The 72089-nt window shown below is 34.8% G+C and overlaps 3 protein-coding genes and 2 pseudogenes across 3 annotated transcripts; all 5 read right to left on the bottom strand.

Annotated features, from left to right (window-relative positions):
* Window positions 1-22387: 22387 nt before the first annotated feature.
* LOC143569898 (receptor-like protein kinase HERK 1) lies at window positions 22388-23234 on the bottom strand. The gene is made up of 2 exons (XM_077055695.1): window positions 23039-23234; window positions 22388-22989 (listed from the first exon to the last, which is right to left on the bottom strand). Exons 1-2 carry the CDS (start codon window positions 23232-23234, stop codon window positions 22388-22390), a joined length of 798 nt encoding a protein of 265 aa, XP_076911810.1.
* An 11653-nt stretch (window positions 23235-34887) lies between these two features.
* On the bottom strand, window positions 34888-35475 carry LOC143569897 (uncharacterized). The gene is made up of 2 exons (XM_077055694.1): window positions 35233-35475; window positions 34888-35175 (listed from the first exon to the last, which is right to left on the bottom strand). Exons 1-2 carry the CDS (start codon window positions 35473-35475, stop codon window positions 34888-34890), a joined length of 531 nt encoding a protein of 176 aa, XP_076911809.1.
* Window positions 35476-41957: 6482 nt separating this feature from the next.
* Window positions 41958-42497, bottom strand: LOC143569896 (putative serine/threonine-protein kinase PBL22). Its single transcript, XM_077055693.1, has one exon. The coding sequence runs from the start codon at window positions 42495-42497 to the stop codon at window positions 41958-41960; it is 540 nt and encodes a 179-aa protein (XP_076911808.1).
* A 2551-nt stretch (window positions 42498-45048) lies between these two features.
* On the bottom strand, window positions 45049-46206 carry LOC143569886 (putative receptor-like protein kinase At5g59700 pseudogene; annotated as a pseudogene).
* An 8779-nt stretch (window positions 46207-54985) lies between these two features.
* LOC143569895 (putative receptor-like protein kinase At5g59700 pseudogene) lies at window positions 54986-55825 on the bottom strand (annotated as a pseudogene).
* Window positions 55826-72089: the final 16264 nt, after the last annotated feature.

Raw genomic sequence — 72089 nt, 5'->3', positions numbered from 1 at the left:
ATTTTTTTTTTGTATTTGATGCAGATAATGACGATAAGGCTATGTGTAATGGTGATTGATGTGAAAGCTAAAAAAATTTCACCGTCATGTAGGAATAAATGGGTTCATTTTTCACGCACGCTAATATCTTTAATTGCTTCATATGGAAATTAAAGAAACAAATATGCACCCATCCAAGTCGCTGCCATACTCACCCCCCCCCCCCCCGGGGTGGTGTTCCATGCATTGGGTGCTGACGTGGCAACTCACAATAAGACTTCAAGCTATGGGGCGCAGAAGGGGGCTCTCATGGGGCGCCGAAGCCCCTACACATTGCCGAGGGGCGCTCCGCAGGGGGGGGGGGGGTGCTTCGCAGCGATTGACATCTTTGAGTCTTTTGTGGGCCCTCCTTTTCACTCTCTCTCTCTCATATACATGTATATATGTAATGGGGTGGGAAAGAATTTTAAACCATATCGGGGTGTTATGGAGAAGGGTCTCAAAGCCTTAATTTTTACCTGGCGATAACGTGGAGGTTAGCATAAAAATTATGCTCTCTAACTAAGCTACGCGTTTAACATATTTTTATAAAAATAGCCCTTAGTTATCCTATTTTCCAACCAAAGTCCGTACCCGTAAAGTGTTTGTGATAGAATATCTTATATATTTATTTTGTTTATGATGAGTGAATTTATATTGTTTATTTTTATTATTTTTGTCCCTCTCATTAGTTGATCAATAAATTCTTAAATGTTAAAAAGGTTATTACTCAATAATTAAAAACATAATACAAAGAATTACTTTTATAATAACCACAAGAGTTCCAGACAATCGCCTACTTTGTACGGGCCTCCTTTATATCGAATATGGCTATTAAAAAAAGAAAAAATAGCCATCGACATATTCATGAGTGTTTGACAATTTGTTTCTTATATATTCAGATATTCTTTCCCATCACATAAAGTATTTTAAAATTTAAACCTACAAAAATAATAATAATCTACTGAAGCAAAACAGTGATGAAAATATATTGTTTAAATGTGTGATTTTATAATTTAGATATGTGTTCAATAAAAAGTAGTTTTGTTGATTTAGTTAACGGAAAAAAAATATAATAACTAAATTAATAACTAGAATTATGGTTTTTGTTTATGTGGTTTGTCAACCAGAGTTATTTCAATACAATAGTTTTTGCATTCAACTCCAGTAAGAACATGATAGACACATTGTATTTGTGATAATTTTGAGGTTGTGATTGTTTATTTATTTGAATTTCAAGTTTTAGATGTGTCTTGCCAAAACACACACACATATAGTAATATTTAAAAACTTCATCAACTTATTCGTATAAGTACAAACGAAACTGCAAATTCTTTAAAAATCGGTTAAAACAAACGAAGCGATATATGGTTTAACCTAGGTTATACAAAACTTTAGATTTAGTATTTAGCGGTTTAGCTGCTAAATATGAACAAGTCACCAAGCGAGCTCTCATTTAAACCAGGCTTATCGATTAGTCATTCTGATTTAAATCACGTTGGTTGAGAATAGTAACGTCCATATATCTAACGGGGTATTATAAATTTTAAAAATGGAAGGAAAGTGTATAATTTACATTAAATAAGCATTTTAAATTTTAACATTTTTTAGATGCCTAGTTTTTCTTATACCTTTGTATCATTGTATGTTTCAGTCACTTTATTGTTTATCATTCTTGAATAATTTGTAACAACTGATATAGTTTATATAAGTATTGCAAAAGTTTTTTTATTTTTTTTATTTTTGAAATAACATAAAATATTCAATTATAAAGTAATGTGGTAATAATGAGACGAAAACAAAAAGATAAGACCGCTACTACCCATTTCTCTTTTGCTTTCGTTGCTGATTTTGTCACCATCTTTAAGACAAAGACATCCAACCCCTCAAGTCGACCATCCACCCTTTTCTTGTTATTATTAATATTTTAATTATTTTTCTATTTTAAAAAAAATAATCAATATACTTGTCAAAATCAATGTAAATAGAAATAAAAAAAGTTTACGATATACACCAACAAAAACATTAATAGTTGTACATCGTTTTATACTCAGACTAGTTGTTATGAATGAACTTTAAATCACAAGTTAAAGCGTCACGTCACGTTAAAGTCGCGCCCTCTAGCATTTGGGCCACCCATGTGTTGAAACCGCTACTTTACTGCTTGTTAATTTGTTGAATCCTCTCACTTACCGCCCGGCATGATGTACATGGCGTTAAAACCAAGCCACATAAGCTTTTAAAGCCCACAACAATAATCCTCGTTATTATCCCAAATTATTTTCTTGTGTGAATAATATTGTAGACAGTCCGACATTATTTGGTTGAAATCTATGTTTTCATTGTATTCTTGGTCTTCACTCTTCCCTACTTATTTGAGCTGGCATAAGAAAATTGTTTTAACAGGTAATATAATAAAATGTAAAAAGGAAAATAATATATATTTTAATAATGTACGTGTATAATATATAAACACCAAAGAGAGTGTCGTCTAGTAGTAGCATTTAGCATTTATGTTCCATCCTAAGTGAAAGTAATATTACGAAAAAAAAATAGAATGCAAAAGGCTCGAGCGACGTTTTCAGAAAAACCTTGTTATGTTTTTTTTAAGGTCCTTTCACTTTTTGAAACATTTTTTTATGTTTAGTGCATATTTACACTATTTAAGGATTACATGGGTCGGGTTTTGGTATTCTCAAACTCAAATCTGATTATAAATGTTCGTCCGAAACCTGACCTCAAGTCCATCAAATTCAGGTTTCCTTGTCATCTCTAACACCATTTGTGTATGCATGATGACTTTTGGTGGTGTTCATCATATATTTTTGAAATGTACATAATTTTAACTAGTAAAAATATGTAACCCATAAGTTACTATATGTGTACTGTTTTTCTTTTATATAATTAAATTCCATTAAATTGATTTAGATTGACTTAAACTTTCATTCACATGTAACTTTGGTTGTGGTAAAATACGATATTTAGGCAGGCCACCACATATAGACATAACTTTTTATGCAAATACAATTTCAAAAACAAAAATAGAAATCAAAACTTTTATAATTTAAAATTGAAATGCGTGAAATAAACTGATATTCCAGAGAAAAAAAACTTTTATTAACTTACAAATTAAATAAATAAAATAAAATAAATAGTTTAATTAAAAAATATTTGTCAAATCTGGCTAAACTATGTTGTCTAATCGGGCCCACGGTTGGTTTCAGAGTTTAACTTGGGTGTTCTCCCGGTAAACCGTACCGCGAATTGCCACGTGACGGTCGTTGTGTCACCACCACAAGTGCATAACTCTCTTGCGTGACACACCGATTGGACAAAAACCCGGGTGGGCTCTGGGTTCGAATTACTAACTTTTGCACAAGGCGTAACTCAAATCCTGCAATGCCAATATCCTCCCAAAAGTGACAAGTGAGATTTAAACTTGTGTCTCCACTGGATAACCTAAGACTCCTACCACTATGTCACAAGTGGGGGATTCAAACTTTGGTTTATAATTATTCTTATTCATACATTTTTGAAGATAAGAATATTTAAGTACATGTAACTTTAGTTATTAAGTTTAGAAAATTAAATGTCAAAAACAAAGTTATAAAATTTAAACTAATAGGGACGAGTACATTAGGGGAAAACTTAGTAGAGCATATATATTAAGGGGTAAACTAATAGGGACATGTATGTTAGGGGGGAATTAGTAGGGACATGTATATTAGGCGGAAAAACCAATTACATGTTAGAGGGAAACTAGTACGAAAAAGTATGATAGACTTTTTTTTTGGTCACGTGTCTTCGGTTAAGTGCTTCTGGAAACTACTTGTCTGATTATGTTTCCTACTCGTTCCGACTAGGTTTAAATGTGTATTTCTGGAATATTTTGTAAAGCGTGTGTAAAACTTAAAAATATATTCTGAAAATGTGTATTTTGGAAAATTTCCTTTGATACTTTGGTTATTAGAATTACTATAGTAAAGACACCTTGTAAAGTTTTGTAAACTTGGATAGAAACTTCTTCGCATGTACTTTGTCTTAATTGGTTGGAACTTACATTTACTTACATAGTTTCTTTTTCCTTTTTTTTTCACACAATTGCACAAAGATATTTATATATATATATAAATAACACAAGAAAACTTGGTGCTAATCTATCGCAATTCAACTACTATTTTGACTAAAGTATTGTAAGATGCAAACACAAATTATTGTAAATTACCATTAATGCAACCGTGTCAAATGTGTGACATGATATCATATCTTGTTACAAGTACTTTTGTGTTAAGGCTTGAAAATACCTTCATTCAAATCTAATCTCTTTCACTTTGATGGATTATCGATATATCAATCGGAATATTTGAACTTTTGGACTGACTATCGTATTAATTATGCGTATCCTTGATCGCATGTTTCATCTTCATATAGTGCTATAAATCTATCTATCTTGGTTTGAAATTTAAGAGAAGTCTTAAGGTTCACCAAAAATAAACTCACTATAATTAACAATTTTACACTAGTTACAAATTTTAAAATTAAACTAACTTCTAACTATATCTAAAAAACAACTATATCTACTCTCTTTCCTTTCTTCCCTCACTCTTTCTCTCTTTTTGCAATTGATATCCGGATCCAATGGCATGTGGATGATAATTAAGGCTTGGGATTTTTGAGGCCTCAAGTTTAAAGCCTAACTCAAGAGAGTTTTCTCACAATGACGAGTTTATTCTTTCATGGTGTTCATGACTGGGTAATGTCTGAATTATCAAAATCAGTATAAACGGTTGAATTCTATTTTGAGAAACATAACTCGGATATTAGAGGTAGTACCAAACGTCAAATTTTTTCGTAAGTAGGTTTATGTGCGGTTTCATATTCACGCGAATATATGCACTTATTGATTGAAACACGCATAATTTAATATATGTATCCATATGTGTAATTAAAATAATCTTACGTAGTTAATGTATAGCTTAAAATATGCAGATTTCGATAATGCATGTATTCATATGTAAATAAAATAATCTTACGGTACGTTTAGATTTTTTTAAAAAGCATAAAAAAATGCATCTAACATAAAAAAACCAATTATACCATTTATTGCCATGCATATTTATTGAATATGTTAAAGTTAGCTGGAGACACAAAATAAAAACAATTTCCTAATTGGACGTCCTACACGAATATTTACATAAAATAAATATTTCGATAGATATATAGTGTCTTTACATTTTTGTTATAAAACTTTTTACATGAAGAAAGAGAATAATTAACACATAACCTAGTTTTAATATAAGAATTAGAAGTTACTGTTTAGTAATAATCTGATACTAATAGTTTAACAAATAAGTTTCATAATTTTCAATATTTTCATTATCATAGAGTAAACCCGGCCTATCGATGAAGAACAATCCCACTAACACTTGATAATCAATTTACTTTTTTTTTTTTTGAAAATATAACTTTTATAAAACAACCGGCAAGCACCGGACAAACACCCTCCACAAGCCGGAGGACAACCACGAACCCACTAAAAGCACAACTACATAAAAGAAAATTTACACCAATTTAACAAATCAATTACTTGTATCACAATCAGTTTTTTTAAGTGTTTTAAACGACATAAATAATAATATAAGAAAACAAAGTTATTTTCTTTGTTAGTATTATCCTTGAATTTTATTTTTTTTTAAGTGTTATTATAGTTTAGTTTATTATTATACATGTTTTTTTCTGAATGACGAACTTTTATAAACAACGTCAACAAAAACACAATATCCAAGAGCTACCTCCGCAAGCCGGAGAGCAACCACAAAATGAAATTATACCAATTCGATCACGTTAACGATCTATCATGCATCTATAGTTTATAGTACATAGTTGTGTTTTCTCTAAAAATTATTAGATCATATTATTTTGAAACTAAATTACTCATTGCTTGTCTCAACCATGGTGGTCTACAAAACTATTTAATTATTAAATGTTTATTTTTTTTATTTTATTTTCCCGAAATTAAAATTGACCATTATACATCCTCTATATAAATGCTTTCAACAACACTAATTCTCTCTCCTCAACCCACCATCTCTCCTCTCTTATCTCTCACAATATTTACACTTCACCCCCTGCCACCTTTCATGGCCGAAACACAACCCAAACGCCACCGTGAATACGGTGGCGAACCCGACATTGAAACAAAAAAACGCCAAAAAAACATTAATATTAAAGAACAACATGACACCACCCAAGAGTTACTAGATTTCTTCACTAGTCTCTCTTCTGACACATTCCTTGTTTTCAACCCACAACCCGTACCCGACCCGAATAACAATAATAATAATAATATGTTATCTAACATGAAGGATGATGATGATGATGATGATGAGAAAGAAAAGGTTATTAGACACCTTCTTGAAGCTTCTGATGATGAGTTGGGATTACCTAGTAGGGTTGAAGGTGGTGGTGACGTGGCAGGAGGTGATGATGACGTGGCAGGAGGTGGTCATGGTGAATGTTATTCTATATGTGATGGGTTGTGGGAGTTTGAAGATGAGGCAGCAAATTATTATACTTTGTTGCAGTCTGAGCTGTTTATGCAATAGTTTGATTGTGTAGGGGTTAGAAGTGACAAAATAGATAATGTGTGGGGTTTAAAGGAAAATGATTCATTTTGGACAATCTTATTATCTTACCCTATAAGTTTCTAGGTGGCCCCTCAAGTTTGTGTTTAGACTATTGAAATTTTAGAAAGAAAAGAATGTGCATGCATGGTCACTTGTTAATTTTATTTGTTAATATTGGAAATATCTAATTTTATATTACGGGAACATATTTCCTTTTTTTTAGTTTTATATAAAATAATATTACTTCAAGCATACAATAAGCAGAAAATTTTACATAATGTAATTTTGTTTGGTTTATAGGTGTTAATAAACCATATTGAAACCATTGAAACCGACTAAATCATTTAAAAGAAGAGTATTGAATTCGAAAGATTTAGATATTATGGTTCAATCTGGATGTAGTCTCTATCTTCAAAGAGAGAGGGTATGATTTGTTTGCATCTCATCATCACGCTTACCTACATAATATACTCGATGCATTTTGCGTTAAAACGATGGAGGCACCCCCTCCCCGGCGGTCGTTTGTGTTAATTTTTTTGAAATGGTGTTTCCTACATAGCGTTCACATGGCACGAGTTTTGATATAACCGTTGTCATTAGAAAAAATATAAAACCTTTTATTTATATAATAAAACAAACCCCATTTCAATATTTTTAAACATCTTCATTTATATTTAATATAACCCAACAATACCCCATCATTTTATATGGAGCAACCAAATTCTCAACCGAATTAGGGTAGGGTCACGAAGATAGACCCATGAAGAAGAGGTAACGCTAGCAATGGCATGGGACTATGTTTTCGAATACTTGGAACCAATGGAACAAAGAACGTCGGGTTTTGGTCACGAGTTTGTAACTATTTTGTTTCAGAGGGAGGATCAAACGATCGTACAGAGCACCAACGGTCTTCGAAATGGCAAAATATGGTCAGACAAATTAACGCTCTCGATAACAACCCATTTGAAATCATAACGAAAGTCAAACGTTGATGGAATTAGAAATAATATTTTATGTGTTTCATTGAATAAAGATTTGTTTCGTATTTATGTATTTTAAATTTATAATCTATTGAGTGGAATATTAATCTATTTTTATTTGTTTAGTTTTAGTTAAAATATTTAAAAAATAATTAAATAATGATTACTGAAGTTATGGGTAGAGTTATATGATTACACAATTTTTTGGTAAAATTTTAAAATGTTGATTGAACGTCATATACTTTGAAATAATGTATAGAGATAAGGCATCACGAGTACGGAAGGTATCGGAAGGTCCAATACCTTTGATGTGAATTGAACTTTACAAGGTTTGGTTGTTGTTTACAACATTTTTTTATTTTACGTATTTTTTGAATATTCCGTTATTTATATTTATTTTAATCATGCACTACTCTCTTTATTATTTTAAGATATTTTTTAACACGAAAAAAATAATTGAAAAGAAACAAATTAAATTGACAAAGTTAGATTGTTATAACTTCTAAAACTAGTCGATTTAGCCGACCAACCTAACACCGGCGGTTTTTTAAAACTGTAATTAGAGGTTCGGACCAAAATTTTTACAAAACCAGGGTACTAAAAACCGGACCGTTTTGATTGTGAACCACAAATATGTGTGTGATTGAGCTGTTTTAAGTTGAATCAACCGGCTACTACTGGTAGGTTGGACTTCAAATTTCCTTAATTCTTTTAACTTACAAAATGTTATATAATGATACTTTTTACTTGCAAAACGATAACTTCACTTGGTTGTATATTTATATGTTTAGGTTTAAATTAGTTAAAATATTTATGTGTTTTATTTAATTCTTTTTAAATATTAGTCCATACAACATATTTTTCACTTAATAATCTTCACTACATATATCAAATTAAAAACTATCAAGTATTACTATTAATTTATTTTTTTAGTATTAATATTGTAAATATTATAATATTTTTTTAAAATTTTAATAGTATATATATATTTATAATATCTTTATTTTACCTCTTTATCTTTTACAAAATAAACCCGAAACTCAAAAACCCGAAACCCTAAACCCGAACCCTAAACCCGAAACCGGAAACCCGAAAAACTAAACCTAAACCCAAACCCTAAACCATAAACCCGAAAACCTAAACCCTAAACCCGAAACCCGAAACCCAAAACTCGAAATCATAAAAAAAACGCAACTTGTAAAAAAATATGAAATCCTTGTTTTTGTGCTAATTTGGTAATTATATAACTTCAAGGGGTAATATTAAAGTTGGTTTCTCTATGAAGGGGTATGACAAGCAACCAGGGGAACATTTAGCCTGACCCTATTATTCGCAAGGTGAATTAGTAAAAAACTAGACATCAACAAAGACAAGAGGATACTTACAGGTTTAACGCATTAACATGACACCATTTACAAACCTAGTTGACATTGATTTTTATTTTATTTTTTTCTTTAATCTTGAGACCACCCAATAAATGCTTAGGATTTTTATCTCTTTCATTATTTTATTTGGATCCAAATTGATCTTGTTAAAAATTATGTCATTCCTCGCTCTTCATATGCGCTAAATTATGACCGGAGAAATTGCTTATAGTAGCTTTTGTTGTGATTCATTCCTGCCCACGTATCTATGATGCTCCATAACTTCGTTGATAGAAAAACATAGAAATGAGGAAGTTTACACCACCGAGCAACATGCTGCCAAATTATCAAGTTACTAATTAATACGATGTTATTTTTATCAATATTTACTAATTTCATAAAATAATCTATAGTCCCATAAAATTTATAAATTTGTATATATATTTTATTGCAAAACTTTTAGGCTAGTCTGGTTGGTTATGACAATGACGATAAAAACTACGCTTCATTCGAGAGTTTGCTAGTGCGAATGCGAGCCACACGGGGGTTTTATCCACCTGCATTATGCCGGAGAATTTCGACTCTTTTGACGACGCAACTGGTGTCAAATGGCATCATGGGAGAAAGTTCCTCTAAGAACACGGGAGGACCTAAAAACCATGAGTCATACCCTTCAAGAGAAACTCTCTAGGATTCCAATCCAGAATCCGTCACAAACCGACCTGAGACTGCCCAACCTTACTAATAATTGTTCATTTGGTTGCAATACAACTTAACTCGATACCTTTGATTTTTTCATTTACTTTTTATTTTTGTCTTTGTTTAGTTACGAAAGTTTTCTATATTTTAGTTTGTGCAAGTATTAATAATGTTTTATAGGTTTTTTCGTTGGATTTAGAGTTGTTTAACGTACTACTTATGCTTTTCTTAATTAATTTATTATCCACTATAAAACCATGGTCAGGAATGTCCTTTGTGATGTGTTAAAACGGGTGGGAATTTCGGCAAAAAAAGAGGCTCCTGTGAATTTCTTGTCGGATCCGTGTGAAGGAAGGTCCACTCTCCGACCAACGGACATTCTTGTGTTTGGATGGGCGGGCGGGAAGCATGCTTGTGTGGACCTTTGTGGGGTGTCCCCTCTTGTCGGGCTTAGGGACACCAGGTTTGTTGCTAGGTAGGCGGTGCTAAAGATAGAAGCAGAAAAAATTACTAAGCACGAGAAGGCTTGTGTTAAGAATCAACATGCTTTCATCCCTTTTGCTTTTGATACATTTGGGTCTCACGCTTTCGATGCTGCTACATTTTTAAAAAGAGTTCAGCGGGTCGTGCACAGTAACTTAACGATGCTGAAGAATGATAACTATGTTTTCAGTAGGATCGGTTTTGCCATTCAAAAAAGGGTGACGGCGCAGCTTGTTGCCCGCTTACTTGTCTCTCTGTTGTAACTGAATCCTTTTTTTTAGTTTATGAATATCTAGAATTTCTTACTGAAAAAAATGAAGATTTCTATATCAAAAAAAAAAAAACAAAAAAAACAACATGTGTAATAAAACTAAGTTCTTCACGTTCTTTTCTACATTTAAAGCATCGAACATGTTCTTACTTCTTAGCACACTAAATTTGAAAACACAATACTTGCGGCGTTGTTGGTTAAATCCATAATTCACGAAAATGATTTAAAATGGGGCTTTCATTGTTATTTTGTATTAAAAACAAAATTTATGTGAAAATATCATGAACCTTTTTTTAACAACAAATACACATTTATCCTTTAAAGGTACCTTTGATAAATTTTCTTGTACAGGAGTCGAGCCCGTGACACCCCGAAACGGAACCCTTTAGAAAAACTTTCATGACCGTTCCACCGTAACATTTTCTTTTAAGTTTTTCAAATCTTAATGTCATAAACTAAAATGCCTAACTAAAAGAATCATATTCATATCAAATTGTCACATATGAATCTTTAAATCCAAAAGTAAAAGATTGACCCCCCACAATGTAGTATCAATATATTAAAAGGCACACCCTTATCTTTGAAAATTCAGTTTTGTTATTTTTCATTGAAATTACGAAGTATTTTCTTTAGGGTTTTTGTTATTGTTTCATATATATTAATCTTAAAAAACAAAAGAAAACTTGTAACAAATCTCGTTGAATGTCTAGAAGCTATAACATTGGATTCTTTTTTTTTTCTTTTACAGTTATTTTTAAACATCTATCTCGCACGCTCTCTAATATTACTCATAAATTTACACTTTTGTCTCGTATTAAACTAGAACCCGAACACTAATTTGCGAGAAACACTATTCTATATATACACGTATATATACTGCTAGTCTATAAGGTCTTTGGTTATCTTAATTAATCTTACAAAACAACCTATTGTGTTAAAATTGATGGGATGTGTTATTCATACACCCTTTATATGGTGTATATAGGGTTTAAATGGGTGTGTGAATAACCAAAAAGAGTGTATGAATAACCATAACCTTGATATATGAATTTAAAAAGAAACTTATTATAATTATGCAATTTTATATGTTACAAAACTTACAATACCACTGGTCAAGAGAGCTGGTCAGGATATAGGGCGGCTAAGAGGGTGGCAGTGGCGGTGGTGAAGAAAGGAGTGGATGGGGGATACATGAATTTTAGTTTTATTCAAATAATAAAATACAATACCTCATATACTCTTACACTACTAATAAATTACAACAATAATGGAATTATGGATCTCACTTAAAGATTTGAACCATATAGAGAAGAAACTATATGAAAACTTATGTGAACACTAAAACTAAGTAAAGTCCCTCTACGCTATCGTCACGCAAGAAATTGGATTTTAACGCCTTCATTTATAAAGTCTTGTTGTGGTTTAAATCCTCTTATCGTCCAAATATATTTATACATATATATGTATTTGTATGAGAGAGAGAGGGAGAGAGAGAGAGAGAGAGAAACATCTCATTGGGCCACCATATCGCCCTCATACCGCCCGTCGTATGGATACAACATACCCCTTTACCAACCCCCCCTATATAGCCCGGGCGGCATTCCTCATCTATAACACCTCCTTTAAAACCCCCATACAGCCCACCATAACGGCTAGTCTGATTGACCGATTATACTCAGCTGAACGCGGAACCATGCCCCATAATCTTATTGAATAACCTTGTTATTTTGGGATAGAAGTGGCGAAACGTATTGTTTCTGGCCCGGAAGAAAACAAGTGAGATTTACTTGTGTAAAAGTTATTATTTTAGTTTTGTGAAATCATGAAAAACAATTAATTTTTGTAAGTAGATATTATGTATGTATGTATATTATGTGACATGTAACATGAGTGTTATGTATACATGTTCTTTTCTTCAACATCACTCGATTATATCTCACCACAAAACGTATATATTTGAAATTGTCAAAAAATGTATATGTTGAGAAACATAATGAAATGTAATAGGTTTTTTTAAATTAATATAAACACATTATTTTTTCTAGTTGATTGAGAGAACAAAATATCTAAAGTAGACCATATTTGTCACATGACACCTTCCCCACTTGTTGGCTCCACAAGATATTGCAATAACTTTGACATTAAAGCGATGGTGAGTGGTATTGAATGGCAAATAATTTTTATATTTTAATTAATATTATTTTATATAACTTAACTATGTTAGCAACACTTCAATCCAAATTGATGTATCATGTTTCTACCTTTTGTTGATTATATTGTTTACCCTAAAGAAGATTCTATAGCAAGTGTAGAAAGGTTTGAGGATACAATAATCTCGATCTACATGCTTAGATTTAGAAAGAAGGGTATTTTCGTCAACTAAACTACAATTTTTATAATTACAGCAATAAACGTAAAGTTTGATGCATCATTGTAATATTTTAACACACACTTGCAATGAAAATTAATTATGTTACCGAATTTAATGTAACTAAACACATTACAACACTGAATCGAATCTAAAAAGTTAAAACTATCAATATAAAAAGTTTGATGCAACGTATGTAATCTATATTGTCTTAAAACTCGATGTTGACAAATATATGTCAAAATTTTAAGAAAGTAGATGACTTGCTGTAACGACTAGACACATGGTTGTAACAACAGTTTATTAGACCTTTTTAAAACCTATTTACTTATTTTAAATAATATCACAAAACTCATGTAAAAATTAAATAAATTGACTTATTGGTTGTAACATATAGTTCTTCTCTAAAGTATATGAAAAGAGATTCATAATCTGAAAATTTTATATAAATCTATTTTTGTGTAGGATTATCTAAAAAATTACCTATTTTTTTTCTTATAATTAAAAAATCAACAACTTGTGTCGTCACGCTTAACCAGGGTCCAACGCCATCGGCCAATTGTGCCGCTGTCCAATGCTGCTATGGTCTATGGATCTCCTTGTACCGCAGCTATGGTCTATGGATCCCCCTGTGCTTATGGGAGGTCCATCACACACATTCACACCTATCGTGCCCCTCCATGTACCGATATACTCAAAAGAGTAAATAACATTTCCATATACTCATTCGTCAAATGAACTTTCACGCATCCTTAAAGAACATAACATATATGTAAAAATCAACCAATAAGTAAATAATAAACAGGATCTGCCAGTTAAGACAACTAGAATCTATCCATCAAAAAATTTGTAGCGGATGACAAGCGGGGGCTACATTTAGCCGACAAATTTAAAAGTGGTGCTAGATTGGCTGAAGGGCTGCCAAACCGACTCCACGCCAGTGGTATCTCACTCACATTCTCCCTCTCTCCTTCGGTCTCACTAAACCCGTCCCTAAATCTTAGGAGCGTTCTATTAGAGCATACACCTCTTAGATTCTCGCCTCCACGTTGCACCTTTAGAGGGCTGGTCCACGTCAGCCATGAACCAGCTCTCGGGACCGGTGTCAAGTTCATATTTGTAGTGGTGACTAAATCGCCTACGGCTATACAAACCTAGCTCCATATAGATCTCCGTAAAAGTGATGTAGTAATAAAATTGTACTTCCCTTGTTTCTTTGTGATTTTGTTTACTGGCCTTTTATGAAAAATTAAAGTAAGCATTTTAAAAATTAAAATATTTTGGTAATTGAAGAAACACTAAGTGACCCCGGCGGATTATGGATAATCTTAGGATTAAGTAGATGTTTCCCACGAGGGTTAGGTCCTGCAAAGATGGTTATTCTTCTGATGACCTGCAAAACAGACACCGTGAGCTCGTTACTGAGAAGGGGGGGTTCCTCCTTGTGACCACCCTCCGGTGTGAGAATCAGACTAGATTGCTCTGAATATAAGTGTATATTGAGAGAAATAGCTAGGGAAGATAAGATAATATCAGATGATATCCCCTGATACCGTTCCAAGGTGTTGGAGTATTTATAGCCGAAGGTAGGTTTCCAAGCAGGTACAGCCAGCTGTATAATATTCCTTTTCCACCAACTGTGGGCTACGTACGTGCCATGCTGGTGGTTGGTGGGTAGGCAGCGGCTGATAGTGACATGGCCGGCTGTGTACTATTCCTTTTCCACCAACTACAGGCTATGTACGTGCCACGATGAGGGTTGGTGGGTAGGCAGCGGCTGATAGTGACATTTTGTACTGGAGCATGCTCCTCCTCGTACTATTGTCGGTGAGCTGTCACCCTGTGATTGGTTCATGGGCTGCTTTGGTCAGATCTTGTCTATTTTGTCCATATCTTGGCAGGTATAGTACAAAAGATCTTCCAGAAGCATACGGACTGGCTCTTTTGGGCGGGAATATTCCCGCCTTGCTTATTCCTTCTTCAGGTGACATTGCTGAAGTATTAAGAGTTAGTGCCTTATGCGTGTAGCTTTACTGTTAGTGCGGGTAGCCTTCCTTCTCAGCTTGTACCCATAGCTGCGGGAACATGCAGGGTACTGTACCAAGGGAGGCTTTCCTGCGGGAATAGCTGGCTTACTGCGTGTAAGGTCTTCATCTCTCTGTGCATGGTGGGTCTTGCGGAACCAGTTGGTCTTTGCGCAGACGTACCCCATCAAGGTGTGTCTTGCGGGTCCAACTGGGCTTTGCGGGGACCTACCTCTTCAGTAATATTGACGAGAAAAGCTGACAATGATTTACGTGCGACTTGAAGAAGTTTCTTTTTACAAATAAAGGCAAAGCTAGTGATAATTTTTTTTATTGAATGAACAACGAAGCCTCTTAATTAGTGTATACACTCATATTTTAATTAGGAAAAAACCCTTTTATATCCAATGTTCGCTAGTACTCGTACAAAGACACAACAGTACGGGAGATAAAACTCTTTCAGTTTAAGGATTCAATTAATGAACGACACGTTGACACCTACTCGCGTTATCTCATATCATCATCTGCCGAAACTAAATGATAGATAATAGCTATTGAACATGAGTCACATAAAACACTAAATATCATCCTTACCATTTTACCACCAACTTATTGGTCAAAGTCAGTGATAATTATATGTGCGTTTTAAAATATTGTATTTTATATAATTTTAAAAATAGCGTGTTTCATATAGATACATCGCTAGACATACGTATCATTTTATAGTGCCTTTCATAGAAATACGTCATTTTCTGGCGTTAAAACACCAAGAGGGGGGGGGGGGGTTATATGGTGTTTTGTAAATAGACGTTAAAGTGTTCACGAATGAAAGGGGGGGGGGGCAACGGTGAGGTGGTGGCGCCTTCCAACGTGGAGAGGTATAACACTGATGACACTAGTCTACAATGAACAATTTTAGGGTGGTGGGAGTGTTGCTATCATCCCAATCATCTTGCATCGGCCGTGAAGGAGGCGTAGTGTTGTTTTCTGAATTTATATAAGATGGTGGGAATGTTTTAATATTTGAAGGAGGCGTAGTGTCGTTCCCATCCCAAAAATCCTTTCTGAATACTTCTATCTCCCCCCCCCCACCCGTTTTCTTCTTTGATATCATGGTGGCTATCTCGAGCATGCTTTTGGGTAGGTATCGAAAGGGCGAGGTGGTGTTTCACCTCTATCCTGATGGTATCTTTCCACCACCCTGCACCCACTCAGTTCACCTTTATCGTGTTGAAACATCATATACAAGTTTATTTTTCGTAGAGCTGGCAACTAGGTACTTATTTAAGATACGATAAGGATTGTTAATAAAAAATATGGCATGTTATCTTTTTATTTTCCTAAATAGTTGAAATTAGTAAACTATGCTCCATCATTTTCTATTATTGATACAAGAAACTTAAAAGTGTCTTATTGTCACGACATATAAATTAGTTAAACATGTCGTATTCATGTCTGATACATGTGGTAAACGTGTCGTTCCTAACATGTTAAACCTATTAAGAATTTAAGACACGAATTGTCAGCCCTAATTATACGACTCTTATGGCTTTATGTTTAAAAGCGTTTAAAATTAAACATGGTTTTAATTTTTAAAAAGTAAACTTTTTTCCATCTATTTTTGTAAGGCCAGTAATCTATACTATATATAATGCACCACCTATGGATAAATTAAGACACTTCATTTTAAGTAATTTACAATTTTTCAAACACGTAGTACAACCTTAAACAGGGGCATAGTAGACATTCAAACACTAAATTTAACGTTTCTTTCATATTTATTCAAATTATTTACAACCATGCTCCCTCAACTTTAATCAACATTTAGAAATTTAAAGAATAGTTATAACTTTGATCCCCATCTTTTAACTATATATTATTTATAATTTCACTTTTAAACCAAATTCCCCCACGATTTTTAAGAGGTCATAACTTTTTCATTCGTTAATATTTGTTTTTTTTTTAAATTGCACCATAAAAACGAGCATTTAATTCTCTTTAATTTGAGTATGATATTGTCATAGTTTGTTTTCAGTTAAAAAAATAACATCTTACGTATAGGCGTTTGTGGTTCGGTTTTGATGGTTTTAAACTAAGCCGTGAGCCAAGCTGTTTTTTGTCATCGAAAACTGAAACCAAACCATTGAAAATTAAATACCAACAAAAACAAACCATTAACAATGGTTAGATTTCGGTTTTATTTGTACTTCGCTACTAAATTGAGTTTAAATAAGAATTCTTAATCCACGGTTTTAAATGGAACGATGAGCATCTAAAATTCTCTTACGTGATTATTAAGGCCTGTATTTCCCGCTGCATTACGCGGGCACTCGTCTAGTTTTTAGAATATAAATGACTTAATTTATGCATTTAATAAAAAAATATATTACAACGTTACGTGAGAAGCACACGGCATTACGAAACTGTGGTGTCTTCTAAAATACGCCGTGTGCGTTTTGTACAGGTACTCGCATCTAGCTTTTGTTGTACTCCAACGTGGGACCTAAACATTATCGATTAAAACGACGTTTTCATGGGACCCACCTTTGGCATATGGAGACAACTTGTGGGCCCAACAACCTATGATAGATATACTTTAAATCACGTCCCTCCATTTTTTGTGTTTTGTAAACATAACATGGCTTTTCTCAAATTTTCAAATATGGCCATTAAATGAAAATAAATAAAAATGTGTAAGGTGGTGCGGGTTTTCGTTTAATGTGTAAAAGTGTGTCTTCGAGGTGTTTTTTTCACTTGTTTTAGGTGCTCTGTTGCGAGTATCTTGCTTGTAACATCTCTTTTCTCTAGTCATAAAATTTGCTTTTGTTGGCCGTTCAAAAATAAATAAATAAAAAGAAAATAAATAAAAATGTTCAAAAATTAATAATAAACAAAGGTTAAATTAGTAAAAGGAATTATAGAAATTTGGCAAGATGATTTGGTGCTACAAAATACCGTAAAGCTAGTGGGATTTACTTGCGAGTAACTTGCTTGTAACATCTCTTTTCTCTAGTTATAAAATTTGTTTTTGTTGACCGTTCAAAAAAAATAAAAATAAATAAAAATGTTCAAAAATTAATAATAAACAAAGGTTAAATTAGTAAAAGGAATTATAGAAATTTGGCATGATGATTTGGTGCTACAAAATACGTAAAGCTAGTGGGATTTCCTTGAGACTAGAAGTTAGTTACGGTATTGATACTTGCTGTAAAAACCAAAAATAAAGTCGTAATATATTTAGAAACATATCACCCCCTTTTGCGCCCTGAGACAGGTTCCACGCCATATTATATGACATGTCGTTGCTTCACACCTCATCCTACGCCCACAACACATGGCTTCAAGGTGTGATGGAAATATGTGGCTTGCCGTGAGTCAGTGGTGCGAAATCACGTGATTAATAAAAGTGTAAATTTAAAACTAGGATTAGTGAGTATGTAAGATAGACGAAAAGAAAATAGCCCAAAATATTCCAGGCATCCTCTTACCTCCTGCCATATGGCTAACGTTGTTTGGAATTATAATAGCTCTTCGTGTAAGATTTCTCTAATTTATGCTTTCTCTGTTCGCGACCTTATTACGTTACACTTATTAGCTCCTGTTCGCAAGAAAAAGCAAAAGGGTTTGCATGGGATAATCATGTTGACTTGGTGGTGCATTTGAAAAGCGAGAAACAACACCATCCTTTTCGATAGTCGCACTTCAAAGTCAAAAACTGATTATTCAATTAAAACCAAACGAATAATGTTATTGGTTGTATAATTTATAAAATGATGTCACCTGGGGTATTACTTTAAAGAGTAATTAACTATTGGTGATGATTGCCAATTTGCCATTTGAGTTCATGTTAATCAATATCAAGATGCATCATTAGGCTATTTAATTGGTGGCAAATCAACTAAAGAGCACTATTACCTCTCATGAGTTGTGAATTTGTGATCCCATATAATATCGGTGTTTTATAATTGTTTAATTAAAGCATATGTAACACCTTAAACATCATTTAAACTATAAGCAATAACTGATCATTGGTTTTGTTTGATTCAATATTATGTACAAGTGGCTTAATTGTTTATAAGTTTGGCGTATGAGCATCTATGAGCTTGTATGTGGTGTATTTGTTTGATGGATCTTTTGATCTAAGAATTAGTTCGATTGTGAGATTGGGCTCGAAGACGAAGCAATCTGTGCGAGCCGGTCTCAAGAGACGTGCCACACGAAGATGAAAGGAAGAGTAAAATAGAATTATATTTATCTCCTAGTTTGTTTAGCGGCTTAACATATTTTCCTATCCTTTTGTGTTGATCTCGTTTCTTACTTTATTCCTTCATTTAATGTAAGTTTAGGATTTCCACTTTAGACTTGGCCATAAAACCCGGTTACAAACTTGACCCAAAACCAGACCCGTTGGTACAAACCAGGTTCCAGTTCCTCAAACAAACCGTATCCGGATTCAGAAATGGTTCCACCTCTACCCGGTCAAAACCCAAACTGACCCGCCAAACCCCGACTATACCCCAAACCGGTTTTAAAAAACCCGAATAGTGCACCATTAGAGGTGCACAAAAAACCCGTACCCGGAATCGGACCCGAAAAAATACCCGGAACCGGTTTTTATACCTGAAACCGGAACCGACCCTACCCGTAGGGTATGATAGGGTATGCATTTTAAAGTCAATACCTGTACCCGGAACCGTACCCGATTTAAACCCCGTCATACCCGGACCCGGTCATACCCTATACCCGATACCCGGTTATACCCTATACCCGATACCAATTTTCTAATACCCGTAGTAATACATGAGTTTTTATAGTATATTTTTATGTTTACTTCACAACTTTTATGTTTAAGTTTTTGTAAAATGTATATTACAAAGTAAATAATTTGTAATTAAGTGGATTTATAGTTTTTGTAATATAGTTTAAATATTTTTATACATTAATAAGCAAATTTAAATTTTAAACAAATTAAAAATGTTTAAAAAATTACAAATTCAAAACCGGGTATTAATACCCGGTCGTACCCGGACACATACCCGGTTCCAATACCCGAACCCGATCATACCCTACCCGGGTACATTGGGTTGAGTTTTTCTCCTCAATACCTTACCCGAACCCTACCCGATTTCTCTTAATACCCGATTTTCCAATACCTGATCCATGCCCGAACACGGGTATTAGAAAAAACCCGATTTATGCATCTCTAGCACCACTATTCCACGTTGTTTAGTATTTGTTTTAAAACCTTTCGATTTTGGGCCTTGACAACAATATAACGTCTTCTTGTAAATTATAATTAGTCCAACAAAACAGGCTCAATGGGCCTGAAATAGAGATGAAAATTTCATAAAGTTCGATTATTAGTGAATCACAATTCACAAGTGGTTTTTATTGTAGAAAAAATGAGAGCAAATTCTTAATATAGCCCATTTATTGAAAAAGATTCCAAATATGTCTTTCTCACGACCAGTTAGATTATCGAGACGACGAGTTAATTAGAATGCTGCAAGAATGCTTATGACCCTTGAAGAGAAGGACTTGCGTAGGATTTTTGAAGGTGAAGAACTTATGAGACGAATGAACTGTAATTGGCTTTTAGATGAGTCAATATAAGCTCGATTTGTGCTGGCCCTTACGGTTTGAGAACTTTCTAGAACGCCGGTTGCAGACACTTGTGTTTAAGACTGGTATGGCTAAGTCTATTCACCATGCTAGAGTCCTCATCAAGCAGAGGCGCATCAGAACGGATATAGCCAACTAATTGTATTGCATTATTAACAATTACGTGTATATATAACTAGGCACTAATTAGGACTGGCAAACAAGTTGGGTTGGGCAGGTTCGGGTCACTGGTCAGAACGGATCAAGTCTAAAGAGGGTTATTTTGGTTTGGGACGACACGCGTTCGAGTCAAAAGGGGTTGCATCAGAATGAGTTTTGGGTCAAACGGGTTGATTTAATTTTTTTTTTAAATTCTGGCTTTCAATAACGATCATGTGCTTAACTCAAAGTTTGATGCGTAACTGGCTCTGCATGAGTAACCATAGTCACATAAATCCCGGTGCGCTTCGGTACGGGTACGCGGTTCGCTAGGCTAGACGAATTCGGTACGGAGGGGGTAGGTTAATTCATTTCGGTATGAACCGGTACGATGTACCATGAAGTGCGGTTCGAGGGAATTAAAAAAATTAATATATAAGATATATCTTTCAAAAAATTAAAGTTAGTTATTTAAAAATATAATTTTCACTTTATTTATATAGAAACATGATCAAATACATTTTATTCTTAACATGAAAACGGTGAGAACCAATTTGTTGTTATGATTATGTTTATTTTTATAGGTGTTTGCTGCTAATTTTTGTTCGTATTTGCTAATTTTCGATTATGAGACGTTATAAGTATTTGCTTATTTATATTTTGTTGTTATTATCAGATGTTTCTTTTGCTGTTATAAGTATTTGTTGGTATATGCTGTTATTATTTTGTTCTTGATTTTGATTCTTTTGTTGTAGTTTTTAGGTTCTTTTCTTTGTTATTATAAGTCATTGTTTATGTATATTGGTATTGTAGTTAGTATTGTTTCTTACGTTCGCATATTTAAATAAATTGATATTATTTCCTACGTACTCATGTTAAGATCAAAATGTACGTGAACCTTTCCCTATTTATATATATATACATTGATATTCAAATGTAATTTTATGAAATAGCTATACTATATTCTAGAATATAAATTTAAGTAGTATAGGGTAATATTTAATAAAAATACAAACTTGAGGGTGAAAAATGAAGTTTTATGGAAAAAAACTACAAAAAAAAGCAGCGAAGCTTCACTATCGTTTTAGGGTTTTGGTCATGGGAGCCAAATCTGGAACCCAATTCACTACCGATATCAGAAAACCCCCCAAATCGAATTGGAGTGTTGTACAATCGATTCCTAATGCGCGAATCAGGGTTCAATAATCGACGTTCCAACAATTCCAATACACGTTTTAGGGTTCAATTAGATTGACGACTGTTGTTCTTGGTCCACGAATTGAACCCACGATCGGTACGCAAACAAATTCCGACCCGGTACGAAACGTACCAATACGAAATCCGTGGGTAACTGAGCGATTTATGTGACTATGTGAGTAACTAGCTGGTTACACCCGACAATAGTTTCACGTGTTTACTGTCGGGTTGTGTGTGAATAAATATAAGATTCATTAGGCTCGGGAGCTGATTTGAGTTCATTTATTAAACAAAATTAATTTTAAGCTCGAGCTTGTTTAAGCTCGGCTTAATTCAAGCTTTTGTGAGTCAATCTCAGAGGGCTCGCTAGCGGCTTGACCCCTTTACACCTTTATTTTTACACTGAATTGAGTTGTTTTTTTTAGTTTTATCGAATTGTATAATGTTTTCAGCTTCAGCTAAGGAATCACTACATTGACAATTTGACATCATTCAACAATTGGTCATTTAACAATGGTTCATGTACCATTTACTTATAAAATGGATTGCTTACTTTATAACGGAGTGCGGTCTTAAGTTCCCCAAAAACTTCACTCATTAGGGGGCGTCTTCATGGTCTCTATTTAGGCACTTGTATGCAATTGTTGCAAACACATGCAAAGAGTCCGCTTTTATTTCCTCCTTTAGATTACCATAAACAATTTCCTTTATCGAGTTATGTTCATAGGACTTTCGTGCCAACTTTATTAAATATGGATGAGTATCATCTTCGTTGCCTACGCAAAACCTCCCACAAAACACTTCAAACAACACAACACCAAAAGAGTAAACGTCTGACTCTTTTGTTAGGAATCTGGTCTCCACATAAAGCGGATCACAATACCCAAGCGTTCCTACAGCTTTGGAGACAAGAAATGTGTATTTTTGATTAGCCGGTCCAAGCTTGAAGAGACCAAAATCTGAGATCTTGGCATTCCAGTCTTCATCCAATAGAATATTGGAACTCTTGATGTCACGATGCAATACTCTTTGTTGGCTCCCAACTGCTTGGTGAAGATATGCCAATCCTTGAGCCGCCCCGATGCATATTTTGAGGCGTTCAATCCATCTTAATTTATCATTGTTTAGATGTTTGTCGAGGCTTTCATTAGCTGCATACGGGTACATGAGGATCTTCTCGCCAGAATCATCACAAAACCCTAAGAGAGAGACTATATTCTCATGTTTGTATAGTGAAAGCGTCATCACCTCCTTCCAAAACTCGATATCTCCTTGTTCGAATTGAACGCTTCAAAGCGACCATCGAGTGGTTGCCAATCTTTCCCTTGTACACACTTCCGAACCCTCCTCTCCCAATGCAACTTTCATCGGCAAAGTTGTTGGTTGCTATTTTTATAACATCTAACCATATTTTGAGGTCTTTAAACTGTTTGATGTGAGCCATGCCTACGGACCTGAGAGTTCAATGTTTGTTATGTATGTCTTGTTTTTGCTGGGTTTAATGTGGAGGCTCGATTGTTTTGGGTCCGGTTTAAGAGAACTATGGAGCAGAAAATTAGAGATCAAATGGGTTGGCCCGCTTTGTTTTAATTAAATCCCATATTAGTTTTCTTGGTGAACAAGTTGTAAACCCTAATCATGTATCTATATATTTAGACTTGTACTTGTAATTCCCCATCACGAGTGAGGTAGTAGCAATAATAAAATAGCCTGGTTGCAGCCTGTGGACGTAGGTCAGTTTAGACCGAACCACGTTAAATCTCGCGTGTTCATTTTCGTTTCTATTTTCTCTTGCAGATTATTTGTGTTTGTGTATGTGTTGAAATACCCGAATCCCTAACAGTGGTATCAAGAGCCAAGGTTACGGTTACACACCAGAGCACACGATAGCGAGAGAAAAGTTGGGGTCAAACTTAGGTCCCGTTTTTTTGGCAGCCGGCCATCAACAGTTGTTCGATCGTAGTATTCCAAGTTTACGTCTTTTCTGTTCGTAAGCCACCATCACAACAAATCATTATTTGTGTTACTTTATTGCTTTTTTGTGGATAAAAGCCAACTTTCATATTGCGATTAATGCTTTCAATTATGAACAAAAGTCAAAACATATACTCATTAATTATTCATTATAAGATAAGAAGTCAGATTACTAGTTATTTATCGACCGGCCATAAGTCAAGGCAGCAGGGTAGTCGCTAGCTGTTTTCTTTTTCAGAAAGAAACCGAGGAACAGGTTTGCGTTTCTTTTTCGTTCCAGTTTCTGTTTGTTGACTAAGGGTTTGGATTGGTTGAAGAAATATTGATTGGTTCAGTTTTGGCTTCAGGTTTTAGTTTCGGTTTTGGCTTCGGATTTGATTATCGGGTTTTGGCATTTTTCGGGCAGTTTAGCCGGGTGGTTGTGTTGTGGTTTTCGGGGGTTATTTTTTTATTCAAGTTTCGCTTAGTCATTGTCATGGCAGAAGACGGAAAGGTTATGATACATAAGTTTGATAGGTAGAAGTTTGGTTGGGGGAAGATGCAGGTTGAAGCGTTACTTTGTCAGAAAGACTTGGATGTAATGCTAGAAGATGAAAAACCAGAAAAGATGTCAGAAGCAGATTGGAAGAAGTTAGATAAGAAGGCTAGGGCTTGTATTACATTGTCGTTGTCGGAAGATGTGGCGTTTAACATCATGAAAGAAGCCATAGCGCGTGGTATGATGGATGCACTGTCCAACATGTATGAGAAGCCTTCGGCAACGAATAAGGTCTATCTTATCCGAGAGCTAGTGACAACAAGAATGAAAGAGGGTGGGTCTATTGCAACGCATATTAATAATCTTAATTCGATCCTGTCCCGCTTAGTGTCGGTAGACATTAAGTTTGATGATGAAGTTCAAGGTCTTTTGTTGTTATCATCTTTGCCCGACAGTTGGTCGCAAACAGTGACTGCGGTTTGTAGTTCGTCTACAAAAATTACTTTTGATGGGATTCGGGATTTGATTCTTGGAGAAGATTCGAGACGCAGAAGTTCAGGTGAATCACCAAGTAATATATTAGTCACAGAAGGTAGAGGTAGGGGAAAACAACGAGGCAGTGGGAGCAGGAAGAGGAGTCAGTCTAGGACTCGTAAAGATATTGAATGTTGGGGTTGTAAAGAGAAGGGACACTTCAGGAATCAGTTTTCGAATGATAAGAATGAAAAGAAAGAAGTCAACACTACAGAAGAATGCTCAGACGATGAGTTTTTAGTTCTTAGTGTTGAGGATAATGTTGATTCCTGGGTCATGGATTCTGGTGCTTCATTTCATGCAACCCACAGCAGTGAAGCATTGCAGAATTTGAAGGAAGGTGATTTTGGTAAGGTTAAACTGGCGAACAATGATGTTCTTGATGTTACGGGCATGGGTGACATGAATTTAGTTACTTCAGCCGGTTCATGGACCTTGAAGAATGTCAGAGTGATTCCAAGCTTAAAGAAAAAGTTGATTTCTGTTGGGCAGTTGGATGAACAGGGACATGAGGTTAAATTTGGGAACAGGCAGTGGAAAGTTGTTAAGGGAAATCTTGTCATAGCTCGAGGAAGAAAGAGAGGTTCGTTGTATATGGTCAGTTTATCGTCCGAGGGAGTGACCGACCCAGTTCAGAAGAAGACCAAAGTCCGGTTCACAGAGTCTAGTGGGCAGAAGAAGGTCGGTTTTGCAGGAAATAAATCCAGAGCCACATGTCAGATTCAGGTTGAACGTGCTAGAAGAGGTTCTGAAAAACCAGTCAGAAGTTTTCGCGGCAGTGGGAGCACTAGCAGTCAGTCAGTCAAAGCTTTAGCCAAAGTTACCAGACAATGGGTTAAGAGAACCAGTATTTCAGCGGTTAAAGTCTCTCCAGAAGATTACCTGCTTAATATGGAGAGTGTTGTTTGTTCTCAAGGTATTCCAGGGTTCGGCAGTTCGTGTAAGTGGGAGCTGGTAGGGACAGAGAATGAGTCAGTGGCAGTTGAAGCCGTGATTGATGTGTTGAAGCCTGGGGGAGCTTCAACGGGTGTTCAGGAAGGCAGATGCAACCAGGAGGACGTGGAAGATTACAAGAGGTACAAGCAATCATCGGTAGGCAGTTTGAAGTTTATCAAGCCTCCAAGTGGGAGATTGTTGGGTTTAATGTGGAGGCTCGATTGTTTTGGGTCCGGTTTAAGAGAACTATGGAGCAGAAAATTAGAGATCAAATGGATTGGCCCACTTTGTTTTAATTAAAGCCCATATTAGTTTTCTTGGTGAACAAGTTGTAAACCCTAATCATGTATCTATATATTTAGACTTGTACTTTTAATTTCCCATCACGAGTGAGGCAGTAGCAGTAATAAAATATCCTGGTTGCAGCCTGTGGACGTAGGTCAGTTTAGACCGAACTACGTTAAATCTCGCGTGTTCATCTTCGTTTCTATTTTCTCTTGCAGATTATTTGTGTTTCTGTGTGTGTTGAAATACCCGAATCCCTAACAGTTTTATGCAATAAAAATAAATATGAGTACATCATACTTACTTAGCGTGATCCTCAACTTGATCGTTTATGACATATTCCTGAAGGAAGCAATTAATGTTAGCAAGAACTTTCATAGGGTATCTGTAACATCCTATTTTGAAACGTCTTTTTATATTATTATTTTAATAATATATTCAAAAGCGGTCCCATTTTTTTTAAACAACGGAAGCGTTATAATGAAATAATGTGACAAAACATTTATATTCAAAATTCACATTATATATAAATCCGATACGTTGATTAAGTTACACCATCAAACATATTTAATTAACCCATAATTTATACATCCAAACATGGGTTATAAACATAGTGTTCGATCTTTCAACATACCGAGGCTCGGCCAAACTTTTCTATTTTTGCACCGCTGATTTACCTGAAAAACATTATTTACGATAACATTAGCAAAGCTAAGTGAGTTCATTTATCGAGATACAATAATGTTTTTCTCATCACAATTATAACCAATAGTCCACCATCATATTCTCATCATGGCAATTTAATATTTAAACCGTGAATTTACTCTTATAACATAATTGTGATTTATTCCCCACTACGTTACACTCGTAACAATAATTATCACACTATGGTGATTTTACTCCCACCACATTCCACCTGTGGCAATCATTTATCACACTATCGTGATTTAACCCCCACCACGTTACACCCGTGGCAATAATTATCACACTATGGTGATTTAACTCCCACCACGTTACACCCGTGGCAATAATTATACTCTCCAATATATTATAATAAGATCACTTATCATTACTCATTCAAATAAATCATGTTTACACAAGTTCTATCATCCAAATAAACTTATGACCAAATTATATAAAATATATGGAGAGTCGTATGAACTCACCTGGACATCTAGAGAACCTCTCAGGTGAACCCCTTGTCAACTTCTTGTTATCTCCTATAACCAATATTATATATTAAATTTAATAACCAATACCTTACGATGAACTTAACTGCACTTATAATTCGTTAATATCCGACTAAAGCTAGTATTAATATTAATAATAAAAATATGAACATATATAGATAAATAATTCACCTGCTATCGATGAACTTATTACAAAACTTGAGCTTGCCACTCTATGATGTTTCTCATAACTACCCAGCTAGCATACACAACCGATTTGAATCATATATAACCTCCTAATACCACCATAATTTAATCAACCATAGCAACCGTTATCTATGTCAACACCACTGAGAAAATACTAGCTCCACTCAAAGTCTTTGTTTAATATTATTTCTCTTCTTTTTCTCTGAATGAGTTACCTTCAAATTTCTTTTTCTTTTCTTATTTTGTAGTGAGACAAAGCTCATGTGTGTATATATATAGTTAGAATTATTCCCTTATATATAGATGTCAGAATATGTGTTCAGTGGTAACTAAAATCATACACGTATGGGAACTAAATTTGATCCATATCCTAAATTTGATTTTTTTATCCATATATTCTCTTTTAGCTTACACGTACATGTTCTAATCTATATGAATAAATAGTAGCTAAAATATGTGTATACGGAAATTTTAGAATAATATAGATTCATGATTTATTTCAAATGTCTTCATACATAATATATGTATTATAATCAAAAGTCGATTCGCTTAAATGATGTTTGAATGTATCCCACTTAAATGATCGCCTATCTTATTAATTTACTTGTTTAACAACACGCTAAATATAAAGTAATACTTTATTTATCTATGCAAAGCGGGATGTTACAACTATCCCCCACTTTTTTATGGTTTCGTCCCCGAAACCACATTATATAGAAAATAAATGAGGATAGTATGTCCTCATTTAATTTTCTAATTCCAATGTGAAATCAGATCGTTTTCTATGTTTCCACTGGACTTTGACTTGATTGACAACTTTGTTGCGGAGTTGTTTTACTTTTCCATCAACTATAACAACCGGCTCCTCAACATAGTTCAACTTATCATCGACCTCTATGTCATTCAATGGTACATATGCAGTCTCATTGGCCAAACATTTTCTTAAATGTGACACATGGAATGTATTGTGTATCCCACTTAACTCATCTGGTAATTCTAAACGGTATGCCACACTCCCAACTCGAGCTAAGATCTTAAAAGGACCAATAAACCGTGGGCTTAATTTCCCTCGTTTACGAAAACGTATTACACCTTTCCACGGGGAGACTTTTAACATCATATGATCCCCCACTTGGAATTCAATCGGCCGTCTTCGTTTATCAGCATAAGACTTTTGTCTATCCTGGGCAGCTTTAAGATGAGTTCGAATCAAGTCTATCTTTTCAGTCGTAACTGCCACAATTTCTTTACTCCCAAGCTCTCGTTGACCAACCTCTCCCCAACATATTGGAGTTCGACATTTTCTAACATATAACATTTCATAAGGAGGCATTCCTATGCTCGAATGATAACTATTATTATAGGAAAATTCTACCAGTGGTATATATTTTTCCCAATTTCCCCCAAAGTCTATAATACATGCCCTTAACATATCTTCAAGGGTTTGTATTGTTCGTTCACTTTGACCATCCGTTTGTGGGTGATATACTGTACTGATTAATAAACAAGTAACTAATTCCTCCTGAAATTTTCTCCAGAATCGGGAAGTAAATCGTGTCTCTCTATCGGACACAATCGACACTGGCACCTCATGTCTTGACACCACTTCCTTCATATACACCTCGGCCATACGTTCTGAAGAATATGATTCCGGTCAATCGGTCTACAATCACCCAAATTGCATCAAAACCCTTTGACGTCTTTGGCAATTTAGTTACTAGATCCATTGCAATATGTTCCCACTTCCACTTAGGAATTTCTAATGGTTGGACCTTTCCATAGGGTTTTTGATGTTCCGCCTTCACTTGTAAACACGTCAAACATTTTTCGACGTATTTTACAATATCACGTTTCATACCGGGCCACTAATAGTCGACACGTAAATCATGATACATCTTGGTTGCACCGGGATGAATAGAATATTTTGATTTATGAGCTTCGTCAAGAAGTAATATCTTCACATCACATGTGTTTGGAATCCATACTCGACCATACCGAGTCTTCACACCATTTTCATTTTCATTCAGATCTTTTACATGTCCCACTATTCTTTCTTGTTTAAGATTTTCTTTCTTCAAGGCTTCTGTTTGAGCTTCCTTGCTCTTTGCAAATAAGTTCGAAGTTACCGCCATAATCAAATATTTAGTCGAGTAGATTGATGCCCCACGTTTCGACTAAGAGCATCTTCAACAACGTTTGCTTTTCCTGGTTGATAAATGATTTCACAATCATAATCTTTAACCAATTCCAACCATCTCCTTTGCCTCATGTTTAAATCTTTCTGAACAAAGAAATATTTGAGACTTTTGTGGTCGGTATAGATAGTACATTTCACCCCGTATAAATAATGTCTCCATATTTTCAAAGCGAATACCACTGCCGCTAATTCTAGGTCATGAGTTGGATAACTTAATTCATTGGGTTTTAATTGTCTAGAGGCATATGCAATAACTTTACCTCTCTGCATAAGTACACACCCCAAACCCAAATATGAAGCATCACAACAAACCACTAGATCTTCTGTTCCTTCTGGTAACACCAATACTGGTGCTTGTGTCAGTTTCTTCTTTAAGATTTGAAATGCTTCATCATGTTCACTTCCCCAATTAAATTTAATATCTTTTCGAGTTAGCTTCGTCAACGGTGAAGCTATTTTGGAGAAATCCTTAATAAAACGCCGATAGTATCCAGCTAAACCCAGAAAACTACGAACTTCTGTTGGAGTCTTTGGTGGAGACCACTTCATTACCGCTTCCACTTTAGCTGGATCAACTAAAATGCCATTTGAATTTATTACATGGCCCAGGAATTGCACCTCTCGAAGCCAAAAAGCACATTTGGAGAATTTAGCATAAAGTTTCTCCTTTCTAAGAACTTCAAGAACCTCGCGAAGATGACGAGCATGATCTACTTCGTTTCGTGAATATATCAAAATATCGTCAATGAAAACGATAACAGATCGATCTAACATGGGTCGACATACCCGATTCATAAGATCCATAAATGCAGCTGGTGCATTGGTAAGGCCAAATGGCATCACTACAAATTCATAATGACCATACCTTGTACGAAAGGCGGTCTTATGAATATCGTCATCCCTTACCTTTAACTGATGATAACCGGACCTCAAATCGATTTTAGAAAACCAACTAGCCCCTTGGAGCTGGTCAAATAAATCATCAATCCTAGGTAATGGATACCTATTTTTGATGGTAACTTTATTCAATTCACGATAATCAATACACATACACATACTCCCATCTTTCTTCTTAACAAATAAAATTGGTGCACCCCATGGCGATATGCTAGGGCGAATAAAGCCCTTGTCAAGAAGATCCTGCAACTGAGACATAAGCTCTTGCATTTCAGTGGGGGCTAAGCGATAAGGCGCATTTGCAATTGGTTTGGCATCCGCAACAAGATCAATCCGAAATTCAACTTCTCTTTCGGGCGGTATACTCGGAAGATCGTCTGGAAATACATCGAGAAATTCATTTACTACGGGAACATTTTCAATCTTTTTCTCTACTTGACTCGTATCAACAACATAGGCTAGGAACGCCTTACACCCATGATTTAAATATTTCTTTGCTTTCATTATCGAGCAAATAGAGAGGTTCCCCTTCTTTTCACCATAAATTGAGATTCGCCTACCACTAGGGGCAGAAAGATGGATAATCTTTTGACGGCATATGATTTCAGCATGATGGCGAGATAACCAATTCATGCCTATTACAACATTGAATTCTCCAAGAATCATAGGAATAAGGTCAATAGAATAAACTTCTCCTTCAACCTCAAGACGACAATTTGGATGCACATCTAACACTAAAAAGCTTTTGCTATCAGCTATTTCTATCTCCAAAGGATTTATTAGTTTAGTAGTTGGGTGAGTAAAATCTTTGCTAAACTTCATAGATATAAACGAATAGCTAGCTCCGAAATCAAATAACACATGTGCGGGCATAGAGTTGATAAAGAAAATCTCTGTCACCACATCAGGTGTGACTTTAGCTTCCTCTGCCGTAATCTGAAAGGCTCTTCCACGTACTCCAGATGTTTCATCCTTCTTGTCGCCACCCGTTGCCCGTGTCTGCCTTATATCTACTCCATTCCCTTCACCCCTACGTAATTTTGGACATTCACTTTTGATGTGTCCGGGCATATTACAATAATAACACACATTTATCGGGCTTGAACATTGTGGACTGGTATGACCTACCCTTCCACATCTATAGCAGATGTTCTGCTTCAGACGACATTCACCTGGGTGATTCTTCCCACAAGTGTTGCAATGATGAGTTCCCATGTGTGACTCCGTTTTCTTTGAAAAATTTGTCTTTAATTTTTTTGAAGGAGTACTAAAAGTCACTATCTTTCTCTTTTCACCACTAGCTTTTTGTCGATTTAATTCGGTTTCTCTTTTTTGTGCCCAGTTTATAATTTCTTCTAAAGTTTCACACTTCGACGGATTTATGAATTCACGAATATCCGTTTTCAACATTCGATGATATCGATTAATCCTCATCTTTTCATTTGCTATAAAAGGACAGAATTGGAGTTTATCGAAATAATCTCCGGTAATTTCTTCCACAGTTTGATGAGTTTGAGTCATGTGGAGAAACTCATCAGCAATCCTTTCAACTGATGCTTGTGGAAAGAAATGTTTTAGGAAGATCACTTTAAACTCTTCCCATGTCATTTTCATAATTCCTGCATGACCTCTTTCTTTCTTTAATACTTCCCACCAGTCCCTGCTCGGCCTCGTAGTGAGTTTGACGCATAGATTACTTTATCTATCGGAGCACAATGACTTGTGTCAAACGCACCTTCCATTTCCGTTATCCATCTTTGGCTTACAATTGGATTAGCTGCTCCTAGAAATGGATTAAGATTGCATGCCGAAAAATCCTTGTACGGACATCTGACTTTTTCCAACCCTTCACCTGCGGATTGATCTTTAGGATCATCCTCATTTGATTTCTTTTCTGCTTCTAACTCTTCTTTAACGATGGATCGAATATTAGAGCTTACTTCAGCAATGATAAAAGGAAGAGTATTTTGCATTGCTTTTGCTATCTCTTCAGAAATATATTTCCGGAATTCATCATTTTGAACACGTGGTATTGTTACATGCGAAGGGGGAGAATTATTTCTTATCGGTCTCTCAGTACTACTTGCACTAGTATGCGAATGTTGAGGGTGACTTCCATCACCATCGTTTACTCCTTTCTCATGACGTGAACTTGTCATTTCTTATTACTGAAATGACAACGAAGATTTAGGATAATATTTATATCCTATCAGCCCCACTAAAAGCATACATAAAACTTTCTTATCACCTATATATTTTATGCACCTTACCTACTCTTTGTTCATTTTGGCAGCCATATGACCACTCTAAGATCACATTAGTACCATGTATTTACAATCATCACTAGCTAGGCGTGATTGTCCATACACTATACGAATATAATTTTATCGTTATCATATTATGCCATAAATCACAAATTTCGGTTCAAATAATCATTTTAGCACATGATCATGCTAATTAACAGCTTAACGTACAAATAACAACCACTCATGTAGGTACACAACTTAACATGCATCTTTTTACATGCATGTAGTTTAGGGAATTTTTTATTAAACTTTAATTCCAATCCCCACCCGAGTCTGAGATCGAACATTGCTTAATCAACATATCAAGAGCACACAATTTAAGTCTAAGTATTCTTATTAAATACTTAGTTCACTTAAACCATTGCTCTAATACCAACTTGTAACATCCTATTTTGAAACGTCTTTTTATATTATTATTTTAATAATATATTCAAAAGCGGTCCCATTTTTTTTTAAACAACGGAAGCGTTATAATGAAATAATGTGACAAAACAACTATATTCAAAATTCACATTATATATAAATCCGTACGTTAAGTAAGTTACACCATCAAACTTATTTAATTAACCCATAATTTATACATCCAAACATGGGTTATAAACATAGTGTTCGATCTTTCAACATACCGAGGCTCGGCCAAACTTTTCTATTTGTGCACCGGTGATTTACCGGAAAAACATTATTTACGATAACATTAGCAAAGCTACGTGAGTTCATTTATCGAATACAATAATATTTTTCTCATCACAATTATAACCAATAGTCCACCACCATATTCTCATCATGGCAATTTAGTATTTAAACCGTGAATTTACTCTTATAACATAATTGTGATTTATTCCCCCACTACGTTACACTCGTAACAATAATTATCACACTATGGTGATTTTACTCCCAACACATTCCACCTGTGGCAATCATTTATCACACTATCGTGATTTAACCCCCCACCACGTTACACCCGTGGCAATAATTATCACACTATGGTGATTTAACTCCCACCACGTTACACCCGTGGCAATAATTATACTCTCCAATATATTATAATAAGATCACTTATCATTACTCATTCAAATAAATCATGTTTACACAAGTTCTATCATCCAAATAAACTTATGACCAAATTATATAACATATATGGAGAGTCGTATGAACTCACCTGGACGTCTAGAGAACCTCTCAGGTGAACCCCTTGTCAACTTCTTGTTATCTCCTATAACCAATATTATATATTAAATTTAATAACCAATACCTTACGATGAACTTAACTGCACTTATAATTCGTTAATATCCGACTAAAGCTAGTATTAATATTAATAATAAAAATATGAACATATATAGATAAATAATTCACCTGCTATCGATGAACTTATTACAAAACTTGAGCTTGCCACTCTATGATGTTTCTCATAACTACCCAGCTAGCATACACAACCGATTTGAATCATATATAACCTCCTAATACCACCATAATTTAATCAACCATAGCAACCGTTATCTATGTCAACACCACTGAGAAAATACTAGCTCCACTCAAAGTCTTTGTTTAATATTATTTCTCTTCTTTTTCTCTGAATGAGTTACCTTCAAATTTCTTTTTCTTTTCTTATTTTGTAGTGAGACAAAGCTCATGTGTGTATATATATAGTTAGAATTATTCCCTTATATATAGATGTCAGAATATGTGTTCAGTGGTAACTAAAATCATACACGTATGGGAACTAAATTTGATCCATATCCTAAATTTGATTATTTTATCCATATATTCTCTTTTAGCTTACACGTACATATTCTAATCTATATGAATAAATAGTAGCTAAAATATGTGTATACGGAAATTTTAGAATAATATAGATTCATGATTTATTTCAAATGTCTTCATACATAATATATGTATTATAATCAAGATTCGATTCGTTTAAATGATGTTTGAATGTATCCCACATAAATGATCGTCTATCTTATTAATTTACTTGTTTAACAACACGTTAAATATAAAGTAATACTTTATTTATCTATGCAAAGCGGGATGTTACAACTATCCCCCACTTTTTTATGGTTTCGTCCCCGAAACCACATTATATAGAAAATAAATGAGGATAGTATGTCCTCATTTAATTTTCTAATTCCAATGTGAAATCAGATCGTTTTCTATGTTTCCACTGGACTTTGACTTGATTGACAACTTTGTTGCGGAGTTGTTTTACTTTTCCATCAACTATAACAACCGGCTCCTCAACATAGTTCAACTTATCATCGACCTCTATGTCATTCAATGGTACATATGCAGTCTCATTGGCCAAACATTTTCTTAAATGTGACACATGGAATGTATTGTGTATCCCACTTAACTCATCTGGTAATTCTAAACGGTATGCCACACTCCCAACTCGAGCTAAGATCTTAAAAGGACCAATAAACCGTGGGCTTAATTTCCCTCATTTACGAAAACGTATTACACCTTTCCACGGGGAGACTTTTAACATCATATGATCCCCCACTTGGAATTCAATCGGCCGTCTTCGTTTATCAGCATAAGACTTTTGTCTATCCTGGGCAGCTTTAAGATGAGTTCGAATCAAGTCTATCTTTTCAGTCGTAACTGCCACAATTTCTTTACTCCCAAGCTCTCGTTGACCAACCTCTCCCCAACATATTGGAGTTCGACATTTTCTAACATATAACATTTCATAAGGAGGCATTCCTATGCTCGAATGATAACTATTATTATAGGAAAATTCTACCAGTGGTATATATTTTTCCCAATTTCCCCCAAAGTCTATAATACATGCCCTTAACATATCTTCAAGGGTTTGTATTGTTCGTTCACTTTGACCATCCGTTTGTGGGTGATATACTGTACTGATTAATAAACAAGTAACTAATTCCTCCTGAAATTTTCTCCAGAATCGGGAAGTAAATCGTGTCTCTCTATCGGACACAATCGACACTGGCACCTCATGTCTTGACACCACTTCCTTCATATACACCTCGGCCATACGTTCTGAAGAATATGATTCCGGTCAATCGGTCTACAATCACCCAAATTGCATCAAAACCCTTTGACGTCTTTGGCAATTTAGTTACTAGATCCATTGCAATATGTTCCCACTTCCACTTAGGAATTTCTAATGGTTGGACCTTTCCATAGGGTTTTTGATGTTCCGCCTTCACTTGTAAACACGTCAAACATTTTTCGACGTATTTTACAATATCACGTTTCATACCGGGCCACTAATAGTCGACACGTAAATCATGATACATCTTGGTTGCACCGGGATGAATAGAATATTTTGATTTATGAGCTTCGTCAAGAAGTAATATCTTCACATCACATGTGTTTGGAATCCATACTCGACCATACCGAGTCTTCACACCATTTTCATTTTCATTCAGATCTTTTACATGTCCCACTATTCTTTCTTGTTTAAGATTTTCTTTCTTCAAGGCTTCTGTTTGAGCTTCCTTGCTCTTTGCAAATAAGTTCGAAGTTACCGCCATAATCAAATATTTAGTCGAGTAGATTGATGCCCCACGTTTCGACTAAGAGCATCTTCAACAACGTTTGCTTTTCCTGGTTGATAAATGATTTCACAATCATAATCTTTAACCAATTCCAACCATCTCCTTTGCCTCATGTTTAAATCTTTCTGAACAAAGAAATATTTGAGACTTTTGTGGTCGGTATAGATAGTACATTTCACCCCGTATAAATAATGTCTCCATATTTTCAAAGCGAATACCACTGCCGCTAATTCTAGGTCATGAGTTGGATAACTTAATTCATTGGGTTTTAATTGTCTAGAGGCATATGCAATAACTTTACCTCTCTGCATAAGTACACACCCCAAACCCAAATATGAAGCATCACAACAAACCACTAGATCTTCTGTTCCTTCTGGTAACACCAATACTGGTGCTTGTGTCAGTTTCTTCTTTAAGATTTGAAATGCTTCATCATGTTCACTTCCCCAATTAAATTTAATATCTTTTCGAGTTAGCTTCGTCAACGGTGAAGCTATTTTGGAGAAATCCTTAATAAAACGCCGATAGTATCCAGCTAAACCCAGAAAACTACGAACTTCTGTTGGAGTCTTTGGTGGAGACCACTTCATTACCGCTTCCACTTTAGCTGGATCAACTAAAATGCCATTTGAATTTATTACATGGCCCAGGAATTGCACCTCTCGAAGCCAAAAAGCACATTTGGAGAATTTAGCATAAAGTTTCTCCTTTCTAAGAACTTCAAGAACCTCGCGAAGATGACGAGCATGATCTACTTCGTTTCGTGAATATATCAAAATATCGTCAATGAAAACGATAACAGATCGATCTAACATGGGTCGACATACCCGATTCATAAGATCCATAAATGCAGCTGGTGCATTGGTAAGGCCAAATGGCATCACTACAAATTCATAATGACCATACCTTGTACGAAAGGCGGTCTTATGAATATCGTCATCCCTTACCTTTAACTGATGATAACCGGACCTCAAATCGATTTTAGAAAACCAACTAGCCCCTTGGAGCTGGTCAAATAAATCATCAATCCTAGGTAATGGATACCTATTTTTGATGGTAACTTTATTCAATTCACGATAATCAATACACATACACATACTCCCATCTTTCTTCTTAACAAATAAAATTGGTGCACCCCATGGCGATATGCTAGGGCGAATAAAGCCCTTGTCAAGAAGATCCTGCAACTGAGACATAAGCTCTTGCATTTCAGTGGGGGCTAAGCGATAAGGCGCATTTGCAATTGGTTTGGCATCCGCAACAAGATCAATCCGAAATTCAACTTCTCTTTCGGGCGGTATACTCGGAAGATCGTCTGGAAATACATCGAGAAATTCATTTACTACGGGAACATTTTCAATCTTTTTCTCTACTTGACTCGTATCAACAACATAGGCTAGGAACGCCTTACACCCATGATTTAAATATTTCTTTGCTTTCATTATCGAGCAAATAGAGAGGTTCCCCTTCTTTTCACCATAAATTGAGATTCGCCTACCACTAGGGGCAGAAAGATGGATAATCTTTTGACGGCATATGATTTCAGCATGATGGCGAGATAACCAATCCATGCCTATTACAACATTGAATTCTCCAAGAATCATAGGAATAAGGTCAATAGAATAAACTTCTCCTTCAACCTCAAGACGACAATTTGGATGCACATCTAACACTAAAAAGCTTTTGCTATCAGCTATTTCTATCTCCAAAGGATTTATTAGTTTAGTAGTTGGGTGAGTAAAATCTTTGCTAAACTTCATAGATATAAACGAATAGCTAGCTCCGAAATCAAATAACACATGTGCGGGCATAGAGTTGATAAAGAAAATCTCTGTCACCACATCAGGTGTGACTTTAGCTTCCTCTGCCGTAATCTGAAAGGCTCTTCCACGTACTCCAGATGTTTCATCCTTCTTGTCGCCACCCGTTGCCCGTGTCTGCCTTATATCTACTCCATTCCCTTCACCCCTACGTAATTTTGGACATTCACTTTTGATGTGTCCGGGCATATTACAATAATAACACACATTTATCGGGCTTGAACATTGTGGACTGGTATGACCTACCCTTCCACATCTATAGCAGATGTTCTGCTTCAGACGACATTCACCTGGGTGATTCTTCCCACAAGTGTTGCAATGATGAGTTCCCATGTGTGACTCCGTTTTCTTTGAAAAATTTGTCTTTAATTTTTTTGAAGGAGTACTAAAAGTCACTATCTTTCTCTTTTCACCACTAGCTTTTTGTCGATTTAATTCGGTTTCTCTTTTTTGTGCCCAGTTTATAATTTCTTCTAAAGTTTCACACTTCGACGGATTTATGAATTCACGAATATCCGTTTTCAACATTCGATGATATCGATTAATCCTCATCTTTTCATTTGCTATAAAAGGACAGAATTGGAGTTTATCGAAATAATCTCCGGTAATTTCTTCCACAGTTTGATGAGTTTGAGTCATGTGGAGAAACTCATCAGCAATCCTTTCAACTGATGCTTGTGGAAAGAAATGTTTTAGGAAGATCACTTTAAACTCTTCCCATGTCATTTTCATAATTCCTGCATGACCTCTTTCTTTCTTTAATACTTCCCACCAGTCCCTGCTCGGCCTCGTAGTGAGTTTGACGCATAGATTACTTTATCTATCGGAGCACAATGACTTGTGTCAAACGCACCTTCCATTTCCGTTATCCATCTTTGGCTTACAATTGGATTAGCTGCTCCTAGAAATGGATTAAGATTGCATGCCGAAAAATCCTTGTACGGACATCTGACTTTTTCCAACCCTTCACCTGCGGATTGATCTTTAGGATCATCCTCATTTGATTTCTTTTCTGCTTCTAACTCTTCTTTAACGATGGATCGAATATTAGAGCTTACTTCAGCAATGATAAAAGGAAGAGTATTTTGCATTGCTTTTGCTATCTCTTCAGAAATATATTTCCGGAATTCATCATTTTGAACACGTGGTATTGTTACATGCGAAGGGGGAGAATTATTTCTTATCGGTCTCTCAGTACTACTTGCACTAGTATGCGAATGTTGAGGGTGACTTCCATCACCATCGTTTACTCCTTTCTCATGACGTGAACTTGTCATTTCTTATTACTGAAATGACAACGAAGATTTAGGATAATATTTATATCCTATCAGCCCCACTAAAAGCATACATAAAACTTTCTTATCACCTATATATTTTATGCACCTTACCTACTCTTTGTTCATTTTGGCAGCCATATGACCACTCTAAGATCACATTAGTACCATGTATTTACAATCATCACTAGCTAGGCGTGATTGTCCATACACTATACGAATATAATTTTATCGTTATCATATTATGCCATAAATCACAAATTTCGGTTCAAATAATCATTTTAGCACATGATCATGCTAATTAACAGCTTAACGTACAAATAACAACCACTCATGTAGGTACACAACTTAACATGCATCTTTTTACATGCATGTAGTTTAGGGAATTTTTTATTAAACTTTAATTCCAATCCCCACCCGAGTCTGAGATCGAACATTGCTTAATCAACATATCAAGAGCACACAATTTAAGTCTAAGTATTCTTATTAAATACTTAGTTCACTTAAACCATTGCTCTAATACCAACTTGTAACATCCTATTTTGAAACGTCTTTTTATATTATTATTTTAATAATATATTCAAAAGCGGTCCCATTTTTTTTTAAACAACGGAAGCGTTATAATGAAATAATGTGACAAAACAACTATATTCAAAATTCACATTATATATAAATCCGTACGTTAAGTAAGTTACACCATCAAACTTATTTAATTAACCCATAATTTATACATCCAAACATGGGTTATAAACATAGTGTTCGATCTTTCAACATACCGAGGCTCGGCCAAACTTTTCTATTTGTGCACCGGTGATTTACCGGAAAAACATTATTTACGATAACATTAGCAAAGCTACGTGAGTTCATTTATCGAATACAATAATATTTTTCTCATCACAATTATAACCAATAGTCCACCACCATATTCTCATCATGGCAATTTAGTATTTAAACCGTGAATTTACTCTTATAACATAATTGTGATTTATTCCCCCACTACGTTACACTCGTAACAATAATTATCACACTATGGTGATTTTACTCCCAACACATTCCACCTGTGGCAATCATTTATCACACTATCGTGATTTAACCCCCCACCACGTTACACCCGTGGCAATAATTATCACACTATGGTGATTTAACTCCCACCACGTTACACCCGTGGCAATAATTATACTCTCCAATATATTATAATAAGATCACTTATCATTACTCATTCAAATAAATCATGTTTACACAAGTTCTATCATCCAAATAAACTTATGACCAAATTATATAACATATATGGAGAGTCGTATGAACTCACCTGGACGTCTAGAGAACCTCTCAGGTGAACCCCTTGTCAACTTCTTGTTATCTCCTATAACCAATATTATATATTAAATTTAATAACCAATACCTTACGATGAACTTAACTGCACTTATAATTCGTTAATATCCGACTAAAGCTAGTATTAATATTAATAATAAAAATATGAACATATATAGATAAATAATTCACCTGCTATCGATGAACTTATTACAAAACTTGAGCTTGCCACTCTATGATGTTTCTCATAACTACCCAGCTAGCATACACAACCGATTTGAATCATATATAACCTCCTAATACCACCATAATTTAATCAACCATAGCAACCGTTATCTATGTCAACACCACTGAGAAAATACTAGCTCCACTCAAAGTCTTTGTTTAATATTATTTCTCTTCTTTTTCTCTGAATGAGTTACCTTCAAATTTCTTTTTCTTTTCTTATTTTGTAGTGAGACAAAGCTCATGTGTGTATATATATAGTTAGAATTATTCCCTTATATATAGATGTCAGAATATGTGTTCAGTGGTAACTAAAATCATACACGTATGGGAACTAAATTTGATCCATATCCTAAATTTGATTATTTTATCCATATATTCTCTTTTAGCTTACACGTACATATTCTAATCTATATGAATAAATAGTAGCTAAAATATGTGTATACGGAAATTTTAGAATAATATAGATTCATGATTTATTTCAAATGTCTTCATACATAATATATGTATTATAATCAAGATTCGATTCGTTTAAATGATGTTTGAATGTATCCCACATAAATGATCGTCTATCTTATTAATTTACTTGTTTAACAACACGTTAAATATAAAGTAATACTTTATTTATCTATGCAAAGCGGGATGTTACAATATCGTTCTAAATTTGGGTTAAAAATGTTAGCTTACTTGACAATGAAGAGCTTTCTTGAGTGCCTCCAAAATGTCACTCATTGACGGACGTTTTTCACGTTCTATCTCCAAACACTGATAAGCAATTTTTGCAAACACCAACAAAGAGTTGGGAACGCTTTCATCCTTTATATTAGCATAAACGATTTCGTTTATTGTGTTTTCTTTGAAGGACTTTCGCACCAATTCTATTAAATCTGTATGTTTGTCGTTTGTCTTGTCTATGCACATCCTCCCACACAACACTTCAAACAACACAACGCCGAAAGAGTAAACGTTAGACTCTTTTGTTAAGAATCCGGTCTCCATGTAAAGCGGATAACGATACCCATGCGCTGTTAAAGCTTCAGAGATAAGATATGTGTCTTTTTGATAAGCCGATTCAAGGGAGAGACCAAAATCTGAGATCTTAGCATTCCAATCTTCATCCAATAGAACATTGGACTCTTTAAATCACGATGCAATGCGCTTTCTTGGATCGTGTTTTCACTATGAAGGTGCACCAATCCACGAGCCGCCCCAATGCATATCTTAAGGCGTCCAATCCATCTTAAATTATCATTGTTTAGATGACGGTTAAGGCTTCCGTTAGGTGCATACGAGTACACGAGGATCCTCTTTTTAATATCATTACAAAACCCTGAGAGAGAGACTATATTCTCATGTTTGTAAAGTGAAAGCATCATTACCTCCTTCCAAAATTCGGCATCTCCTTGCCCGAATCTACCATCCAGACGCTTCAAGGCAACCATTCCGTGCTCGTCTAAATCGGCAATCTTTCCCTTGTACGCTCCTCCGAATCCTCCGCCTCTGACGTTGGCGAAGTTGTTGGTTGCTTTGTTTATAACATCTAAGTGTATTTTGAGGATGTGAGCCATTATTTTGAGTTGTTAGAGAGCAAAAGTGTGAACTTCAAATTCTTATAATTGAAGAGCTTGAAAGGAGGATGTATTTAACAATAGATAGGAAGCATACCTACCAACTACTAGCTAATTGTCGATGTAATTTAATCATATACTTCCATCTATAATACCAAATTGTCAACCTTGACACGGTTACATTTGAATGCTGTCTCAATCGTTTTAAACTCTAATCAAATTTAGGTGGCTTCTAGACATGATTTGTACGAATATTGAGAACATTCTACAAATAAAACAAAAATGTTAAAGAAGTTATTTTATACTCAGTGGCCATGGGGGTCGAAATATTTCGAGGGTTAACGAAGCAATTTTAGATGCTTCAATTTCATAGATTTGGGCATAAAAAATTCCGGGTCGGTTCGAGGTTCGGGTAAGTTCGATGGCTTGGGAAAAATTCATTACATAATAAAGTACAATAAAATAATAGAAAATACACCGTCATTATAAATTAAAAAACACATGATATAATACGATAGTCTTTACAATGACCACGAAAGTTAACGAACCATTCATCAATGCTTTAATAAGTCTAGCCAAAGCATGTAATCGGATTTTATATTGTTTTTTTTATGTATATGAGTTCCTTTATCAACAATTACAACCCAACAAATTAAAAACTAACAAACTAACAAATTTAAATTAACAAATTATAACTAAAATTTAATAAATAACTTAACAATTAACAACATCAAGAACAATTATAGTGTATAATATAAGGCTGATTTTTTTTAAAAAAAAAGTTCAAAAAAATCGCTGGTATGCAGAGTCAAACATGTGACCTTTGGTTTACAAAACCAACAACTAACCAACTAGACTAGCATTCATTCTGTTAATGGAGTGATTCCTTCATAATTTATAAGGTGGTTCCCTCTAATATTTTTTATATATCATGCACTATAATTTTGAAACTCGAAACCACCCATTTGTTATGTAGATCCCCCATTGCTAGTTACCCGGTCCAACTGGGTAATTAAAAGACCTGCTTATTAATTATTATGAAGATTAAATCAAAGATATGGAAGGATCTCTATCAAGATTATCAACAATTTACTTTCATTTGTTGTAACTTATTTTTGAATTTCAAATCGTTTCTAGTTTATTTTTATTTTTGTTGTTGCCTATATATCCTGTAAACTGTCATTATATTTTAATCAATGAATAATTATTTGGTTTTCTTTCTTTCTTTTTTGGTATTTTTGAGAGATTTATAGTTGTGTCAAATAAACCGTATCATGAAGCCACATCTACGAATTTTTTTTATAACTCTCTCCATTTTAGCTGCTAATTCTAATGAACTGAAACATCAATAAAACTCAGAATGCATATAAATATAAATAAATAATAGTAATCCAAACCCAAAACCCCTCATAAAATTTTGGCGTGCATTATAAGAGCATTCTCATCCAATTCTCTATTTTATGTGAGTGATATTTTTATAATTTAGAGAGTGATTAATGGTGTTGTGAGTGAAGAGCTTTTATATTTTAGAAAACACAATAATTTTCTGTATATTTGAAAAACTACCGTTCACCCCTATAATTTTTTAATATATTTTGAAATTGGTTGTGAGTGAAAGAAAGAGAAATGGTAATGATAAATGTATAAAAATATTATTTAATTAAAAATAAGAGAGAAAATGTAACGTGTTTTAGTGTAATTTTGAATTTAGGGATAGAGAATAGGATGAGAATGCTCATTATAAAGTTATCTAATGGAAAGCTTTGGACGTGTCTTATTTCAAATATGAGGATCTTCATCATCTATTCTTTCTTTCCTTTTGCTCTCAACCCATGGCTGGATAATCTGAGAATAAATATATATAGGGAAAATTTCAGAATTCAATGGACATATTTTTGTTGATGCAAACTTTCTAGTTTTAAGTACCTGATATAAGTCCTTCAACGATTGAACTGATCGGTATGGTCGTTTACCCACTGCACTGACCTGAAGAAAATAGTAATCGTTAGTAACTAGTAAGGGATTACATGCTCTTAAATAAAGATGAGCATTTGGTTTATACTTTCGAACTGACAAAATCAGTATGACGTATTTGGTTTATACTTTCACTCGTTTTCAGTTTTGGAATTTTTTTGGTACAATACCGATCTCATGTGTCCCTTCAAGTCCCGTATCAATAATCAAACACCAACTAAACGAATAACTCTCGTTTAATTAATAATCAGAAAATCTCACTCTAAAAACTATTACAACTCTATCAAACTCTAACTCGGTTTGATTCTTGATGAACCCTAACTCGGTTACATCTTGTTCACCCTCGGTAATGCCTAACCATAACTCGGTTTATATAGACTAACCTAACTTGCTAGCGAAGACATTACCAAATATAATAAACCATAATTGTAACCCCATAAACCCATTACATATTAATAAATCCCACGGGCCCAATAGGTTCAACCTGGTCACCTACACGTGACGGGCCTATTAAGTTGGAAATTATTTCCAACTCCCTACTCTGATACATTTGTGAATTTTTCTAATTATGATCAAAAACCAAACAAGTTCTTGTTAAAAATGACTGTTTACTTGATAGTGGAGCGCGGTCTCAAGTGCCTATGAAACGTCACTCATTAACGGGCGTTCATCACGGTTTCTCTTTAAGCACTTGTAAGCAACTGTCGCAAACACATGCAACGAGTCTGGATTTATCTCGTCCTTTATATTACCACAAACAATTTCTTTCATTGAGTTATTCAGGTAGGACTTCCGCGCCAATTCTATTAAATATGGATGAGTATTGTTTTCGTTGTCTATGCATGACCTCCCACACAACACTTCAAACAACACAACGCCAAAAGAGTAAACATCTGACTCTTTTGTTAAGAACCCGGATTCTGCGTAAAGCGGATCGCAATACCCAAGCGTCCCTACAGCTTTGGAGATAAGAAACGTGTATTCTTGATTAGCCGGTCCAAGCTTAGAGAGACCAAAATCGGAGATCTTGGCATTCCAATCTTCATCTAATAGAATATTGGAACTCTTGATATCACGATGTAATACTCTTTGCTGGCTCCCGGCCGCACTGTGAAGATATGCCAATTCTTGAGCCGCCCCGATGCATATCTTAAGGCGTGCAATCCATTTTAGATTATCATTGTTAAGATGTTTGTCAAGGCTTCCGTTAGGTGCGTACGGGTACACGAGGATCTTCTCGCCATAATCATCACAAAACCCCAAGAGAGAGACAATATTCTCATGCTTGTATTGTGAAAGCATCATCACCTCCTTCCAAAACTCGGCGTCTCCTTGCCCGAATTCAGGATTTAAACGCTTGAAAGCAACCACCATGTGGTTGGCTAACTTTCCCTTGTACACGCTCCCAAAACCTCCTCTCCCAATGCAACTTTCATCGGCGAAGTCGTTGGTTGCTGATTTTATAACATCTACTCGTATTTTGAGGTGTTCAAACTGTTTCATGTGAGCCATGGTTTGAGAGCAAAAAGTGAGAACTCCAAAGTGTTATAATGTAAGAGCTTGATAGGGGGATGTATCTAAAAACATATCTAGTTAACAAAAATAATTTGACAATAGACAGACATCATCACTACCAACTACTAGCCGGCCAGTTGTCAATATAAATCATATACTTCTCTCTATAATATGCCAAATTGTCAAGTTGAAATAGTCTGCCTTTGCATACGTTTCTGATTCCCATATGGATAATTTTGAAAGTTGCCTTAATTATATTTGGGGGGTGTTTGGTACAGAGAATGGAATTGTAGAGAAATGGAATAGAGAAATGTAATTGCAGAGAAAGGGAATTGGTCTGGAGAATGAGAATTGACTGTTCTGTTTGGTAGTACAGAGATTTCAGTAGAGAAATATAGCTGAGAATCATTTCTCTTGTTTGGTACATAGGAAATAAACAGAGAATTATATCAACTTTATCATTAGCACAAATATTTTTTTCATAACAAATATTTATTAAAAAATAAAAAACATATAAAAAGATGCATAAATTCCAACCAAAATATGCATTGATCAAACCAATTCACATACAAAACATAGTTTTTAAGCAAAAAACGTCAACCATAGTTAAAACCAATTCACATATAAAACATACTTCAACCATACACAACTATCCCATTGAACCACCGGTATACAACTCGACCATCTCAATTTTCTCTTCTATTGTCAACGCAAGAAAAGAACGTCCTAGATCCACATCTTTACCAATCAAATGAGCTGCTTTGAACCGTTTTTTCGTAGTGATACCTGGTAAAGCTTTCAACTCATCACTAACCTTTTCATAGATTTCACGAGCCTCCATACCTTCTTTGCTAAGTTGTTCACCCACCATCTCCCCAAATCGAAGCAAAACTTCCTTGATATCTTTGCAAGACTCGATATATCTCATCTGCATCCGTGCTTCTACCTCTTTTGCGCTTGCTTGTTACACTTCCTGTTTGTCCTTCAGATCTATCAACATTTGGAACGGCTTCATCAACAAAATCAAAGTCTTCAATATCAACAGGTGAGCTTTTTTGCGTCTCTTGAACAACATCTTCTTCTCCAAGGTCAACTGCTTTACTACCAGTAGCTCTATCCTTACCGAATATGGTACACAATTTGTCATAGAAAGGAAATGACTTGTCACGAAAATTCACAGCACCTTTGTGAGACTACAAGACAATTACAAATAAATTAGACTAAAATTTTAAAATCTAAAAAACATATTTTTTAGAATATACCTTCACGTATTCATTCCAAACACTATCATCGGCAATAATACAACTTTTTTGTTCATCCCAACCAAACCCACTTGTATGCACCATATCATATACAATGCTAAAGTGTGTCTTCCATGTCTTCATCCTAGACTTTATATGTGGTTCTGCTTTGAGGCCAGAGTTAGGAAGACTTACATCTAGCAATTGTTGAACACCATTTAAATAACCTGGTTTGAATCCATTGTCAGCACCAGCATACTTTCCGGATGCATGTATCTCCATTAATGCATCAATTAGCTTTGCATCTTCATCATTTGTCCAGGTATGCTTGCTCCGAGTAACTCCTCTCACTATATTTGAATCTGCCATGTCTACGTACAAATGCATAATTATACAATTAAAAATCATAATTCATGTAACTACAAATACAAATATAACAAGAAACATTAATAAGAAACAAATAAAGTGCATAAATAAACATTAATAAGAAACATCCTTGGTTCTACAAATAAAAAGTACATAATTGTCAAACATAATTAAGAAACATTGTTGGCACGCTGCGCACGCATCGCAGTCCAACTATTAAACATTTCATTAGCAAGAAGGTCTCTACGATCGGTCCATTCTTGTGAGGGCTCGATCATAGAAATAACATTGTCATGGTCATTTGCAGGTTGTGTGTGATTTACTGGGATTTCGTTATCAAGAGGGTCTTCACTCATTGTTGTTCGTATGAAATTGTGCAATAAACAACAAGCAATGATGATACGTGGCATGGACTCTATGGGATGATATGAGTTATCACGCAAAATAGCCCATCTATCTTTAATCATTCCGAAACATCTTTCTATAACATTCCTGGCCGATGAATGTCTCATATTAAAGAACTCCTTAGCATTCGTAGGAGGACGAGACCAATCGTTAAGATGATAACGTTGACCTCGATATGGAGTTAAAAATCCTTCACCATTTGTATAACCGGCATCACAAAGGTAGTATGTTCCTACAATTAACCATAAACTCTATGTTAATTATCATACTTAAATCTATGTATATTCTTTGAAAATTGCCTATCACATACCCGGAGTTATTTTAAGACCATTGGGTCTACTGATTGCATCACGCAAAACTCTACTATCAGCTGCAGAACCCTCCCAACCCGCTAAGACATACGTAAATAAAAGGTCTCTCGTACATACTCCGAGTACGTTAGTACAAATCTGCCCTTTTCTTGTCCTATATGGTTTTCTATCAATAGCAGGGACTTTAACTTTAATGTATGTTCCATCTAATGCTCCTAAGCAACCCTGAGTTAAAAGAAATCATTACTTACTAATGTATGTTAGCAAAAAATATCTTTAATAAAAAATGTGTTTGACTAACCTTAAACCATTTCCATCTTTCATCAGTTTCATTATCTGGCACTGGCACGGGTGACTTGTAGAGTTCTTTGTGTAATCGACATATAGCATTTAAGACTAACTTGAAATACCGACTTACAGTTTCCCCGGACCGATGAAATCTGTTGACTAGTATCCTATTCTTTGCATTATGAGCAAGGATATGTAAAAACATAGCAACTTGCTCATCGACTAGCATGTTTTTACTATTCTTTAGTCCCCCTCTAGTTTCTAGCATATCACAAAGTGTTGTAAATGCATGTATATTCATTCTTATGTTAACAACACTCGTAACATCACTTTCATAAACCATCCTCACCATGTTTTCACGCCTATTATGGTAACTCATTAAATATTTTTTACGTAAAGTCATTGACTCAATCGACCGACGCAAATGATAAGTACACAACATCCACCAACGAATCGTAACATAAGTGACATAAAATGCACCTATGGCAACTATTCTTTGTCTGGAAGGTGATCTTGCCATCTACACATAAAAATATAAGAAAATTCAAGAAAAACAAACTAGACCTCATATATATAACAAATCAAAAGAGTTCATAGTTCCTATTATACACTAAACTAGACCTCACGAGAGATTGCAGGTAAATTAATGCAAAAACGAAGCCAAAGTGCACACCAAAATGCAGCAAATTAAAGTGCAAAATTGAGCTAAAGTGAAAGAAAAGAAACTACACAGAACTCAAAATTGAGCTAAAGCTAAAGTGCAAAATTCGAGTATGATTGCCACAAAGCGAACCATTATTAAAATTAGGGAAAGAAATATTATGGTAAAAGTTTTACAACACAAGCAACTAAAATAAGCACGCAAAATTAAGCAGTTGATTCTATGCAGCAAATCATTTGCATTAAGAAAACTTGTGTAAACAAAACTTTACAAGCAGAAGCAAATACATGAAGTTAAACCATTTCTTATGAACACGAAAAATATGCAAGCAAAATATACACAAAATGAATATCATATTAAAACTGTTGCTTTCACTTGCTGATTAAAATCATTCTTTTTACTGCATTCCTTTTTGTTTCATAAAAATTTACACCAAAACATCAAATAACTAATCTTTATTTAATTATCATAGACCAAAAAAAAGCATCTAAAATCTATTGAAATGCATTAATCTGCAGATATATTTCCTGAACACATCGTCATAATCAAAACCTAACCTAAATAAAGCCAAATAATTACTCTAAACCATATTTCAAAATTCAGCTGTCCAGATATTCAATCACAATCAAATCATGAATTCAAACAAATCTAATCTATCGACACATCAATTGCATATTACACCGATTCAAATCCTTATTTTGTAGAAAAATGATAGATTAAAAGGATTCGAAGTTTATTATGCAAATAAAGGTGGATACAATGAGCTAAGAGCAGATTCAGAAGAGATGTAGATGAATAATACCTGCTGCTGTAAGATTAAAGAAACGCAAGCGAGAGCAGGTCGGCTACGGCTGCTGAAAGAGATTATAAAGGCTGTGGAGTCCTAAACCCTAGGGTTCAGAAATTGAACCCGACAACAGTAGGCAAACAGGGGCGGTGCTCTGAAGGAGGAAGGTGATAGAAGTGAAAAGGAAGAGAATGGAAGTGAGAAATGAAACCTAGAGAAATGATTTCTCCGCTTTTTTTAGAGAAAAGAAATCAGGGAAATGGAAATGGTTTATTTCAATTTCCACCTCTTTCTTTCGTAAACAAACAAGAGAATTGTTTCCATTTCCATTTCTCATCCCCCAATTCTCTGTACCAAACACCCCCTTGGTAGCTAGTGTAAGAATAAACAACGTTTAGTGTTGACCAGCTTGCCCACCTTTGAAGATTTCGATATATTCGAACTATGTTGAATGTAAGCAGCCTTGAATACGAAAAAAAAAACATGTGCAACTAGTTTCTTTTTATACAAATAAGGAAGACTAGTGGGTGTGAGTCTAGCGGTGTGCAAATTAACCAAACCATAACCGACATAACCGAATTGATTTTAACCAATAACCGACATAAACGGTGGGTCGGTTTAATGAATTTTTGAAAACCGCCAAATATTGGTCGGTTTTGGTTAAAGATAAATTCAAACCCGCCAAAACCGAACCACCCATTTTACAAAATTCTCAACTTTATAAAGTATAATTAGAACAAGTTGTTGAAAATTTGAAGAAAATTAAAGAATGTAATAAACTAATAATTCTCTCAATTTTTAGACTATATGATTTAATTTGGACTAAAAACTTAATCCATTTATCGTTTGTTTGAATATATATGATTAATATTATGGATTATATATTTTGTTGAGCTATGTCATGTCATATTTAATTTTTAATTTTTTTGGTAATAGTTAGTACCAAAATTTTAGGTTCGATTACATTGTTTTAGTAACGATTAACCGACCCATAACCGAGTCATTATAATCTTCAAAACCGATTAACCGAAACCGCAATAACGATCGGTTATTGTTATAGTTGTTTATTAACTGACATATTATGATTATATGTTTGGCCTAGTACCGCCCCAAATCGACCCATACACACCCCTACTACATGTGACCACCAATTCACCAACTTGGTGTTGAGCAACCGCCAAATACCAACATTTTAGTAAAGGAAATATAAAATTTTAGATTGAGGGAATTTGATGGAACGATTTCTAATATTTCCAATTCCATCCTTAGACAAACAAACACAAAATGTGATGGAATACTTTCCAATTCCAACAACTTCAGTTTACTGTTTTAAAAACATATTGTTCACCGTACGTAAAAACATTATTACAAAAAGAGAAGTGAATGTGCAAAATTAGGGAGAGAGAGAAAAGTCTGGCGTTGTAAAAGATATCTAATGGGAAACATTGGACTTGTTTTATAATTTCAGATATCCGGATCTTTATTATCTATATGTTCTTCACTTTTGGTCACATCGAGCCATTTTTTGAATCCGTCTACAAACTCATCCATGGTTATTTTACCATCACCATCATTATCAAACTCTTTCATCATTTCTTCTATTGTTTTATTCTTCTTCCTAGTTAACTGTCTAAACTTGGCATCTTGAAGACTTTCTTTTAGTTCGTTGTCGCCATCTTGATCAACCTTTGTAATTGTCCTACAAAATAAAAAAAAATGCAAAATAGAAATTAATAAATTATAAATCAAGCATAAATATGAAAAGAACAAGAATCTAACCGTCTTATAGCGGGTATGTTTTACTGAACCGAGCCTGTTGTTTTTGGTTCACATATATTTTTATTAATTTATTTATATTTTTAACTTTATTAATGCTCAAGTTAATTACACTGCGCGTAACTAAAAAGGTTAATTACAGTTTCATTTGGTTATATAAGGGAATTATGCTCATATTACCTAAACTTAACAGAAAAATTAATGGAAGTTAAGGTTATACTCTCAAACTTGTTACAAGTTTAATTAAAACCCAAACCTGTTACTTTGAACATTAGGCCATGGGGTATAAATTCACGTTCCTTAACTTCACATAGGCGTCACATCACATACTTTACCCCATTTCACTCCGCCTAACTTTAAGAGCTTCCACAACAAAAAATTTTCGCAAACCACATATTAGCTTCACATCAGATTTCAAACTTTGTTAAAAAATCTTCAATTTCTTCTACGACAACAAACCTTTAAAAACTGCCACATCATCATATACCTCTATAATTAACTATTCAATTAAATTACTTTTTATATATTAATATTTTTTTTTTGTAAAAAATTATTATTTCCAATAATAAAAATAAATTTTCATAAATTAAACTAATTCCCTTTTTCTTTGCCTTGGTCTTATGAAGCGGTGCTGTTGGTTTCCCTAAACCATTTATTCCTTGCCAACACAGCATTAAAGCTCCCGAGCGCTAAGGTATACCCTGGACATTAGTATCCAAATATGTTATTTACCCAAACTACATCTAACTATCTATATAATTACCTACCATAAAATCATATGTGTCGCTCTCGCATCGCTCCCCAACCCCTCTAAAACCACCAGATTACTTGATTACTGAATGAATAGCTCATTTAACCCGTTTATATTACACGGGTCATAACCCGTTTAGATGCTTCAATTTCATAGATTCGGGCATAAAAAATTCCGGGTCGGTTCGAGGTTCGGGTAAGTTCGATGGTTTGGGAAAAATTCATTACATAATAAAGTACAATAAAATAATAGAAAATACACCGTCATTATAAATTAAAAAACACATGATATAATACAATAGTCTTTACAATGACCACGAAAGTTAACGAACCATTCATCAATGCTTTAATAAGTCTAGCCAAAGCATGTAATCGGATTTTATATTGTTTTTTTTATGTATATGAGTTCCTTTATCAACAATTACAACCCAACAAATTAAAAACTAACAAACTAACAAATTAAAATTAACAAATTATAACTAAAATTTAATAAATAACTTAACAATTAACATCAAGAACAATTATAGTGTATAATATAAGGCTGATTTTTTTTTAAAAAAAAAGTTCAAAAAAATTGCTGGTATGCAGAGTCAAACATGTGACCTTCGGTTTACAAAACCAACAACTAACCAACTAGACTAGCGTTCATTCTGTTAATGGAGTGGTTCCTTCATAATTTATAAGGTGGTTCCCTCTAATATTTTTTATATATCATGCACTATAATTTTGAAACTCGAAACCACCCATTTGTTATGTAGATCCGCCATTGCTAGTTACCCGGTCCAACTGGGTAATTAAAAGACCTGCTTATTAATTATTATGAAGATTAAATCAAAGATATGGAAGGATCTCTATCAAGATTATCAACAATTTACTTTCATTTGTTGTAACTTATTTTTGAATTTCAAATCGTTTCTAGTTTATTTTTATTTTTGTTGTTGCCTATATATCCTGTGAACTTTCATTATATTTTAATCAATGAATAATTATTTGGTTTTCTTTCTTTCTTTTTTGGTATTTTTGAGAGATTTATGGTTGTGTCAAATAAACCGTATCATGAAGCCACATCTACGAATTTTTTTATAACTCTCTCCATTTTAGCTGCTAATTCTAATGAACTGAAACATCAATAAAACTCAGAATGCATATAAATATAAATAAATAATAGTAATCCAAACCCAAAACCCCTCATAAAATTTTGGCGTGCATTATAAGAGCATTCTCATCCAATTCTCTATTTTATGTGAGTGATATTTTTATAATTTAGAGAGTGATTAATGGTGTTGTGAGTGAAGAGCTTTTATATTTTAGAAAACACAATAATTTTCTGTATATTTGAAAAACTACCGTTCACCCCTATAATTTTTTAATATATTTTGAAATTGGTTGTGAGTGAAAGAAAGAGAAATGGTAATGATAAATGTATAAAAATATTATTTAATTAAAAATAAGAGAGAAAATGTAACGTGTTTTAGTGTAATTTTGAATTTAGGGATAGAGAATAGGATGAGAATGCTCATTATAAAGTTATCTAATGGAAAGCTTTGGACGTGTCTTATTTCAAATATGAGGATCTTCATCATCTATTCTTTCTTTCCTTTTGCTCTCAACCCATGGCTGGATAATCTGAGAATAAATATATATAGGGAAAATTTCAGAATTCAATGGACATATTTTTGTTGATGCAAACTTTCTAGTTTTAAGTACCTGATATAAGTCCTTCAACGATTGAACTGATCGGTATGGTCGTTTACCCACTGCACTGACCTGAAGAAAATAGTAATCGTTAGTAACTAGTAAGGGATTACATGCTCTTAAATAAAGATGAGCATTTGGTTTATACTTTCGAACTGACAAAATCAGTATGACGTATTTGGTTTATACTTTCACTCGTTTTCAGTTTTGGAATTTTTTTGGTACAATACCGATCTCATGTGTCCCTTCAAGTCCCGTATCAATAATCAAACACCAACTAAACGAATAACTCTCGTTTAATTAATAATCAGAAAATCTCACTCTAAAAACTATTACAACTCTATCAAACTCTAACTCGGTTTGATTCTTGATGAACCCTAACTCGGTTACATCTTGTTCACCCTCGGTAATGCCTAACCATAACTCGGTTTATATAGACTAACCTAACTTGCTAGCGAAGACATTATCAAATATAATAAACCATAATTGTAACCCCATAAACCCATTACATATTAATAAATCCCACGGGCCCAATAGGTTCAACCTGGTCACCTACACGTGACGGGCCTATTAATTTCCAACTCCCTACTCTGATACATTTGTGAATTTTTCTAATTATGATAAAAAACCAAACAAGTTCTTGTTAAAAATGACTGTTTACTTGATAGTGGAGCGCGGTCTCAAGTGCCTCTGAAACGTCACTCATTAACGGGCGTTCATCACGGTCTCTTTAAGCACTTGTAAGCAATTGTCGCAAACACATGCAACGAGTCTGGATTTATCTCGTCCTTTATATTACCACAAACAATTTCTTTCATTGAGTTATTCAGGTAGGACTTCCGCGCCAATTCTATTAAATATGGATGAGTATTGTTTTCGTTGTCTATGCATGACCTCCCACACAACACTTCAAACAACACAACGCCAAAAGAGTAAACATCTGACTCTTTTGTTAAGAACCCGGATTCTGCGTAAAGCGGATCGCAATACCCAAGCGTCCCTACAGCTTTGGAGATAAGAAACGTGTATTCTTGATTAGCCGGTCCAAGCTTAGAGAGACCAAAATCGGAGATCTTGGCATTCCAATCTTCATCTAATAGAATATTGGAACTCTTGATATCACGATGTAATACTCTTTGCTGGCTCCCGGCCGCACTGTGAAGATATGCCAATTCTTGAGCCGCCCCGATGCATATCTTAAGGCGTGCAATCCATTTTAGATTATCATTGTTAAGATGTTTGTCAAGGCTTCCGTTAGGTGCGTACGGGTACACGAGGATCTTCTCGCCATAATCATCACAAAACCCCAAGAGAGAGACAATATTCTCATGCTTGTATTGTGAAAGCATCATCACCTCCTTCCAAAACTCGGCGTCTCCTTGCCCGAATTCAGGATTTAAACGCTTGAAAGCAACCATCATGTGGTTGGCTAACTTTCCCTTGTACACGCTCCCAAAACCTCCTCTCCCAATGCAACTTTCATCGGCGAAGTCGTTGGTTGCTGATTTTATAACATCTAATCGTAATTTGAGGTGTTCAAACTGTTTCATGTGAGCCATGGTTTGAGAGCAAAAAGTGAGAACTCCTAAGTGTTATAATGTAAGAGCTTGATAGGGGGATGTATCTAAAAACATATCTAGTTAACAAAAATAATTTGACAATAGACAGACATCATCACTACCAACTACTAGCCGGCCAGTTGTCAATATAAATCATATACTTCTCTCTATAATATGCCAAATTGTCAAGTTGAAATAGTCTGCCTTTGCATACGTTTCTGATTCCCATATGGATAATTTTGAAAGTTGCCTTAATTATATTTGGTAGCTAGTGTAAGAATAAACAACGTTTAGTGTTGACCAGCTTGCCCACCTTTGAAGATTTCGATATATTCGAACTAACTATGTTGAATGTAAGCAGCCTTGAATACGAAAAAAAAAACATGTGCAACTAGTTTCTTTTTATACAAATAAGGAAGACTAGTGGGTGTGAGTCTAGCGGTGTGCAAATTAACCAAACCATAACCGACATAACCGAATTGATTTTAACCAATAACCGACATAAACGGTGGGTCGGTTTAATGAATTTTTGAAAACCGCCAAATATTGGTCGGTTTTGGTTAAAGATAAATTCAAACCCGTCAAAACCGAACCACCCATTTTACAAAATTCTCAACTTTATAAAGTATAATTAGAACAAGTTGTTGAAAATTTGAAGAAAATTAAAGAATGTAATAAACTAATAATTCTCTCATTTTTTAGACTATATGATTTAATTTGGACTAAAAACTTAATCCATTTATCGTTTGTTTGAATATATATGATTAATATTATGGATTATGTATTTTGTTGAGCTATGTCATGTCATATTTAATTTTTAATTTTTTTGGTAATAGTTAGTACCAAAATTTTAGGTTCGATTACATTGTTTTAGTAACGATTAACCGACCCATAACCGAGTCATTATAATCTTCAAAACCGATTAACCGAAACCGCAATAACGATCGGTTATGGTTATAGTTGTTTATTAACTGACATATTATGATTATGTGTTTGGCCTAGTACCGCCCCAAATCGACCCATACACACCCCTACTACATGTGACCACCAATTCACCAACTTGGTGTTGAGCAGCCGCCAAATACCAACATTTTAGTAAAGGAAATATAAAATTTTAGATTGAGGGAATTTGATGGAACGATTTCTAATATTTCCAATTCCATCCTTAGACAAACAAACACAAAATGTGATGGAATACTTTCCAATTCCAACAACTTCAGTTTACTGTTTTAAAAACATATTTTTCACCGTACGTAAAAACATTATTACAAAAAAGAGAAGTGAATGTGCAAAATTAGGGAGAGAGAGAGAAAAGTCTGGCGTTGTAAAAGATATCTAATGGGAAACATTGGACTTGTTTTATAATTTCAGATATCCGGATCTTTATTATCTATATGTTCTTCACTTTTGGTCACATCGAGCCATTTTTTGAATCCGTCTACAAACTCATCCATGGTTATTTTACCATCACCATCATTATCAAACTCTTTCATCATTTCTTCTATTGTTTTATTCTTCTTCCTAGTTAACTGTCTAAACTTGGCATCTTGAAGACTTTCTTTTAGTTCGTTGTCGCCATCTTGATCAACCTTTGTAATTGTCCTACAAAATAAAAAAAAATGCAAAATAGAAATTAATAAATTATAAATCAAGCATAAATATGAAAAGAACAAGAATCTAACCGTCTTATAGCGGGTATGTTTTACTGAACCGAGCCTGTTGTTTTTGGTTCACATATATTTTTATTAATTTATTTATATTTTTAACTTTATTAATGCTCAAGTTAATTACACCGCGCGTAACTAAAAAGGTTAATTACAGTTTCATTTGGTTATATAAGGGAATTATGCTCATATTACCTAAACTTAACAGAAAAATTAATGGAAGTTAAGGTTATACTCTCAAACTTGTTACAAGTTTAATTAAAACCCAAACCTGTTACTTTGAACATTAGGCCATGGGGTATAAATTCACGTTCCTTAACTTCACATAGGCGTCACATCACATACTTTACCCCATTTCACTCCGCCTAACTTTAAGAGCTTCCACAACAACAAATTTTCGCAAACCGCATATTAGCTTCACATCAGATTTCAAACTTTGTTAAAAAATCTTCAATTTCTTCTACGACAACAAACCTTTAAAAACTGCAACATCATCACATACCTCTATAATTAACTATTCAATTAAATTACTTTTTATATATTAATATTTTTTTTTGTAAAAAATTATTATTTCCAATAATAAAAATAAATTTTCATAAATTAAACTAATTCTCTTTTTCTTTGCCTTGGTCTTATGAAGCGGTGCTGTTGGTTTCCCTAAACCATTTATTCCTTGCCAACACAGCATTAAAGCTCCCGAGCGCTAAGGTATACCCTGGACATTAGTATCCAAATATGTTATTTACCCAAACTACATCTAACTATCTATATAATTACCTACCATAAAATCATATGTGTCGCTCTCGCATCGCTCCCCAACCCCTCTAAAACCACCAGATTACTTGATTACTAAATGAATAGCTCATTTAACCCGTTTATATTACACGGGTCATAACTTCTAAAAAACTAATTCCTAACTTTCTCTCTCACAAAACCTAAAATCTTCCCGCCTCTCTCTATGCTGATGATGAACAGAAGGTTTTACAATGACGACTCCGATCACATCATTCGCATATAGCAGCCGCCGCATCCACGCCTCCGACGAGTCTTGGTTGTCTTGTCTCTGACATCGGATCAATCAATCGTTTGAACAATCTGGCCCTAGATTTCAAGTCGAAACAGTGGGATTTCAACAAGTTTGTGACATTCGCTAATTACCAGTAAGTGAGCAAACCCTAATTTGTCTTTCGGTGTATCTGTGTTTTTGTTTTTAGATCGTATATTTGTAATCACTAACATCACCACCATTCAAGTTTCTTATGATTATTATGGTTATGATGACATGTAAGTTGCTTAATTAGGGCTTAGATAGTACCCTGCAGTGTTGAAATTGATTTAATCGGGATTACTTGAATCATATCATGCGTATGCTTCTTTTAATGTCTCCACTAAATTATCTATTTGGCTGTAAATTTGTTTACTTGATCAAACAACCATTAAGTATGTCTATGAGTATGCTAAACGATTAAGTGTGGGTTAACTTAATTTATATGGTTTATCATATTACATAGTAGTGTCACTGTGTGGGTTATGTATGGGCCATGTGCCCTATCTGTTTGGTGAAACTGATTCACTTGGCAGACTCATGATTATATATTGGTGAGTAAATGTTGTAGATAGTAGTTGGATATGTTCTTACCACTTTATGTCTTTCGCCTATAGTAAGCGTCTTTGTGTTGTAGCTAAGTTAAGCTGTCGTTTTTTGTGTTTCTAAGCTGTTTTGTCATGTATACATGTGCAACTATTATTCACACATGGAATTGCATAATAGGTTTGTTTAGATGAGCCTGCCTTGGTAATCGAGTTCAAGTCTGGTGGTTTCAGGTCAGTTCAAGTATTCGATTACAGTTATAAACAACACAGAGTTAAAATATAAAGGGGGGGGGGGGGGGGGGGGATTAGGATAAATAAAAAACAACACCAGGTTATGATTACATAACATGAAATTGTATAATAGGTTTGTTTAGATGGGCCAGGCTCTTCCGGGTCGGTTTCAATAATCGACTTCGCTTAAAAATGACCACGGGTTAAATATAATTTTGATATATATATATATATCAAAATTTGGATTGAATCCTAGATAAACCACATCTTCTATGATAAATATATATACTTTCATAGTCTTGCTAAACATGTTCCAGTTTGGTGGATAGTAGCAGAATTGCAACAAATATTAAAAGTCTCGGTGCATATGATCTTGAAAACATCAAATGGAAAAGCAATCCCGCTAAAGCATGCCCAAACTGCCAACGCCATATAGACGACAACAATGATGTAAATTTCTCTAATTTCCATTCCCATATGATATCCTTTGTTGCTATGAAGAGAGGTTATGCAAGCTTCAATTAATGCATATATAGAATTTTAGTGTTTTGGTTACGGGGGCAAACATGTCTTTTTGTATAACTTGCCAAAGTTTGGTTATAGAAATCTGGGATTTAGCACATTCACGGTGCGCTATAGAGGTGGAATGGCTATTCTATTTGCTGATTATGAGGTAAAAAAAACTAAAATTAACTGTTAGTAGAAGATCTCAATTAACAATCGTATTAATTTGTTGGTAACTCAGTGTAGGGTTCTGAGGAGAAACTAAATCCAAGGTTGGAGCAAATCACCTAAAGAACCTAACAAACCAAAGTCAGAGTAAGTTTATACTTTATTCCTCATTATATTGTTAATATATCTAAAAAATTGATTGGTCAATTAATATAGGATCCATACCTGTAATGTGACTGGGTGAATAATAATTCAATTAATTGTGCGTTATAATGTTTTGAATCTAAATGGGCTTTGTTTGGTGTGTGGACAACAACCTATCCATGGGGATCACTCCGGTTCGTGTTCTACTTTTTGGTGTTCATGTTTGCCTGTTTGGTTGGGGGATCGTAACAGAATGATTACTCCAGTTCAAGCAAACGGTCTCCCAAGGAACAAGTTAGTTACTTTGTCGTTGATTTGAGTATTTTTATGTGATTTGTTTTCAGATCAAATTGATATAATTAAATTAATAATTGTTTTATATATGGCCTTCGTAGGACCAAGTCAAACAACCATTTGGAACAACAAGTTCATCTTCATTTAGTAAGTATACATATTTCCTTAAAACATGTTACTATGTATTTACAAGATTAAACATTGTGTCACGGTTATCAGTTGTTCAGGTTTTGACTCATCGAGTGGAGTGAACGTCTATATTTTCACTGATATGTCATGAGATCCTGAAAACGCAGAGGTTTGTAATATTTGATTTATGGAATCTATTGTTTTAGAATTTGATTTTGTTTATTTGAGTTATATTTTGTAATTTAATTTTGTTAATATAATTTGATTGTGTTTAGGTGAAATGGTATATAGAAATGTTAAGGGAAAAAAAACTAAAAGTAACCCACGTAACACGTGGGATAAAAACTAGTATTCCATATATATGTATAATTAACTCTATTTAGTAATGCATAACACAAACCGTGTTCCAACTTCCAAAATGACACATGGATGTTTAGTTTAAGATTAACTCCATGGATAGTAAATCACAAGCAACTATGCACCCTCTCACTCTTGGAGGGCAAGACTACGGTTTTGAGAGTTCAATGTTAGAATTAGTTTGATCTGTGCAACAAAAACAAATATCCGAGCATCATACTTACTTAGCACGAACCTCCGGCGAAAAGCAAATGTTTTCAACTGGATCATTTCTGAAAAAATAATTGTTTGGAACTGCAGGATCATTACCAACCCCCTGAAAAAAAAAAATAGTAGGCGTTAGTAAGAAATTAAATACTATTAAACAAGGATGAGCATTTTTTGCCCAGTACTGGTCCAGTACTGGGCGAAATCAGTATGGTATTTGATTTATATATAAACTTGTTTTTATATAGTTTCAGTATTTTTTGATACAGTACCGAGGTTATCCCTACTCTATAAATTTTGTGAATTTTTCTCATTATAATTAACCAAACTAGTTTTGGTTGAAAAGTTTTCTTACTTGATAGCAGAGTGCAGTCTCGAGTGCCCCAACAACGTCACTCATTAACGGGCGTTCTTCACGATCTCTCTTTATGCATTTGTAAGCAATTGTCGCAAACTCATCGATTGTATCGATGATTTGGGAGCAAAAGTAAGAACTCCAAAGTCTATAATGTAAGAGCTTGAAAGGGGGATGTATTTAATAATAGACAGGCAGCATCGTTGCCAATTGCCAACAACTAGGCAATTTTCAGTGCATATACTTCCATCTATAAGAAGTCAAATTGTCAACTTGACATAATAAGTCTAATTCTGATACGGATATTTTCAATATTGTAACAATTATTATGATTGTATATATTTGGTAGCCAGTGTTAACAAAAAAAAATACACCCTATGATCATTGATAGTGGCGTGGCAGATAAATTTTTGCTACGGGGAAATAATAGATTCGGTCGAATTGAGTCGGGTTAACGAAAATAACAAAATTATGACAGAATAACATAAAATCCTAGTGTCATATATGTTATCTAAACTAATTTTTCATTTCAATTTTTTTCCATAAAAACAAAATTTTAATATAAACAAGTTACTCTAATCGTTGACCACGCCAACTTTGACTATACATTTCAATATATTAGAACTCACTATATGTTAACCGGAAGCAGCCTTGAATATGCAAAGAAAGACAATGCAACTCGTTTTTCAATCAAATCAGCCTTGAATAAGCATTGGTAGTTTCCTGCCCATTGTTTTTTAATCAAGTTTAACATGATTATAAATTTGTGTGCGATTACATAATAAGAAGGTTCTTAAAAAAGAAAAAAAAAATATTTGTTTAAAGAAGTTACTTTAACTTTGAATAGTATGTATGATCGACGATTGGCAGCGAAGCCGTAAATATAAATACAAATTTTACGAATTAAAAACGAAAAAGTTTAACGTCATCAAAAGTTTAAATAAAAAAAAAAAGAAAAGCAAATCTTCTTTGTAAACCTCGCATTATAGCAAGGACTTTAATAATGTCTAAAAGCTGTACACATTAACCCAAAGCCACTAAATTATCTTCTTCCTTCCTCTCAACTGATTTATTTTTTAAAAAAAACACCAAATATCTGTACATCATGGATTCATGGTGGCCGGAAAACACACTGATCTACTTCTTTTAATTATTGACGGTGGGCAATGGCCGATTCTTGCAAATATGGCACTCCGACAGCAGGACGGTGGGAACCGCCCACAGTCACGAAGCCTTGAATCCGCCCCTGGTCACAACTCACAATAATGTGATTCGAAGGTTTTTTCCCACTTTTCTTATTTCACCCTTTTATTTAGTAGTTATTATACGTAATTTTAAGCACGTCTATATCAAAAGACATAATTGCATGGTTGGTTCTTGATGTTTATCGATATAGCACGCTTGATCTCGAAACTTAACTAATTATAAACTTGATCCTAATAGTTATAAAGTTAGTACTGAGTTAGTCTAGATGCATGGATTTTGTAACTACGATGGTTCTTACCCACTAACACCGTCAAAATTTTCAGTTAAATCGATGTAAAAGACCAAACTACCTTTACGACGACCACCACCACCACCAATAATAATAATAATAATAATAAAAGAAATAGAGCCCACCCCACCCTCACCCTTCTTCTTCCCCTAGCCCCACCATCCACCTCCCTCCACCATCACCTGCATATAACCACCACCACTTATGTCACACCCCGGTTTCATGGGCCTAGACGTGTAACCAACATTGGTACATGTTTTGTAAATATTTCAGAGTATTGTTTACGAAGAGGAAGTCTTTATGAAGAAAATATTATATTCAAAATATCTAATATTAAATACCCAATAACTACAGAAGTGTTTAACTTGAAAAACAATAATTTACATCTTTTATATTATTAAAACAATTTAGTCATCAGATCGTCTAATAGCTAATACCACCATCTTCTATTTTCTATCTTCATTGCATGTAATACAGTTTAATAAATACGTTAGCAACACGTGCTGATAAACATGTTGATGCTTAAAACATTTTATGTAAATCTTCAGTTCATACTCGAAACATCAAGCGGCCCTCTAGACAGGCGTACCGATTATATCACATAATCCAGCCCTCAAAGTTGTATAGACTGTCTCAATGAGATGGGGACATGGCATTAAGTGTGGTGGGGTATGTAACATCCTAAAATAAAATAATATTAAATAAAGGAAGATTTCGTTAAGTTGTCGAGCGTTAAATAATATTAGCTAGTGTTTAATAAAGAATCATGGACTTGGATTAATTATGGTGGATTAAAGGGTAATGGGCCTTAGGTCTATGAGCTTTAAGGGATATAAATATCCTTTTAAACCAACCTAAAACCCTAATCCTCATTCCATCTTCCATATTTGCCTACACACTCAAGAACACACACACCTACACCATATATATATATATATATATATATATATATATATATATATATATATATATATATATATATATATATATATATATATATATATATATATATGGCCGAGAGAGAGAGGTAAGATCGGGCCAAACAAACGTCGATTCTTGATAGATCCTCGTTATACACAAGATAAATACAAGATCTAAAGTCCATATCTAAGCCATACAAACACGAAAAGGTATGTTTTGATCTTAAAGTTTACGTTTTTATAAACGTTTAGCCTTGAAATTTGAGTCTAGAATAGATCGGGTATAAACGAAACATAAAGTTGTAAACTTGATAATAACCATGAGTGTAATGAACCCGAAAATGGAAACGGATCGATTAAATGAACCCTTGAGCCTGGTTGGAACGTTTTAGCATAAAAGATCAAGCTTTACGATTCGTTCGGGTCAAGCTTAGGCCGAAATCAGACTAGAGAATGGTTGAGGCTAAGGCGGAACCATATTAAGCGAACAAAGGTTGCAAAACGCGTGTTTTGGATTGATGAAACGAACTCCGACAGCAGCAAACTCGCTGTATAACTTCGCTGGTTATAAGTTCGCTGCTGTATAAACTTCGCTGGTTATACAAGTTCGCTTGCTGTATAACTTCACCAGATAATAAGTTCGCCTGGCATATGTTCGCTTAACATATAACTTCGCTACCTGCAAATTCGTTGGTGGCTAACTTCGCTACATGTTAAGTTCGCTTGTATATAAGTTAGCTAAATGTTAAATTCACTTAATATTAAGTTCATCAAAAGTTAAGTTCGCTAAGAAATGAATTAAAATCCTAATGAAAAATGTGTTAAGACAGTTAATGTAAATAAAATTTTTCCAAGATGACATGGCAGCTCAACCCCAGCCAGGGGCTCTGCCCCTTGGACCCTGCTAGGGGTTGCCGCCCCTAGAACCCCGCTGCCAGGGGCGCTGCCCCCGGACCCCGTTCGTTGTGGGTTAAATAAAGATAGAAATACGATACGAGTAGTAATAGTCAATTGATACGTGTAATTGTTATACAGTTAGTCGTGCACAGCTCAAGAAAGGGATTACCATTAACGGTGAACGTAACCGCATTCAGGTGAGTTTCTAGCCCCATTCCTTGTTATGTTTTTCGGGGTTGTATGCATACTCGATGTGATTAGTTAATACACTTATCCTAAGTGATAAGTGTTTGCCATATATGTTTTATGTGATTGTCTGCTTGTCGGTATATGAACGATCTTCGGATACTGCATGTACTGCCAGGTAAAGTTTTGATGATAAGATTATTGTATGCGAAGAATGAATGATGTATGTATGTATGTATGAATTTACAATTATGTATACAGAGAGGTATGGTATGAAGGTTAGGATGAAGTGTGACCGGACCCTAAAAATATCCGAGGATGAAGGGTGACCGGACCTTAATAATATCCGAGGATGAAGGGTGACCGGACCCTACTAATGTCCGAGGATGGAGGGTGCCGGACCCTAATAATATCCGAGGTATGTAGGGCGAAGGCTCTTTATAACGTAAGGTTAGTTATGTATGGGTGTGAAAGATTGATGGACAGGTTAAGTATGTAATACATACCTACGGGCACGTATATGTGTACGTGTATGTAAAGTAAGTTATGTGATTAACTAGAACTCACTCAGCGTAGCTGACTTTTAGTATGCACGCAGGTGAGTAGATTGAGGCAGCTTGCATAAGAGGAAGCACATGGCATGATCTTGAAGAAGCTGGCATCTCGAGAAATGTTATGTTATCTTAAAAGACAATGTTTTATGTTTAAATGATTTGAATGCTCGATAAGACAAGAATTATGGTTATGAAATGTAATGGTTTGAATGTTTTTGATGTTCCGCGAATGTTTAAATTAACTCTGATATTTAGAACTGCGTTTATGAGTAAATCCAACACCAAATGCAGGGCACCGGTAACGGGGCCTTACAGGGTATGCCTACCCTCCGTCCACATATGTAAGAATCCAGACACACGTATAACTAGTGTGAATGCCAGCAGATTCTAAAGCTTTAGGGATCTGTAATCCCATGCAAACTTTTGTATAAACGACACGTTTATATTTATGTTAGTGTAAGTGGAAACGATCAGGCTCGGACCAAAGGGAGGGCAGGAGGGCGATGGACCCAGGCCCACTCTCCCGAGTGGCTAGTAATTGTTAAAAAAATATTTATATTTTATACATAAGTTTGTTTTTAAACAAAAGCCAACAAAAATGACTCATTAGTTGAATGAAAAGACTTCTAGATTATAAAATTAAAGGTCATGGGTTCAATTCCTACAAGTGGTGTTCCTTTTTTTCTATATATACAAAAGAACTTTCTTTTTCTTTTATGTTTTATATGAGTAATTTTAACAACTTGTTTATTATTATTATTGTTGTTGTTGTTGTTGTTTTGGGCTTTTGAAAGGCAATCCTATTGGTGAAATTGTTAAATTATTTAATCGAGAACGCGATTTCAGGGGTCTGTTTTTTACTCATCCGAGGCCCAAAATTTTTAAAAGGATTCTTGAAGACTGTCCTGGAAACAATATGCGTTCGGTGACCGTGTTGAGTGGAATATGTTCGAACTGACTATGTTGTGTGGTAGCAGCCTTGAATATGCACAGAAAGAGGATGCAACTCAATTTTTATTAATTCAGTTGCTAAATAGTTGTAGTGGCTTGTAAGTATTTTACATGGTGAGATTCCTTCCAATTGAAATTTCAATCAAACTAGTTTTAGTACCCCGTGCATTGCAAACGGGATACCAGCCACCCAATTTCGACCACAAACGATCACAGAACCGCCACCCAACACAACGAGTGAAACCCCAATCTCAATCAAACCAAAACAGTAAAAACTTTCCGCAAGCATCCTATCACTTAAATTAATTTTACATATATGCAAGCATTTGTGCCAAATGTTTAAATAATCAGACACTAAATTTTAGATGGGAAGACTTTTAAGAAGCCTCGACGTCCATATGAAAAGGAGCGTTTGGATGCAGGGTTAAAGCTCGTTGGAGAATACGGTCATTGATACAACCGGGAGCTCTGGAGAGTGCAATATGCACTTAGCAGAATTAGAAATGCTGCTAGAATGCTTTTGACTCTTGAAGAGGACATATTTAAAGGTGAAGCATTTATGAGAAGAATGAACCGTTATGGGCTTTTGGATGAGAGCCAAGTTAAGCTCAATTATGTGTTGGCTCGTACGGTTAAGAATTTTCTTGAATGTCGGTTACAGAGATTCGTGTTTAAAACCGGTATGGCTAAGTCTATTCACCATGCTACAGTTCTCATCAAACGAAGCCACATCAGGAATCATTAAGTAAATTTAAACATTTCATTAATTATTTAATTGTTGTTTATTTACATTGTATTCACGAAACTGTATTGGGCTTTTGGAAGACAATCGTTTGATGTTTTACAGGACCTTTTATTGTTAGAAAGTCTTCGGTTTACCGAGTCGTCAAGATATTCTTATGAACTAATTTAGTTGTTCTTGATTATAACTTTTAGTAATAAAATCTCAACCTGGACACCAAAAAAGATTGCCCCAAATGAAAAAAGAAAATAAAAAAAATCCTAGTCTTGCCACTATACACAATACTATCGTTTATGATGTTTACAAACTATTGATTTGTGAAACCTTTACAAGTTACAAATACTCAAAGATGAACTCCACGTGAAGGTCGCTCCCAATGTGGTTTTTGATGTTCTTGTGCTTTTCTTTTACAACACCCGCAAGGGGTAATCTGACGCCGCCAAGGTAATGCTAATTAATCAAAAATTAATATCTGTCACGTATTTCACATCAAAAATATTATTGAAAATTAAGTTAAGAATCTGTTACGCTAGGAATAAATTCAACCTTCAGTGACTCAGAACAAACTGCCAAATACAACACCGCTTCAGCAGGCTTATCTAAAGTAAATTGGAACGACTCTTCCCATACAGGATTATGATTATTTTTCTTAGTCTGCAATCCACAAAAATCATTAAGTTGCCCGATTAGAGAGGCCGGCTTTTAAACAATTATTAATTAATAATGCATAACACAAACCGTGGTGCGTTTAATGACGTTAATCTCAGGTTCAACTTTCAAAGCAACAAATAGATCTTTTAGTAAAAGATTAACTCCATTATGGATTGTAACCACAAGCAGCCCTGCTCCCTCACTCTCGGAGGCCATGCCTACGTCCCTAGAGTTCAACGTGTGAATAGTTTGTTACACGTGTCTCAGTTTGTGCAACAAAATCAAATATCATAACAACTTACTTAGTGCGATCCTCCGGTGGAAAACAATTGTTTTCAACTAGATGCTTTTTGGCCTGTTAAAGGAAACAATAAGTGTTAGCAAGGAATTCCAAAGGGAATTTCCTAAGTTTTGGTTAAAAAAAATTGCTTACTTGATAGCGAAGTGTGGTCTCAAGTGCCTCCACAATGACACTCATTGACGGGCGTTGGTCACGGTCCCTTTACAAACACTCATAAGCAATTGTTGCAAACGCCAGCAAAGAGTTTTCATTTATTTCATCCTTTATTTTATCATAAACGATTCCATGTACTGTGCTTTGTTCGTGGGACTGTCGTGCCAATGCTATTAAAGATGGATTGTAGTTTTTGTAGTCTATGCACAACCTCCCACACAATACTTCGAGCAACACAACACCAAAAGAGTAAACGTCAGTCTCTTTTGATAATAACCCGATCTTTTCATAAAGCGGGTCAACATACCCAGGCCGGGCGTTCTGACTGTGTGGGAGTAAAGAAACGTGTATTGTTGATTAGCCGGTCCAAGCTTGGAGAGGCCAAAATCGGAGATCATGGCATTCCAATCGTCATTTAATAGAATATTGGAACTTTTGATATCACGATGCAATACTCTTTGTTGGGTCCCATCTGCATTGTGAAGATACTTCAATCCTCGAGCTGCCCTGATGCATATCTTAAGTCGTTCAATCCATCTTAGGTTATCATTGTTTAGATGACAGTCAAGGCTTTGGTTCGTTACATATGGATACACGAGGATCTTCTCGCCATAATCATCACAAAACCCCAAGAGAGAGACTATATTAATTCTCATGTTTGTATTGTGAAAGCATCATCACCTCCTTCCAAAACTTGGTATCTCCTTGTCCGAATTTAGGATCTAAACGCTTCATGGCAACCATCGTGTGGTTGGCAATCTTTCCTTTGTACACACTTCCGAACCCTCCTCTCCCAATGCAACTTTCATCGGCAAAGTTGTTGGTTGCTTTTCTAATAACATCTAATTGTATTTTGAGGTGTTGAAAATTTTTCAAGTGATCCATTATTTTGATTGTTTGAGAGAAAATGTGACAACTCCAAAGTCTTATAATGTAAGAGCTTGAAAGGAGATGTATGTAACACTAGACAGGCAGCATCCCTAGCAACTACTAGGCAATTGCCAATGTATTTTAATCATTTACTTCCAAGTTCCATCTATAATAATCAAATTGTCAACTTGACTTAGTGTCTTAGTCTGCCTTGGCAGACCTTTCTAATTCTTTATGATATTTTCAAATGTAGTCTCAGTCATTATAATTATATTTGGTATCTAGTGTATGAAAAAAACAGCTCATGTTCGTTGACCTTGAATATGCAAAGGAAGACGATGGAACTAAGAAAATTGTATGTGAATAATAATAAGAATATCTACCAAGAAGCTTCTAAATTTGCAATATCATACTAAAATATATTCAAATAACACGAACCTGATCAGCACCTTGCGGACCGTATATTATTTAACTAGTTGTGCAATATATTACATTTTTGTGAACCCAAGATTTTTTTCTTGCTTATCTTATTTCACCCTTAAATATAGTAACTTATACATACGTTATTTAATCATACCCAATCTCAAAACATCATTTAACCTTGTAACTATTTATTTTTTTCTTTATTTTAACGCGTGTAAGAGCATTCTCGACATTCTATTCCTTATTCATATCCATAAATTAATTTTTTATTATTTTTTTCCCTTTTGTCTTATTATATAGTAAATGATTTGGGAGATATGTGATATATTATATGGTATGGATAAAAAATGAGTCCCTATATTTAAGGATTTACTTTAGTTGTCATATAACTCATCCATATAATAGGGAATGGATTGGAGATGTGATTTTGATTGTTTTCTTAAAATTTACCCTAAATTATATGGGTTTGACAACTTTAGAGAATGGGTTGAGAATTCTCTAAGACATATTTTAAACCTATTTGTATGTGGTCCAACAATTTTTTTTATTTGATTTACGAACTAGAACAAACTAAAGTATCCCAATGAGCCTAAAATAAACGAGCCTAGTCATAGTCACGTCTCTAAAGGCTAGTTGTATGAATGGTTCACGTGCCATTTATTGGAAGGGGACCGGTCAGAACGAACGGGTTTCGAGCAAAGCAGGTTGATTAAATATTTGTTTTAAATTAATGTACATTTTAGGTACCTTTTGGTTCTCGGCGCCAATTACGCATGTAACTCAGCTTGACATGTGGCCGGCTCTTCACATGTACTAGCACTGGTTATGCGTGACATTATTACACATGTTTAATGTTGGTTACATGTGTTTAGACCAGTGTGAAGCGTGAAGCGTTGGTTACGCATTAACAAACATTATTAGTACTTGTGTAAGAAGTCTATGTATGTGTTATGTTTTAAAGTTTAGACATGTTTTTTTGATTCTTTTGGCAAGGTAGTATAAACACCATATGTGACTATTTAAAGCATAATAAATTTATCTAAGCAAACAGTTTAGCACACCAGTAACTTTAAAACACTATGGTGTTATTTGTTTTTCAGAGGTAAAATGTATGCAGTCTGCGGATCATATTTGCACACATTTTGTAACATCCCGAAATTTTCAAGATAATATTAATTATATTACTTAATAATAGAGGGAAAGTTTACCCGGGTTATTAGGAAATAAATAGCAGAATAGGAGTTGGTATGAATCGGGCTAGTGTTGGGTAATGGATGCGGGTTGTGGACTTGGATTATTTGAGATGGGTTAAATGAGAATGGGATTTAAGGGATATAAATATCCCCTAAACCCAAAATATCTTCATTCTCACCCTACACCCTAAAACTCCTAACACACACATAAACACACATATTCTAACCGATCAAGATTCGAAGCCGAGACCCGAGATTTTGTTGATAGATCTGAGTTGGTAAGGTAAGAACAAATCCAACAAAGCTAATATTACTGAAAATGGTTAGGATTGGATGGGTTAACCGGACCCGAAACCCAAACTGCCCAAATCGGACCCCTAAAACGTCGATTTTAGGCTGATTTGATGGTTGGGTTTTGTAGGCGCCGATCATACGATTCCGTGGGTACCAAAATCGAGTTATTTGGCTAAGAAACGAAGGAGTTATGGGCAAACAGATCTGCAGCGCGATAACTTCGCCTGCAAGATTAAGTTCGCCTGATGAACTTCGCCTTCAAGCGTAACTTCGCCTTCAAGCGTAACTTCGCCTAAGGATAACTTCGCCTACGGCCAAGTTCGCCTAAGGATAACTTCGCCTGAAGCCAAGTTCGCCTAAGGATAACTTCGCCTGAAGCCAAGTTCGCCTAAGGTTTAACTTCGCCTGAAGCCAAGTTCGCCTAAGGATAACTTCGCCTGAAGCCAAGTTCGCCTAAGGTTTAACTTTGCCTAAAGTGAAGTTCGTTTAGAAAATAAATTATAAAGCGATAAGTTAAAGTAAGCTAATACTAGGCCACCAGATTAGATCAGACGAGTATTGATACGTGTAACTTGTACAGTCAGCCGAGCTCAGATAGAGAAGGGATTTACAGCTATCAGAAAAAGAAGCAGAATTCAGGTGAGTTTCTAGCCCCATTTCCTTGTTATGTTTTCGGGGCTGTGTGCATACTCGATGTGAAGTGTGAATACACTTACCTTAAGTGGTAAGTGTATGCTATAGATGTTATACGAGGTATATATTTTATAATGCTTGTCGGTACGTGAACGATCTTCGGATATTGCACGTATCGCCAAGGATAGTAAATTCCAAGTGGTTGATAATGTGTATGAATGTTATGATGCAACATGTTTATTACGTAAATACCGAACTGATATGAAGTGTGATATAGGCAGGTAGAGGTAGAGTGTGTTAAAAAGTGGCAAGAGTCTAGCAAGGGTGTTAGTGGCATAACGTGAGCGAGTTATAG

Source organism: Bidens hawaiensis, unplaced genomic scaffold, assembly GCF_021521415.1.
Source record: "Bidens hawaiensis isolate Kalapana, Puna unplaced genomic scaffold, B.hawaiensis_p1.1 tig00024733_1, whole genome shotgun sequence".
In the NCBI taxonomy this organism is placed as follows: domain Eukaryota; kingdom Viridiplantae; phylum Streptophyta; class Magnoliopsida; order Asterales; family Asteraceae; genus Bidens; species Bidens hawaiensis.
Note: the sequence above shows the minus strand (reverse complement) of the source record. Positions and strands in the feature narration are given on the sequence as shown.

Excerpts from the sequence above, each read along its gene's own strand:
- LOC143569898 (XM_077055695.1), bottom strand. The coding sequence starts at position 23,234 with ATGGCTCACATCAAACAGTTTAAAGACCTCAAAATATGGTTAGATGTT. Across the intron at positions 22,990-23,038 it reads ATATCGAGTTTTGGAAGGAG|GGTTTTGTGATGATTCTGGC; the intron begins GTGATGACGCTT and ends TCTCTCTCTTAG.
- LOC143569897 (XM_077055694.1), bottom strand. The coding sequence starts at position 35,475 with ATGCCTCCTTATGAAATGTTATATGTTAGAAAATGTCGAACTCCAATA. Across the intron at positions 35,176-35,232 it reads AAGTCTCCCCGTGGAAAGGT|ATCTTAGCTCGAGTTGGGAG; the intron begins GTAATACGTTTT and ends GGTCCTTTTAAG.
- LOC143569896 (XM_077055693.1), bottom strand. The coding sequence starts at position 42,497 with ATGGCTCACATCCTCAAAATACACTTAGATGTTATAAACAAAGCAACC.